At 36.6% G+C, this 72,089-nt stretch overlaps 4 protein-coding genes across 5 annotated transcripts; 2 read left to right on the plus strand and 2 right to left on the minus strand.

Annotated features, from left to right (window-relative positions):
- The first annotated feature begins 596 nt into the window (after window positions 1–596).
- Window positions 597–2,141, plus strand: LOC127170745 (ubiquitin carboxyl-terminal hydrolase 37-like). The gene is made up of 5 exons (XM_051118954.1): window positions 597–691; window positions 777–880; window positions 1,381–1,456; window positions 1,560–1,698; window positions 1,775–2,141. The coding sequence occupies exons 2-5, from the start codon at window positions 845–847 to the stop codon at window positions 1,776–1,778; spliced, it is 255 nt and encodes an 84-aa protein (XP_050974911.1). The 5' UTR covers window positions 597–691; window positions 777–844; the 3' UTR covers window positions 1,779–2,141.
- Window positions 2,142–4,221: 2,080 nt separating this feature from the next.
- itga6a (integrin, alpha 6a) lies at window positions 4,222–34,847 on the minus strand. Of its 2 annotated transcripts, XM_051118938.1 has the most exons (26): window positions 34,585–34,847; window positions 20,425–20,552; window positions 18,828–18,907; window positions 18,434–18,695; window positions 17,012–17,143; window positions 16,696–16,909; window positions 16,420–16,613; window positions 16,230–16,324; window positions 15,685–15,812; window positions 15,508–15,597; window positions 15,352–15,413; window positions 13,911–14,080; window positions 13,423–13,566; window positions 13,174–13,289; window positions 12,730–12,889; window positions 12,364–12,447; window positions 12,208–12,287; window positions 12,014–12,091; window positions 9,601–9,703; window positions 9,322–9,498; window positions 9,029–9,127; window positions 8,834–8,944; window positions 8,645–8,743; window positions 8,405–8,530; window positions 5,952–6,067; window positions 5,523–5,659 (listed from the first exon to the last, which is right to left on the minus strand). In XM_051118938.1, exons 1-25 carry the CDS (start codon window positions 34,764–34,766, stop codon window positions 5,966–5,968), a joined length of 3,216 nt encoding a protein of 1,071 aa, XP_050974895.1. In that variant the 5' UTR covers window positions 34,767–34,847; the 3' UTR covers window positions 5,523–5,659; window positions 5,952–5,965. The 2 variants fall into 2 exon arrangements, with proteins under 2 accessions (XP_050974894.1, XP_050974895.1); XM_051118937.1 differs by lacking the exon at window positions 5,952–6,067 and having other exon boundaries at window positions 4,222–5,659.
- A 23,905-nt stretch (window positions 34,848–58,752) lies between these two features.
- On the plus strand, window positions 58,753–61,118 carry dlx2a (distal-less homeobox 2a). The gene is made up of 3 exons (XM_051118950.1): window positions 58,753–59,224; window positions 59,561–59,745; window positions 60,050–61,118. The coding sequence occupies exons 1-3, from the start codon at window positions 58,894–58,896 to the stop codon at window positions 60,365–60,367; spliced, it is 834 nt and encodes a 277-aa protein (XP_050974907.1). The 5' UTR covers window positions 58,753–58,893; the 3' UTR covers window positions 60,368–61,118.
- A 3,885-nt stretch (window positions 61,119–65,003) lies between these two features.
- dlx1a (distal-less homeobox 1a) lies at window positions 65,004–71,192 on the minus strand. The gene is made up of 4 exons (XM_051118952.1): window positions 70,623–71,192; window positions 68,271–68,864; window positions 67,819–68,018; window positions 65,004–67,520 (listed from the first exon to the last, which is right to left on the minus strand). The coding sequence occupies exons 2-4, from the start codon at window positions 68,581–68,583 to the stop codon at window positions 67,275–67,277; spliced, it is 759 nt and encodes a 252-aa protein (XP_050974909.1). The 5' UTR covers window positions 68,584–68,864; window positions 70,623–71,192; the 3' UTR covers window positions 65,004–67,274.
- Window positions 71,193–72,089: the final 897 nt, after the last annotated feature.

Here is a 72,089-nt window from a genome sequence, read left to right on the forward strand (position 1 = left end):
AATGACAAGAAGCTGAAGGCAAAGCTCTTGTCTACAGTAAAGGCCTGCATTGAAACTCGCCATCCTGATTTTTTAGGAGACCATCAGCAGGTGAGGGAGCAGATGAACTGAATATATATATATATATATATATATAGTTTTTTTTTAATTGCATTTAACCTCATCATCTTCACTCTTTCTTCTCCAGGACGCCCATGAGTTCTTGATGGTTTGCCTGTCTTATCTGAAGGATGAGGGCGAGCTTCTGCAGAGCTCCTGGCCTAAATACACTTGCCCAGTAGCAAACATGGAGTTCCAGCTCAACCGCCTGCGCACCTGCAACAGGTAACATCACACATCCACACCTGCACTCGTTTCAGATTCTCAGACTCATTTATGTGATGCTGATGTTCTTCTGTCGTTTCAGCTGTGGCTTCCAGAGGAGTTTTAGAGAGGATTACAACTACCTCTCACTGGTCATCAGTCCTCAAGGATGCCTCACAGACAGCCTGCAGCAGTACTTCAAAGTAAGTGACATCACTAATTACATCACATTAGCAGCAGGATGTATTAGGTCAACAAGTTTATGTCATTTTTGATTGGATGGTGTATGTGTTGTTTGTTTTCTCCAGACATCTTCGTTTGACTGCTCATGCAGTGAGTGCGCCGGCACTACGTCCTCTGAGGCGCTGGAATTAATCACACTTCCACGGTAGGACACCCTGTTAATCAGCTAGTATTCTGCAGAATAGCTAAACATGAACTGTAGCCATAACGTCTTCTGAATCTCTCTACAGGGTCCTGGTGCTTCTAGTCATGCGCTTTGATGTCACATCTTCAATGTGCAAGCTGGAGGATCGTCTAGATGTTCCAGAAGAGTTTTCACTATCCAGCAGTGCAGGTATATGTCAGTTCATCAAACATCTGCCCTCTGCTGGCCAGTAATGAAACATTTACATCAATCAGCCTAAAAGACAGCGTGAGGATGATGTTTGCTCTGAAAAACAACATTTGAATAGTGTTTATGCACTGAATAATTACTGAATTGTTTTCTTGTGTGATGTATGATCTTCAACAGAGAGCAAAGAGATCACAGTGGTGAATGAAAAAAGCCAGAAACAGCAGCAAGAGAGAAAGAAGAATAGAGCAGAGCCTGCAGGACCACAGGAAAGATACAGACAGCATTTCATAGATAGATAGACAGACAGACAGACAGACAGACAGATAGATAGATAGATAGATAGATAGATAGATAGATAGATAGACAGATAGATAGATAAATAGATAGATGGATAGATAGACAGACAGATAGATAGATGAAAGAAGGGAAATAGAGGAGGATGCTGAGAAACATTTGAAATGCAGCAGCATTATCTAATAATCTGTGTTTGGGTTTAACAGGTGGAGGCATCAGACAGCAGCACACAGTACAAACTAGCTGGTGTCGTGTCACATCTGGGCCGCAGTTTGTTTTGTGGTAAGAGTTTGTTCTACATTTGTACATACATTTGTTCTACAGTTTGTCTCATTCACATGTTCATCATTAAGCATCACACTGAAGTTTCTCTTTTGTCTTTTAGGGCACTACATCAGTCACATCCGTGACGTCAGTGGATCAGGATGGCTGGAATGCAGTGATACCAGCATCAGAAAATCCAGCTGGTCAAAGGCATCACGTGACATCAGGAAGAACGGCTACATGCTCTTCTATGTGAAGAGGTAAATAGTAGCACAATACTAGTGGTATAATGTTCGGTGCTCAGGTCAGTTGTTTTAAATCACTGTTCTTTTGCAGCTGAACGGTGGCTGGTTCATGATGCAGTTTTTAAAAAGAGAGAGGAAACACATCTAAAGCTAAATAACAGCTTAGTGAAGATCCTTCTGTGGTTCCTCCAGCTGCCAGTCTCTAAACTCCAGCTCATCTGTCCTCCTCAGATCCTCATGGTCATCCTGGCCATCAAATCTCCCACCAGAACAACCGACTGCATGCCAGTTTCTGAAGGCATTTCAGTTAACAATGCCTGACGGTTTGACTAGCAGTACTTTCCCTGGCAGTCAGCATTGCTTGCCTCATGGCCTTCATCACTGGAGAAATGCATTCATCTACTGTACATCTGTGGTTCATCATGTGAACCCAAGAGAAGAAGATTGTACCTAATACTATCAGCACTTTAAATAAATAAATGAATAAATAAAATATACCATCAATATACCAGCTTTGTCTCAATCATGAGAGCTTCACATCTTCTCGGAACTGTACAGTCAGGTGAGAGCTTCTCTGCCATTCTCTAACCTGCATCTTCTGACAGAGAACTTTAAAGTCTCATACTCCTTACACTTGTTTTGATTGAGGTGTCTGTACAGATATCCTCACTGCCAGTAAACAGTTGAGACTTCAGGAGATGGGTCAAGTTTCTGTGCCTTCATAATAGTGTCTTAGGGGTGAGGAATCTAAAAGGTACACAGAGGTCGAAATGAGCTTGAGTCTTTTCATCAGTATTGGGGCCAGGGGCGTCACTATAGTTTCTTGGCCCTCTGAACAGCATATTGACTCGGGGCCCCTGGTTGGGAGTGGTCCACCTCAGTATAAATCATATTCTGGGCCCCCTCTCCCTCGTTGGGCCCTTACCCCCATTACAGGGCACAGACCCCATCAAAAAAGTGTGATCATATTTTGAAACTTTTTTCCCCTTCTAAATAATAAAAGGAAAACATTGCAAGTTTTGTTTCCTTCAGTGAAACCTTTTTGCAAAACCATTTGATGAATCTGCTATCACTTGTTCTGATTCTAAACAAGTTGATAGAAAACAAACACAACATGATTGCTGAAATATAATTCTCAGGTCTGTGTACAGTAATCTCCATCAAAATGCAACATTTACAGTAATGTCCCAGTAAAAATTGAGCTCAAAAGGTTTGTTTTTTTGTTTAGTGATAGTTGTTCATGAGTTCCTTGTTTTTCCTGGACAGTTAAACTGCCTGCTGTTCTTCAGAAAAATCCTTTAGGTCCCACAAATTTTTGGGGTTTTTAGCATTTTTGCGTATTTGAACCTTTTCCAACAATAATTGTATGATTTTAAGATCCATCTTTTCACACTGAGGACAATTGAGGGACTCATATGCAACTATTACAGAAGGTTCAAACACTCACTGATGCTCCAAAAGGGGAAACATAAGAGTCGGGTGGTGAAAACTTTTTGAATTTAAGTTAGAGTAAATCTAACTTATTTTGTCTTCTGGGAAACATGTACGTAACGTCTGTAGCTTCTGAAGGGCAGTACTAATTGAGAAAATATGATATTTAGACAAAATAAGAAAAATGCACACATCTTCATTCTGTTCAAACGTTTTCACCCCCAGCTCTTAATGCATAAACACTCAATGATGCTCCAGAAGCAAAAACCATGCATTAAGAGGTAGGGGGTGAAAACTTTTTGAATTTGAAGATCAGGGTAAATTTAACTTATTTTGTCTTCTGGGAAACATGTAAGTATCTTCTGTAACTTCTGATGGGCAGTACTAAATGAAAAAAAAAAAAAAAAAAGATATTTAGGCAAAATTAAAAAAAATGTACACATCCTCATTCTGTTCAAAAATTTTCACCCCCTGGCTCTTAATGCATGGTTTTTCCTTCTGGAGCATCAGTGAGTGTTTGAACCTTCTGTAATAGTTGTATATGAGTCCCTCAGTTGTTCTCAGTGTGAAAAGATTTATATCAAAATAACTTATTCAGGTCAGTACTAAATAAAAAATGGCATGCATTTTATATGATCTCTCTTATTTTGGTAAAATAATTAACATTTTGCAGATACTGCAAAATGTATGTAAACTTTTGACCTCAACTGTATATGAATGAGTAACAAAGCTCTTTAAAACAGTAAGCTATTTGATAATGTTTCATCCATTTGTCAGTTGACTACATCAGAGAAATGGCTACAAAAACCTTGTACCTTTAGAGGAATACAACAACTTGTCATTGGGTCAGTAACTTCAGAGGAACACCCTTGTATCTTCTTTAGCTTTAAAGGGTTCATATTAGTAGTAAAATGTACTTTTTCTGTAGTAATATGCATTCTTATGTTAGTAATTTGCACCCTTTAGGGGTAAAGAAGTGTATATATGGAAGTAAAATATAGGTAAAGAAATGTATATATTGCCATTTTGAAATGACGTGACCTGCAGTGTTGCACTAAACATCGAAGAAAATCCTCATTGGTTCACTGGATGGCACGTGTGTATGTAAGCTAGTAGTTTTAATGTAAAAATGACACAATAACACATATTATCACGTTTTACCAGCGGAAAAAACAGGAGAAACAGCACCTGCGTAACCAATGGAGCAGAATAGTTCTGAAGCCAAAAGACAGACTGACAAAGACAAAAAAAAAAAAAAAACACCAATAACATCAGTACAAGTAGAGCTGGAGAGCTTCTGCCCTGCGGATTTCAGCTCCAACCACAATCAAACACACCTGAACTCGCTAATCAAAGTGTTCAGGGTTTCTTATAAATAACAGGCAGGTGTGTTCTCTAGTAAAAAATGAATAGATTTCAAATGCATTTATTTTATACTAAGTATAGTTCAAGTCAATTAGCATTTTTACTGACATATCGCTTGAGACTTACTGATATAAAAATTGTAATTAATCTTTATTTGCACAATGCACATTTCTTAATATTAAGCCTAAAATATGTTTTAATGTCACTATTGATGAGGACTGTGTGATCTTTAAATATCTTTTGCATTTAAAGACCAATATAATTTAAAGTGTACCTAAGTATATTTGCAATAGTTCCACTTTAGCACAATCAAATATACTAGTAAGTATATCTTTAGGTGGACTTCAGCACTACTTCCGCACAATTAAAGTGCATGAAGTACAAAATTAGTTGTTCCAGTTTAACAGACTTTAAATATACCAGTTTAGTATACTAGAAGTACAATTGCAGGGTATTTTTATTAAGTACATAATATGTAAATGCATTTGTAGTATACTTAACATTGGGTCAAAGATCAACATTTTTCAGTAGTAACTCACTGACTTGTTTATTATTTTATCTTCTGACACTGCTGGCTTGAGCTTCACCTGACAGACCTCAAAACATTCAATCTAATCTTACAGTTACTGAAAAACATGAAAAATAATCTTTGGGCAGTTCATGCGCAGTAGGCATCTCGGTACAAAATTACAAGACAAAATAAATAAATTGCATTGTAAAATATTTACAAAGAAAATCAAGACATCTTGGCATCTCATGCATCTTCCAAAAATATACAAACACTTTTGAAGGGGTGGGATTGCAAACAAAAAGCCCAGAGATATCCAGGAGTCAGTCTTTACCCTTTGGAAACTTGTGAATATGTAAAGTCCCCTCCATGTCAAACACCTGTGATATTTTACTCTCTTCAACAGTGGGCTCACAGACTGGGTGGAGGTGAGCCTTCCTCTGAAATGTTTCACAACTAGAGACACCTGATGGCAGGAAATTGTCCACAGCAAATGCAGAGACAGTCTCATGAGTAGCTCTCGTTCTCATTCCATGTGGTCATCCATTGCTTCTTCTCCAAGGGATCTAACATGTCCTTTCCATCTTTCAAAAGACGCGTCTCCTTACGAATCCTCACGGCGTGATATTTCGGAACGCTGTCCTCATATTTGGAGCGTTTGAAAAATCCACACTGACAGAGAAAGAACAGAAGCACATTAAGCATCATTTCAAAACTCGGTTTTAAAATTATTTTGGGGTTATGCGCTTTGGAGGACACAGACACAAGACATGCTTGTCAAAACAGGACATGTAGAAGCACACCCATCAACACGATACAAAACAAAACTGAGCTTCACACGGAAAGAGCGAAGCACGTTGTGCAGCATGTGTCTTTCCCTTCCTTTCGTTAAAGCAAAGGATGAGTTAGTGAGTTAGGCCACACGTCATGCAGACACCAATCTGCTGCAGCGATCGTGTTTTACCCTGATAAGGAGAGCTAGGCCTCAGTGGACTGTTTGTCTGAGGGCTGAGTGTGAATCTCAGCTTTGTGAAATGCAGCATCATACTCGTCCTTCTGGGCCCGCTTGAAGAAACCGCACTACAGAGGGGGCAAATTCAGGGGTCATTGCAAACATGTCATGATAAGACAGTGGAACTGCACTAGCACATATTTTCATATGATTAATCCACTGGTCACAAAAAGTATTTGGACAGTAAAGCCTGAATAAATATGTGTGAATGTCATTGCATTAAATGTGGCTGCGCTCCTCATTTTTGCCTCATGTCTTTGCTGAAGTATTGGTGATTTAAGTAAATACTGAAGTCAGTTTTTCTCAAGATCACACAGGTTTCCCAGCACAGGAACCATAAGTGTAGAGAATCACATCAGCATGATCAACTAACCCTTTTGATTGTACTGAATATTCACTCGTTGTGTACTTCAAATTTTAAAAAATATATTAAAAAATGTATATACTTGCTGAAAGTATAACATTAATGAAGTAAAACACTACTTAAGTGTACCCAACAACAGCGAACTCTCATGACACTTAAGTACACTTTTAAAATACATTTTAAGTAGTAGAATATGTTATTGTGTGTTAAACTACACTTATTTTGATTACTTACTAAATTTTATCTGTATAAGTTATACTGGACATTAAATTTAAAGATTTATGCAGTTGAATCCAGAAGTTTACATACACCTTACAGAATCTGCTAAATGTTTTTACCAAAATAAGAGGGATCATACAAAATTAATAATTATTTTTTTATTTATTACTGACCTCAATAAGATATTTCACATAGAATTTATTTAGTTCAAAAGAGAAAATAATAGTTGAATTAATGAAAATGACCCCGTTCAAAAGTTTATATACACTTGATTCTTAAAACTGTGTTGTTACCTGAATGATCCAAAGTGTTTTTTGTTTAATAATAGTTGTTCCTTGTTTGTCCTGAACAGTTAAACTGCCCGCTGTTCTTCAGAAAAATCCTTCAGGTCCCACAAATTCTTTGTTTTTTTAGCATTTTTGTGTAATTGAACCCTTTCCAACAATGACTATGAATTTGAGATGCATCTTTTCACACTGAGGACAACTGAGGGACTCATATGCAACTATTACAGAAGGTTCAAACACTCACTGATGCTCCAAAAGGGGAAACATAAGAGTCGGGTGGTGAAAACTTTTTGAATTTAAGTTAGAGTAAATCTAACTTATTTTGTCTTCTGGGAAACATGTACGTAACGTCTGTAGCTTCTGAAGGGCAGTACTAATTGAGAAAATATGATATTTAGACAAAATAAGAAAAATGCACACATCTTCATTCTGTTCAAACGTTTTCACCTTAATGCATAATTTTTCCTTTTGGAGCATCAGTGAGTGTTTGAATCTTCTGTAATAGTTGCATATGAGTCCCTCAGTTGTCCTCAGTGTGAAAAGATGGATCTCAAAATCATACAGTCATTGTTAGAAACAGTTCAAATGCACAAAAATGCTGACAAACCAAAGAATTTGTGGGATCTGGAGAATTTTTCTGAAGAACAGCAGGCAGTTTAACTGTTCAGGACAAACAAGGGACTTGAACAAATATCACTGAACAAAAAACACAGCTGTGGATCATTCAGGTAACAACACAGTATTAAGAATCAAGTGTTGAACTTGAACGGGCATTTTTATAAATTCAGCTATTATTTTCTCTTGTGTACTATATGTAAACATCTTTTATGTGAAATATCTTATTCAGGTCAGTACTAAATAAAAAATAACATGCATTTTGTATGATCCCTTTTATTTTGGTAAAATAATGAACATTTTGCAGATTGGTGTATGTAAACTGGTTTAAACTATATATTTTGCACTAAATTGCGACTTCATCATTAGTGTAATTATAAATATATGACATACAAGTTCCAGTAGAAATTACATTAAAGTATATTTAGTTTAGCAATACACTTTAGATTTAAAAAAAAAACTACATTAGAAGTATGAAATTGCATGTAAAGATGTACTGTCTCCCTTAAGTGTGTCAAAAAGCACTATAAAGGTCAGTTAACTGCATTTAATATAAATATACACTATAAAAGTACTTATTTTTCACAAGGGATGTCTGTATCTTAGCATTTTACAATGCTTTTATTTATTTGTTATTTTTAAAATTATTTTTTGTATCGCTTAAAAGTGCATTTGTGGTATTTCTCTTGAAAAATATTATTGACAGTTTTTTAAGTCTCCAAATACTTTTAGGACCATTAAAAGTGTAAACCAGGATAAACAAAACTAGAAAAAAATAATTTAAAAAGTGAATTAAAAATATAAGTTTTACATATAAGTACATATAAGTTTTCAACCAGAAAAATTTCTTAAGCAACCGTACGGATAATGCCATTGGGTTTATGTTTACTTTATGTTTGCGTGTGAGAGTGTCTTATTACCTTCCAGAGTAACAGAACTAGAAGAGCCAGCATTAGAATTCCAGCTAAAACAGCCACCAGAATGATCCACCACGGGACGCCTCCGAACGGAGTCACTGTTGTCTCCGGAAACACGGTCAGCCTCACCTGGCCATCACACGTAAAGTAAGTCTAGCTGTTTTGATGCCATGGTGTATAATTTACATGCTTAAATGTCTTAATTATCACAGAGTGTTATGCTTGAATGGGAAACTCTGTTACCTGGGTCTCAGGATTTTTAAGGACAATGTTCTTGGCAGAAACATCCAGACTTATGGAGGCTTTCACTATTATATCAAGGTAATTGTAGGACGCGTAATCCTGTTTTAGAGAGGAAAACAAAACAGGACGCTTTAACAACCCACGACATTCTTTCAAAGGAACAAAACAGGCACTCTTTATTGTCCTTACTTCAAGGAAAGTGGAATTCCACAGGCGGGATTTTAAAATGATGACCGCAGTGCTGTCCAAGCCCTGTAGGGGGCATTTGATCTCCACACATCTGGCATCTCCACTGCACGACTATGAGGAAAACATTCATTCAGCTGTTTTGGCATTGCTAAAAATGAAAGTTTACCACAAATACAAATAAAACCGTCTCATTACCAGAATCTTGTGCTTGCGCTTGTCAGGGAAAAGAGATGTTTTACTCCCCTCAGATGGTTTTCGCTCCTCTAGCTCACGCTTTTTTCTTGATGTAGACTCCTGAAAGTGTGACGGATGTGTTTACTTTTTGTCTGTGGTGTTGTTTGGTTTATCATCAACCTTAGTCAGATTCAGGTCAATTCTTATAAATGTTTTCTCCATCTAGCATAATATTTTGACCAGTTTAAAACACTGAAAAACATCTTAATGTTTCGACCACATTTATTCAGATGTAAACTATTAATATTTGGTACCTCGCTCAGTCTGAGTGGGTTTATCTCTTTCTCAGGTGAACAGGTGACTAACTGCAGGTCCTTGGTGTTGATCTTCATCAGATACAGCAGCCATTTCCCCACAGAGCTTTCTTTAGGCCACTGGATGTTCAGGGATGCAGTTCCAAAAGACTTCAGAGGCTTTCCCAAATTAATCACCTGCAAAAAATCAAATATTTAGTTCAAAATACAGCTTTTCAAAAATACCTTAAATGATATTTAAAAAGGTGTATGATTCTTTAAAACTCTTTTAACATTTACTCTGAATTCATATTCAACCAAGCTGCCGACTTCCTCCCCTCTCTTCATGGCGCTCATGCCTCTTACTTCACCTCCAAAATAGACCTGAGATGGTTTGGCAACCCTGATAAACAACGAGAAGACACAACAATCAAACACAACATACTTGCTGACAAGACTGGACATTGCTCAGCTAAAGAAAAGTGCACTTAACTGTAATAAAGTGTAGGGGTGCACGGGGCACAAACTAATGCGGGGTTAATTGTAACACACGTGGTTTAAATATTTCCACACACCCTAGCATAACCAAATTTACGGTATTTACTAGTTGCCATGGCAACACTATACAGAGAAAAAGGTGCGGCAAAATTCAAAAGCCTTTTGATGATATCGCTGAATATTTTTTTTTACCATAGTAAAAGTAAATTTCTGGCTTAAGTAAATTTTTCTTCTCAGTTTTTAGTATTCATGTAAAATGAGACAAATCTGCTATTATTTTAATCGCCAATCTGTTGTTTATCACCCTGGTGAAAAAAACAGCATATGCTGGTAGGTATGTTTTGATGCTGGTTTATGCTGGTCCTTTGCTGGTTTATGCTGGTCTTTGACCAGCAACCTGACCAGCACAAACCAGCAAAGGACCAGCTTAAACCAGCATCAAAACATACCTACCAGCATATGCTGTTTTTTTCACCAGGGCAGTTTAGATAGTAATGCTTGGCAAGTCAGCTGAAGACACGAACCAGTTTTATATTCCAGTCGCGCTGATGGGGAACGTTGTAACACTGCTCCGCTATATTAAGCTATGCTATTCTATGACATTAGCGATGTAATTTTTACTATTTATTTTTATGGATTTTAAAAAGAAACCACAAGAAACAGGTAAATAAAGACTCACAATCGACGTGTAATTTTGAGAAATTATTATTTCAAGAAATGTAAAGCATTTTGGGTTGTTTATGTAATCGTGTTCTATGAGAGCTGTGCTTGGAGGGAGGGGAGTGTTTTTCTGAATGTGTTTCATCTCTTTGCGCACATTGTTTTGAGTTATACTGCATAGCTATGTTTTGCGATCAGGGTTGTCCCACGTATGGTTGTGATGTTCATTGTAAACCTCAAAAATTATTTTTTTAATTCTTAAAAAACGCCATTAATTTATTTGAAAAAGTTAATCATTTTATTTTATTGACAAAATATTTTAGTTTGTCGTGTACATTTTTTTCATTCGATCAGACAACATTTTAAGCTGTCATATGGTCATGTTACAACGTGCCCCTCACATGTTACAATGTACCCCACCTACGGGGCATGTTGTCACTTTTCACTTCCTTTCTTCTGAAGTAAATAACGAAAAACGTATACACTGTAATTATGAAACAAAGCGACATATTTGTACAAGACAAGTGTGAAATTAACGTGGAAAAAAAAAATTATACTCTGAACCCCACGTGGATTTACACAAACTGAGAAATTCAAAAAGTGTTAGGCTGTGCCCCGCGCTCCCCTACATGAAATCTTAAAGCTATATATTTTAAAAACTGTACTTGCAGATACAGTAATATCAATGAAATAAAAGGCATACACTTGTGTGTATTTAACACACTAAGCACACTTTTAAAAGTGCACATAATATCAAATTAAAAGTGTTACTTTAATGTAATTTTTAAGTCTTTTAAGTTTAATATATACTAAATTGCAACTTCATTACAAATGCTTAATTACAAATATATTTAATGACATTCGAGTATATTTTAGTTTAGCATAAATGTGACCCTGGACCACAAAACCAGGGTCACAAATGCTTGTCAGTACATTCAGCAGTACACTTTAACCATGTTTTAAAGAAAACTGAAATAATGTTGAAATTACACATAAATATGTACCTAAGTGGGTCCAAAGCACTTTGAGCTAACTGAATTTAATATAATTTAACCTAAAACACATTTTGATTTAATTGCAATCACCATGTTGTCAAAAACATTCATTTCACATTTGAGTGTTTTAAAGCATATTATTTCAGCAATAAGCACTCTAAAGTATGCTAAAGTGTACTTCTTTTTCACAAGGGGAGTCATTCTGGTAAGTATGTGATGGCAGAGATATACAGTACGTCAGTAGTTATTAACAGTTGCTTTTAACCTGAGGTTAAGTGCTGTACTCAAGAGTACAGAGGTGAGTGAGCAGTGTATTGATTTCAGTATTTCTACAGCTTTGTGGAAAATCCTGTTTGAGTATTTGCAGCCTTTGCTTTAGATGCTTTGACACTTAAACTTAGGAGTCCCCCAACCCTACCGCTACACATACTGCACAAAAACTGAATACAATAGCGTAACTGGTATAATATTACCTTAATATATAATGAAAGTCAGAAAATGTCTCAGTTTTCTAGACAGCAATGATTTTATCCGGAGAGCATGTTTGCTTAAATACGTACCCTTGTACAGAAAGAAGCAGTTCAATCACTACTTTGGCTTTGGCCTTCACTTTGCCCAGGCCTTCCTGTGAACTCGTTCTGTGTGAGAACAGAACTGTCAGTGTACATTCATCATACAATAAACAGGGTTACTGTAGCATTTTAGTATATCAGACATGTTTAAATCAACAATGATTTTGATATTTTAGACATACGTTTCCAGCTGAAGGTCGATCTCAACCTCTTTGGTGTCGAGTGATATCTTGCCAGTGCTCAATATGATATAGAATGTTACCTATAAAAAACATTAGAGTTATAAAATGACAATGTAATGACATAGAGTAATATTGCATCTTTAAACTAGAACTGACCTCTGAATCTCTTTTAAAAGGATTTCCCAGCTCACAGTCTGCTAGGGAGCCATTCTGATTGGCAGCACAGATCACATGTTTATCCTGTCGAACAACAGGGGATTGGTTACACACCATCATTGCAAATAAGACAGTTTGCTATTCTCTTATTGTGAGGTCTTCACTGTAAAGGATCATGGGTAACTGATTGAAGTAACAAAAGAATACATCATAATGTGTTGAATCCCTAACAGAACCAGCTGACTCCAAAAATAACAAGAAGATAAAAAAACATAAATAGCTCTTAGAAATACAGCAATTGCATTATTTGCAATGGTGAAATGATAATGAAAAGTGATAAGATTTTTAGATTTGTGATCCACTTACAGAATTTTTTGGAGACCTGAATCCAGAATATGAGAGGGATTCATCAAAATGCCCCACCAATTTCGCTTCATGAGCATCATCTCCATTCTTGTTCCTGACTGTGACCTCCAGAGCAATGTCCTTTTGATCACTCAGAGAAATCACCGGCACACCCTTCTCCCTGAGAGATGGATTTAGCACCAACAAAGAAACCTTGTTTATCGATTTACCAAATTTTATGCAATCTATCATCCAACAGACTATCAGGGCATATAACGATTTTTGTTTATATCAAACGTTTAATAGATGTTTAGTGGTTGTAACATATACAAGATCATCAGCTATACATATGTCATTGATACATGAAGATTTCTTATTTTTCACAAGTCTAATAGATGTTAATAGTGGGTGTAAACAGAGCTAAAATGAGTGTCTGTGAGCTGATGTGTTTTGGGTGATACGCACAGTGGTAGAGGAGGAAACACATCCTGTTTGGACTCCCTGTAGCAGAATCTGTATTGCAGGTGTAGATTACTCTGACAGATGTTGTCCGTACCACAACCCTCCTTTAGGAAATTAACCTAGGCCATAAAAGATGGTATATCAAACCTTAAGTCCAATGTTTTTTATTGCTTTGTTTGTTTGTATTGTATTGTTTTATATTGCTTTATTAATCAGCCATTATTGTTGACATTCTATTATATTATATTATACCTCAGTGATGGTCTTGTTGGGCACAGTGGAGTCCAGTATTGGCGTTAGTTGTGGCAGAGAACTCTGCCGCTTGCCTCTCTTTGCGCTCTGAATGGCCACAGACACCTCGATAGGAATTGCTCTGAGTTTATCCCTAATGCCTTCCTGAAAACCAGCACAGCAGAACCCACTCATTCAACATGTACTGAAATAAAAAGCATTTAATTAAATGAAATCTTAAACAGAGGCTGCTGGAATGTCATAATAGTTCCAAAGTTCCTAATTCCAAAACGAGAATTCTAGGAATAGTGCACCCAAAAATAAAAATCTTGCCAATGCACTGTATGATACAAATGCAGATGTATGATACTTGCAAACAAATACAAGCCAATCAAGAACAGATGCACAGAACCAAGTCCCTGACCTGCATAATTTCTTTTTAATTAAACAATTATGGAAAGATCTGTCACTACTTTACTGTTTCATCATAACTTTAAAGCTTTATTTACTTGTAATTTGAGTTTAGCCTTGTAACAGGCTTTCTTGTTCTGTCCTCGTAGCTCCAGAGTGCCGGTCGACTGGAAGTCCTGATCGTTCGTGGTCTTATCCAGAAACACAACCCTAGATGGAAGACCCAGCTTTCTGCGGTACCACTCTGCCTCAAGTGTACAGGAAATGGCTGGCAAACAAACAATAAACAAAAACATTTAGAATGTCTGAGGTTCAGATCTTAGTACAAAGAAATGCACTCCAATGAACACCTAGCAATAACAGAATACATCTGGACTAAATCATAAGCACCATTCACATAAGTTAACAAAAATGATAAGTATATAAGCATCCACACCAATGGTTGTGAGCGTTCTGTTTATTATGGAATATGCTTTAAAGGGGTCATCGGATGCCCATTTTCCACAAGCTGATATGATTCTTTAGGGTCTTAATGAAAAGTCTCTAATATACTTTGACTAAAAATTCTCAGTGGTTTTGTAAAACAACACCCTTTTTACCTTGTCAAAATCAGCTCTGCAAAAATCATCTCATTCTAAGGGGTTGTTCCTTTAAATGCAAATGAGCTCTGCTCACCCTGCACCTCTCTTCTTTCTGTGGAGTGATGAGCATGTTTACTTTAGCCGCGTTTAGCCGCATTTAGCCGCTAAACTTTCTAATTACCACGTTATAAGGAAAGGCGATCGCAAAGATTCATAAAAAAACGATTATACACACTTCTGCTGTAAGTGAAGCTGAATCAGGGAGGTGAATTCCCTTCACAAATGTAATCTACTGCATCTTCAGCGGCTCAGATGCTGGGAGTAAATGACGACCACTATGTTCATTATTACATCCAGCAACACAACACCTCAATCGCTCAATCTGAAATATTCTTGTCTAACTTACATTCCTGCTTCGGCATCGAAACAAGGAAAGTTACTGGACTGTGACAGCTGGTCTGAGGTAAGAGCTAATGTCAATCGACTATCGTGGGAGTGGCCTCTGTGGGCGTGACGGCACACCGACAGGCATCTGAGAATGGCTCAATTTGAAAAAGGGGATATTATTTTTACAGATTAATTAAAAACCACTGCATGGATTTTTATCATTATAGGGTAGATTTGTACATACACTGCCAACACACATTAATGTTCAAACAACATGAAAAAGTCAACTTAGCATTCGATGGCCCCTTTAAATCCTCAAGCTCTTTATAGTCCAATGGATTATGATTGGCTGATTGTTTTTAGCACTTATCAGCTGCAAAGTGATTCTAACAATATTGTTTCTCTGTGACGTTATCATTATAGTTTCGTCATGGCTTTTCTGATATAATTAGAACGATTATTAAACTTTATTGTTATAGTTATCATCCTTGGAGTGAACCCTTTAGACTAAATAATACGAAAGCATAACAGATAATGTTTTTTCTCGATAAAAGAGCATAAACAGACTTACAGAGTTTAGGGTTGTAGGTGGAAGGGTTTGCTTTATAAGAGAAACACGCTTCCACGGTCAAGCTATAAAGGATCCAAGAACAAAGACCATGAATATTTCCCACAGGACAGAGTTCAAAATGTCTAGTACATTACTCTTGTTTTGTAAGTATCTCACCAAACACTGTTGCCACATGTTTTCTTCATCAAGTCAATCTCTTTTGGTGTCACCTTGATGTCTTTCTTGATGCTAATAACTGTTTTGGACCTGGACACAAGAGGGATGTTACAATGCTATAACAACTCAAAACATCTCCAGGTAATGACTTTGAAATGAGAAGTGAGCTATCAGCACCTGTATATAAAAACGGTGTCAGAGAGCGAGCCCACAGCGAGATCAGGGTACGAGTTATGATCCAGGTCCATGTTTCCAGCCAGAGAATAGCCGAACATTTTAATATTGTGCTGTTTACCTTCCAGTATCTACAAGATCATGTCAGATGTATTAGTGTTTGTAGATAAAGGTAAGGCTGTATTAACTGTTTAATGGCAAAAACTACCACAAAAGTATAAACAAATCATAATTTGTTTTATTTTGTTTTGAAGTTCACAACAGAAAGAGTACAGTTACATTAGATCAACCAAAACCTAATTAGATTTAGATATTCAATGAAATATCTAATGTATAAAACCAAGTAAGTATCTATTTTTCCACCAATGTTTTATGCTGAAAATGGAAAAGCTTTTAAAGAGGATAACACTGGAAAATGAGTCTCATAGTGCCATTTATTACTTTCAGTTCCACCAATATTTGATCCAAGTAATTTTTCACTGATACATCCATTAAAACTGCAGACAGAAGAGAAAACTGACACAGACAGACAGTGGAGAGTGTCTAACCTGAGCTGGTGTGGTATTGATGCCGTCAGCAGATCCGTGGTAGATGTAGACACTACCAAACCCAGAGTCTGCGTATGGAGCACCTACTGCAATATCTGAGATAGAAGCGGGAAGAATATTAAAGAACCTGAACATTCCAAAAGAATTCAGTATTTGCATCCAAAGCTAAAAAACAACTCCTTCATTTAACCTTCAAACGAATCCAGATTGATGTCTCCAATGTTCTCCACAGCCAGTCCGAACATGGAGTCTTTCGTTCCATTTAGGCGAGTAGGAATGACGTCCTTCCACCTTCCAGCCCTATTGATGTAAACATACACAGCTCCACCAACTTCCTCATCTCTCTGGAAGAACTGGGGTGCACCAACCACAACATCCTGCCAACTGGAGGGACAATCAACACAATTCAGCTGTCCACTCATTTTCAGTAGGTCCTTTGTTTTTTAAGAGATCTTGAGTTGCCTACCCATCTCCATTCAGGTCCACCACAGCGACATCATATCCAAAGGAGGATGCAAGTCCTGGTCCTTCCAGAACATGTTCAGGTGTGAGCATGGTAGACATTTCGCCTTCCTTCCGCAGAAACACCACTGCACCGCTGTGATTGGCTCTCGGTGCTCCTGACACTATGATGAGTTTGCCTTTCTCTGTAATACTGTGGCCGGAATCTAGAGAGAATCCTGTATGTACGCGAGACTCAGTGTCACAAACGCATGAACCTCAAAATGCAATAGCTGACCGCAGCACACACAAACACAGACGTGCATGGTTCTCACACTCACCTAAGTAACTGTTGGCAGGTACTGGCACTAGATTTGGATCCAGCCGGTTTTCATCCCCAACCTCATAAGGACCATCATCAAAAAAGCCCATTTCCAGCAGAGTGTTGTTCTTCTGCTCGACACGCACTATACCTAGAGAACAGATGTGATGCAGTGAGCACTAAACAACACGATTTTGGTGATTAAAGAAAACAAATGATCATGTAATATTAATTTGTGCAAACCTTTGTGAAAAAGATGTGTGGTTAATTGTTTTGCATGTGCACTTGTAGTGTACTTCAAATTTAATTAAATAAAAGACCACTTAAGTGTTTTTAACGAGAGCACACTTTCTTGATTGTTTCTTAACACACTTGAGAAAAAAGGGTCAAAAGTTTTACTTTAAAGTGCATTTCAATTCATTGTTTAATAATCATTTGTCATGCATTAAAGAAGTACATTAATTTTGACGTGTTAACTACCATATCAAAGCACATGTTCAGTACTTGATTGTAATTTTAATTACATTTATATAAATTAATATATTTTTATGTATTCAATTACAACTTCATCGTAAAAAAATTGTACTACAAATATATATGAATACATGACATACAAGTTTCAAGATTTAGCATAAACGCTTGTCAGTACATTTGGCAGTACACTTTAATCATATTTCAAAGACAATATTTGTGAAATTAAATAAAAAGATGTACTTAAGTCCGTCTTAAGTGTGTCTAGAATAAACTTTAAAATTTTATACAATCTAAATTATAACACATTTTAATTCAATTGCAGATAATAATTAAGTGTCTGAAAATATTACACACAGTTTACACTTAAAAGTATATTTTTATAGTATATTTATAATAAGTATCTTATGTCTGTAATAAGTACTTTTAGCAAATATGCTAAAGTGTACTTTTTTCACAAAGGACTAAAATTGTGTGAACTGATGAAATAATAAATGAGAGCTGTTGCAGTGCTCCACCTCACCAGTGGGGGTCACCACGCATATAAAACATGTAAGTGAAAACACTGGCTATTTTTATGGATCAGTCCATCATAATAAATAAATTATAGCAGTATGAGATGTCTATGAGGTAAGACCTTGCCAAAGGTCAAAACAGTGACCTGTGAGTCATTTCTGCTCTGGTCTAAGCCTCAGATGACACACCCAGACCACACACAGTCCATCTCACACATATTTTGCTTCATTTTATGAGTTCTTTCTGTTAAATGATGTTTTAACTTACTGATGGACAGGAATGTGAATATATAGTAAAAATACATTTTCTGCTTGTTTAGTATTTCGGAATGGACCAGACTTCAGGACAACAGTCAAAATCTAGCCATGATTTTTATCCAATATGTGTGTGAGTGTCTGTGTGTGCGTGTGCATGTGTGCGTGCATTCATCTTTTGCAGCAAATGTCTTTTCTACCTTTCCAGTTGTACGCCCCTGGTGCCCCAAAGACGACATAATGGTAATCTTTAGTGAAGGTGGCAGCCAAGCCCTGCTGACAGGCCCCGAATCTTTCATGACCCCTGGTGCGGCCATCACAGAATTTCCAGTTCCCCCCATCCTCATCTGATTGGCTGTCGATGCTCAGGTCCTGACTGAGCATATAGCAGCGTCCCGTGATATCACGTGCCTCTTGCGGTGAGTTGGGGAACAACAGACGCTGGTATCGATGGGCACATGTCTGAGACACAATGAAAGAAGCTAGAACTCTGTGCTGATATAATACAGTGTCATTGCATGATAACCAGAAAATAAATGTAAAATGTCAAAGTAAAGACACTGTAATTGGATGTCAATTAATGTTCTGACGTACCACAATCTTGCCTCCAGGTCCTTGACTTTGAACAGTTACACCCATCCACTGGTTCTCCTTATTCTCCACACGAGCATCAACTGTGAGAATAAATATGAACAGAAATCAAGTCTTGATTAGAATTCAACATCAAAAAGTCCTGGCACTTTTGACTTGATGAGCACTGAAACCGATGAAACATCAAAACACCAGTCAGTAGACATCTACTGTACATGCTTGAAATTAGATATTGTTAAAGGATTAGTACAGTTCCAGAACAAAAGCTTGCAGATAACGTACTCACGCCCTTGTCATCTAAGATATTCAGATCTTTCTTTCTTTCTTCAGTTGCAAAGAAATTATGTCTTTTGAGGAAAACATTTCAGGATTTTTCTCCATATAGTGGACTTCTATGGTGCATGTGAGTTTGAACTTCCAAAATGTAGTTTAAATGCAGCTTCAAAGGGCTCTAAACGATCCCAGCCGAGGAAGAAGGGTCTTATCTAGTGAAACGATAGGTTATTTTCTAAAAAAATCGACAATTTATAATCTCAAGACCTCGTCTTGTCTAGCTCTGCGTGAACTCTGTGTTTAAAGGGGTCATCGGATCCCCATTTTCCACAAGTTTATATGACTCTTTAGGGTCTTAATGAAAAGTCTGTAATATACTTTGGTAAAAATTCTCAATGGTAGTGTAAAACAACACACATTTTACAAAATGAGCTCTGCAAAAATGAACCCATTCTGAGGGATTGTTCCTTTAAATGCAAATGAGCTGTGCTCACCCCGCCCCTCTCTTCTCTCTGTGGAGTGACGAGCCTGTTTACTTTAGCTGCATTTAGCGCGTTTAGACTCAAAACTTGTTAACTAGCACGTTGTTAGGAAAGGTGATTGCAGAGATTCATAAAAAAACCCTTACACTCACTTCTGCTGTAGGTGAAGCTGGATCACAAATGATTTGCGCGAACACAGACGCATTTATGTAGATCGGGAGGTGCATTCCGACCACTGACAACCACTATGTTCATTGTTACATCCAGCAACACAACATCTCAGTCGGAGATATTCTTGTCTAACTTACATCCCTACTCCAGCATCAAAACAATGGAGGTCGGACTGTTACAGCTGATCTGCGGTAAGACGCTCATGTCAATCAATATCGTGGGAGCGGCCTCTGTGGGTGTGACGCCACACTGACAGGCATCTGAGAATGGCTCGATTTTAAAAACTGGATATTATTTTTTACAGATTAATTAAAAACCACTGCATGGATTTGTATCATTATAGGGTAGATTTGTACATACACAGTCAACACACATTAATGTTTAAACAACATGTAAAAGTGAACTTAGCATCCGATGACCCCTTTAAGACAGTTAGGGTATGTCAAAAAACTCCCATCTCATTTTCTCCTCCAATTTCAAAATCGTTCTAAATCGCTGCATCCCTAACTGTCTTGAAACATAGTTTCTTTACAACTGTAGAAAGAAAGACATAAACATCTTGAATGACAAGGGGGTGTGTAAATTATCTGTACTTTTTTTTTCCAGAAGTGAACTTTTCCTTTAAATCTCTGGCACAAATATTTTTGAATCTATAAGAAACTTTTTCTGCGTACCATCATTGTCAAAGTCCACTCGAGTGCAGTCATCAGGATGGCTGGTGATGTCACAGCTGTACAGCCCACCTGTGATGTTTGCTCCCTGATTGGACAAAGCCCTGGCTTTAGGAGCACCGATCAACAATCTGTGGAAATAAATAAAGAAATAAAATTTTTCAGTTACTTCCAACAATGGCCAAATTTTAACCAGCATTGCTTGTCTCCTGTTTTGAAAAAGCAACCTGATCTCATGATGAAAATGGGAACTTTTTCGCAAGATGCCAAATACGTACCGCCATGTACGTTTTGTGATATAATCAATGTGAAACATCCACTGAATGCGGCTAAAAGAACAGATGAGCGTGCATTTGGTATGTTTTATGTGGCTTTGGTTTTGTGTCACCGCATTGCTGACTTAAGATGTTCAACGAGTGGCACTAACACTCTAACGCTCCGTGATTTTTTTAAATAATGTACCATCTGCACTACATCTAAACTTACCCGATAATATGAACAAAAGCGAATGTGACGTAAAAACGCATTTGCAAGCATGCCATTTTAGCTTGAGTCATGTTTTTCACAGGATTCATACCCAAGAACTCTACATCCTAAGTCCAATTCCATGCCGGCTGAGCTACTGAGCAAGCCTGTTGTGACTGGAAAGCGAAATAGATGGAGCCGTAATCATTTGTGTACGAAAACCATTACAAGTGCTCGCTGTTTTACCGCTTCTAGTGTTCATTTATGTTGGAAACTGCAGTAATATGTAATTATTGGTACGTATTTTGCGTCTGCGAAAAAGTACCCACAGGTAAGTTTTCGTCATGAAATCAGGTAGCTAAAAAGGCAATCCCAGAATTCACTGTGACAAGCTCAGTAAAAAAATTGACAATACCCATAAAAATACTTCATATTATTAACACAAACTATCATTTTGATACTCCACATATTCTAATATCATAAATAATCTAATGCCAGTTAATGCCATCTAGCTGACCCTCCAGCATAGTAGATGGCGGTATTGCACCTCGCTGGTTGCCAGTAATCATAAAATAAAACAAACTAACTACCTAAAGTAAGAGCATCAGCAGTGTGGGTACTAGGGGTGTAATGATACATGTACTCGTACCAAACCGTCACGGTACGGGCATCTCGGTTCGGCGCATGAGGCTTCACAACGAATACAGGCAGAAGAACAGCGAATGCCAGGAGTTGCGCACTTGAAAACAAAGCCCACTAGACAGTGATCATGTGCTGAGTATAACGTTACTTTAAAGGCTTGCGCACTCAACTGTCTGCGAAATGGAGCTTTGTGCTCTTGTATCCTACCTTTCTAATTCAGCACAAAACACGTTTTGTGTTTGTGTGTGCCGGCGCAATTACTTCAGCTTTCCTCATCCAGCAAAATCAACTCAAACAAAAAAACAAACAAACAAAACAAAACAAAAACCAAAAAAAAACAAACAAACAAATAGGATGTCGCTTTCTGCCATTTGAGTCACAAAACTGAATTGAAACTCAGCAAGTATATGCAAATATAGGCTACGTTACCTGTCGCACTGTTTTCTCCCTTGTCTATCAGTTAACTAAATTAAATATATGTCAAGTATTTATTCCTTGTATGTATATATGTACTGCAGATTTTATAGCCTATATATGACATTATAATTTGATATAATATTTAGTATTTTCACATGTAGGTGGAAAAAAAAATTGTAATTTGTACTACTGTCTGTTTAAAATAAATGAAACAAAATCTAGCACAGTAGAACTGTTTTTCCCTGTTGTACAGAAATTGTATCGAACCATGACCCCCCGAACCGAGGTACGTACTGAACCGTGTCATCTGTGTACCGTTACACCCCTAGTACCTACTACTGCTGTACAAACTTATGTTGGAACTGAATGACAGACAAAAGTGAGACACTCTAACCACAGCGTTTTTTGAGTCTATAAAAAAGACAGGGTGTTAGATTCTAGGAAGTGCCAATCAACAGTAAGTTGTTTTTGTTCATTTTTGTATATGGTTACCTCTCTACACTTGTATAGAGTTAAACATGAATTTGACACCACTGGTACCTTTATTATTATTATTATTAGAATTTCTATAATATCATTATGAATTGTTTTGGCCACCATAATCATGTAGTGAAAATCTGATATTGTAACATTCTGAGGTGTCTTTAAAAACAAAATTCAACACAAAATACATTGAAAATGTACCAAATAAAAAAAAGCAGTCTACTCCACTTTACTGCTGCAATCCTGCAGATTTAACATTTAATCCTGCTAAGAGGTTATATACCGTCAATCTTCTGTTGGTCATGTGATATGAATCCACAGGTCAGAGTTTACTAACTTTAACTTTGGAATGCCATAAAATTCACATGAGCTTGTGCTTTTAGTCTTTAGAATTTACATATGTATGAACTGAAGTAAATGGAACAAAAACTGTATGACCATCTCCTTTAGTTGAGTCTCCCTCATGAGGTTCACATGAGGAGCGCTATTTGCTACCATAGATGATTTTGGAACAGAGCCATAGATTGGTAGCAAGACTAAACACAGGAAAAACCATGTAATTATGATGTAATTATCAGTCTTTCGTAAATAAGACGAGTGCTTTCTGATGAAGAGGATGTGACAGATCATTTCATCAGCGGGTGTCTTCCTGTTTCCAACACCCATCAGCCAGCTGCACCAAATCAATTATTTACATACACACTGCTGTCATCAGACCAGAACAAAAGACACACGCATAGGCGTAGATTTGGGGGGAAGCCCCAATCATGTGTCTTTTTTAAATCACCGTTGAAAAGAATTTAATATGGGATGCAGTCACTTGCATGAGTCCTGAGTCATGCAAGTGATGTTGCATTTCAATGGCTGCTTATAAAGCAGGAATAGTGCTTGTATTGAATGTACATGGAATCAATAACTGACTCACCCATATATCTGCACTGTATTACACTGCATAAATAAACCTCAGTTCATAACCATATAGCCATCTGCTGCTTAACCAATCCCTTTTTCCACAATCTATTCCAGACACACCTTTCCTGAGAGAAGGAAAATTCTTTCACTGCCTACTACCACAACTATAGTGGTTTGATTTTTTCAATGAATTGTCTTTTTTATTATTTACTAGACAATATAAGTCAGCATGACAGTGAAGCACACAGTAGCAGTTTGCTTAGATTCACACACAGCGGTTCAGAACAGCTGGCTCAGCAACTGTTATTCTGATGAAACCTTTCCAGAACATTGAACTTATTTGACAGCCCTTATGAATCAACTGTTCCTGGCACTTCAGTTAATAATAATTAAAAAAAGAAAGAAAGCAAAGCTTGGCTCTGTCAGACTCACAGTCAACACAGGGAACATATTGTAAGACTAATGAAGAAAAAAAAAATGTTGGCGTCATTTTTTTCCAGGCAGTATTTGGCGTGTGAGTGAGTGTATTTGTGTATCTGACCTCGCTATACTAGACAAAATAACTAAAAAACGTCCTCATGAATGTTCATGAAACCATCACAGCTGTGCACAACATTGCTGCCTTGATAAATGTCAAGTAATCAGTTTAGAAGTTCATTATACAAAAATACTGATGCTGATAATCAATCAGAATCAAGTAGCTCAGAATGCTGTGGGAAACTACCTAAATAATAAATAAACACAACCCAGGCTCACTGAAAAAATGTGCCTGTGGTGAAATTTCTGCAAAGTGAGATTATGCTACCTCTTGTACATTTTGTGACTAGTACTGGGGGTAACGCATTAACACGAGTTACGTAATCAGATTACTTTTTTCAAGTAACTAGTAAAACAATGAAATATCTGATTTAATTTTTCAAATAAGTAATGCAAGTTACTTTGTTTTCCCATTTATTCACTCTGACACCTCCCGTCCCGTGTTGAGAAAAATTGGGAGTGAGATGCAGAGGCACTTCCTTCAACCTGAGGCTTATTCATTTCACTTTTGGTGTGAAAGGGCCTTTACAGTTTCCAAAAATATAACTTTTGGGTTTTTTGTTATTTGAAAACATATAAGCAAACCCAGCTCAGATGAGAAAAAAGTAATGCAGAGTAACATAATGCATTAATTTCCATAAAAAAGTAATGCAGTTAGTTAATTAGTTAGCAACTTTTTTATGAAGTGACTCAGTTCTGTAATGCATTACTTTTAAAAGTATCCTTCCCCGACACTGGTCATGACACATTCAACATCAAATATGTCAACATTTTATTTCATTGGTTGCTGTTTGTACTACTGTAGTTTGCAAACTACATCTGTTGAGTATGTCACTTAAGTAGTTTATGGTCTATTGCATTTGAAATTAACATACCACCTACTTACCTTTGCGGTAAAAAATAACAACGGCAGCTGTGGTTGCCAGAATTTTACAGTAAAAAAATACGGTAGCAGCGTTTCAGGTTTTACGGTTTTAACTTAAATTTACACTTAAATACCGTAAAACTGATAGAATGTTAATATAGCAATCTACTGAAATCTGTTTTGTACCTTAGTAGTACACTGATTACTACCAAAAGCAGGTGGTGATGAGAAAGTCACACGATGAACCAAAGCCCATCACAAGCAGCTTTTAAATACTATATGGAATTTAACATTAATGTAACAACATTACATGTGTCATACAACCGTAATGTACAAAACTGATAGGAAAAACTAAGAATAAACAGTTATTTCAACAAAAAAATATCAAATTTTAAAATGTAACGCATGGAATTCTGGGAATGTCAATTTACAGTTATTCACTGTAAATTGTACATTCTTTTTCACTTCCGAAAACGGTATACTACTGTAAAATGTCCAATATCATTTTTCACCATATATAGCAGGGGAACTTATCGTTAACCCTTTTTACTGTAGCATTTTTACAGTCTTTTACCATTAAATTCATGGTCGTTTTACACTGTATAACTGATAGTGTTGACAAAATCAAACATAAAATAAAGACACATTCAAAGCAACCATGCCATTTTACCCTGTGTGAGTGTGTTACGGGACTTTTACGCAAGTGCTCTGCATCACATGTACAGTGCTGTACCAGGTGAGCTAGTGAGCAAGTTTACCATATCAGAAAAGCCGTACATATGGAGCTGGTTACTTGATCTCAAATTACAATAGTTTGCAAATCTTGCACTAAAATATTGTTTTGAGGTCATAACATATTATTGTGCTAGAAATTAGTCGTGTGAAAAGGAACAAAAGCTTTTGGTGTGTTATTGACACTTTGCCATTTCAGTTGTAAACTGCAGTAAATTGTATGTACACTGTCATGCTTTTGGTACGATTTTCTTGTACGTTTATGAAAAATTTAGGTAGAAGCACATTTTTCCAATGAGGCTACAGTATGTTGAGTAAAAGGACATAAAATATTGAACAGACAAATTATTTTATTAGCTTTCTAGTAGACCCTAAGAGCTTGCTTCTAAGTCTTATATGATAAAAACATTGCAGCAAGCATTTGGGGGCCATTCCCACGAAGATGTGGCAGGTGGACAGTAATGCTTGGAAGGCTCCAGGACCACAGCACCCCTCAATCATGGTTGAGAAATTCAACACATATCTGATGGACAACACTGAGAATGGCATGCCAGAGCGGGATTTTTAGTGCTCAACACTATGCTCTCTACATGGGAAACAGGCCAGCCATTATGGTGTTGAGAGGTTTCATCAGCGTTTCATCTGTGCACCCAGTGCCCCTTAATCTACTTTCCATGGTGAGTCTATTCAGATCAGCATGTAGGCAGACTGTGGGAACACAGGAGACCACCAGTGGCTTACTATACTGGGACACTCGACCATACAGACGAATGAAATGTTTCATTGTAATCACAGGATAATAGGCATTGTCACTCATATATTTCCATTATGAATGTCTACAACCACTCATGAGACTTAATATGAAAATTTGAGATGAAAACATCACACGAAATATACCACAATAAAACTCACCATGTTGGGACACATTACTGTATAATTTACAAAAAATATCAAACAAACGTAACCCTTGTTCCCTCTACAGTAAACATTTGAAATTATTATATCTTTCAGCCTGAGGCATATTCATTTCACTTTTGGTGTGAAAGGGTTTTTTACATTTGCCAAAAATAATGCAAAGCAACCTAACACAAGTAACTAAGTAACATAATTAGTTACTTTTTTATGGAGTAACACAATATTGTAATGCATTGTTTTTAAAAGTAACTTTCCCTAACAATGCCCAGCATCATGTAAAAAAGAAATGACTGAAAACAAAATGGCACTTAATGTGGACATCTTGTGTATCTTGCGGCCTTTATTCATGTGGATCCATAAAGGCGATGCAGGTTGTTCCATGCGTTATTTTACCTTTAAAATGCGTTTCTGTCGATGATGGTTTTTACGAGAGTAAAAATATCAATAAATATCTGTAGTTACCATACTATGGTTACCACGGCAAAAAGTTCTTCATTTGGATTTTGTTAGATTGTTCCTTTGTTGTTTTGAGGCTGACTGAAGGAGTTAATGAAGTCAGCATGCTATTGTTTTGCTATTGTTATTGGGTATTTGCGTCTTAATCTTCAGAATCCCAGAAAGGGTTGAAGAGATTGGCCTTGGGTGATTATTGGACTGAGAGACTAATGACTGAGACAAATCATTAAAGTTGAATGTGGAGAATGTGGCTAGTCAACCTGACACTCTCCGTTTCCAACCAGTATAAGAAAGGACAAAAGATCTCATTAGAGAAATGATGGGAAAACAGCATTTAACTTAAAAAGCCAAAGAATGTTGCCCTCTTTTATTTTCAGACATGAAAGGCAATTCATTGTTCTGAGAAAAATTTGAGTTTGATTAGTCTAAGCATGTCATTGTTGACAGTAAGAGGGTTTATTTAATCAGGGTCACCAGGTTTATAGGCTGAGCAAAATTCCCTTACAAACAAAACAACTTCTCAAAAGCTGTGTTTGAATCTCCATAATGCATATCTATAATTATCTTCACTCAGTCATCTAAACAGGCTTATTTGTATATAAAAATGCTAATTTTATTTTATTTTATTTTATTTTTATTTTATTTATTCAGATGTAATTCGACTTCTGTGTTTGTGTATGAGTTCACATATACAGACAAACTGCAGCAGTTATAATTAACAGGAGTAAACTGACAGTGACCAGTGTGTGTATTGTTACCCTTTATGCCCACAGCTGGTTGCAGCTGGCTGCAATATGTCACTACACTGTACAGCTGCTTCACCTCTGCAGGACTTTTTTTTTTTTTTGTAATTTACAATGAACACTCCAGTATAAGGATGCAAGCATGGTATGAACAACGGATGGCGTTGTGTTCGCAAACAAGATGGTCACTGTAGTTCCCTCTACTGTACAGATGGATTTTCTTTTCTTTCACCCTGAATATAATTAATTTCACATTTAGTGTGAAAAGGCTTTTGCCCAAAAGAGAACTGTTTATAATAAAAACAAATATGCAAAGCACAACCCAGACGTAACAAGTAAAGCAAAAGTAACGTAATGCAATATTTTTCCATAAAAAGTAAATAAGTAATGTAATCCATTACTAAATTCCCAACCATATAGTGCTTTTTATCTTTAAATTAGGGCTGTCAGTTGGTTAAAATCTTTTAATCTAATTAATGACATAATGTTTTGATTAATTAATCTAATTAATCGCAAAATAAATTCGCAAGGAAATACCCAGAAAATATTATTTAAAGCTATTTTTGTGTTAAATGAGAAAGTATCAAGTAGAGATTACAAATTGTAGCTTTAGTAAGATATAATTAATTTGAATCAGCATAAAACTAATTACACAAACATTTAGGCTATAACGGCCTAACGTAAACTATTGAACATAAAAGAAGATAATTTGAGAAACATCTCAGTACAGTAAATGGTAACCAAAACAGCTTTGTTACTAACAGTCTTCAAAATTATTTTGTTTCACAAAAGAAAGTTTTGATATGACATGAGGGTGAGTAAATGATGATAGAATTTTAATTTTAGAATTTTAATCTATCCCTTTAATGTTTTCATTTTAATTATTATTTTTTATTTATTTATTTTTTAAATGAAATAATACTCTAAATATGAAACCAAATCTGCCAGCAGGTGGCGATGAATGCCTTTATGATTCGTTCAAACCGCTGATTCATTCAGGAAAGAAGTAAATGGCTCTTTTTATGAATGGGCCTTTGAATCATTGATTCACATGATTTGTTCAAAACGTGGATTCATTCAGAAACTAAACAGCGCTGTGTTGCTCGGAGATGCACAACAGTTCTGCTATGGCTTTAAAGGTAAAATTCTCTGGAAAATTTAGCAAAAACACATAATATTGTGTTTTTTTTAAATATAACAATATCAACTTCTTATATGCTGAACTGTTGTATAAATTTGTGATAGATCGGGACAAAATCAGCACTGGTGTGATATTGTTCTTGCTGCTGGTGTGATATTGCTTATCATATGATATAAATATGACAAAAACACATACAGGGGCATTTCTTGCACCAGTATCTTGAATTTTAGGGCATAACTGCATTTATGCTGTTAAGCTGTTGCCCTGCATTATATTTGTCATCGGTCAACTATGTGAAATGCGAGATGACATACAGGTCTGGAGGCGGGGCCAGTGCATTAACTGCATTGAAATATTTTAATTCAGTTATTTTTCATAACTATTTAATTAAGTTAACATGTTAAACTGACAGCCCTACTTTTAATACTCTAAACATCTTTTTTGTTTTTTTTTAACTTCATGGACACAAATACGAAATATACATAACAAACGAGTCGGTTTTGGCATCGGTGTAAAAACAGATTCAAATGATTTGACTGACTGAAAAAAATAATAAATAAAATCTTACATTTTTAAAACTGCGTCATGGATAAACTGCGGTAGAATTTCTACCAGCTGTCATATTTCACATACAGTCTTACTGTAAATAGATTTATCCAGTGCACCCTCATCCAATGATTCAGCTAATACCTGTTTTGGATTGCTGCTTCATCACTGAAGAGGAAAAATGACTGGACTCAGCTGTCTCTGCTCATCACTTTAGTCATGCAGACGTTTCCATCTTTCCATTAGAAAATGTACCACAGCCATAACCTTTCCCTTATTCTCAAAGTGTTACACAGTCCAAAAGCATCCGTGCCAAAGCTGCAGCAGCTGTTGTGTGTCCCAAACACTGCTCATAGAGAGTTTCTAATCACAAGCTGCAGTGCAACTGTTTTAGAAATTTGTCTTTGTTCAAAATGATCCAGCAGTGCAATCGCTCCAGTTGTCTGAGATGATCTACACTGACAAAGCTTGATTGTGCCAGGCTTCTTGTGTTGAGTATGGCACTGCGGTGTGATGTGTGTGTTGGGTTGTGATGGGAGTGGTTGGTTAAATTGGATTGTCTTGTGTGTGTGTGTGTGTGTGTGTGTTGTGTTATGGTGAGTAGTGTTGGGGTGTTTGTGTATCAATGTAATCTCACAACCAATTTGTACATATTTTACGAGATGGCTAATCCGTATGAATTTATATGACCTAACTCGTTCGATTTTGTATAATTTGTCTAGACCCCAGTGATGGGTAGGATTAGGGGTGGTGTTCTTATGAATCTGTATGAATTAGCGACCTCGTAAAATATGTACGAACTGCCAAGAGATCGGGTTGTGTCCATGTTTGAGGTTTGATGTATTTGATGAAGGTAGAGATGGGTCACTACACTCAATTAATTGGCTAGGCAATAACCAACTTGAATTAGGGATGAACAATAAATTGAATTAAATAAAAAAAGAAATCATGATATGGCTTTTTTTAATCGCATTTAAATCACAATTACAAATTTAATCAAAATTCAATTTTTTTCCTTAATCATGCATCCCTAAGTTGAATAGTAAAAAAACATTTATCTACATTATATACTATATATAACCAGATGGTATGGACCACACAGAGATCTGATCTCACCATCATCGAGTCCGTCTGGGATTACACAGAAAAAATGAGGCAGAGAGATAAAACATCTCTTAGATGGTACCAACATCTCTCGAGACAGAAATGTGTGTCACCTTCCCACCGGTGGGCCGGTTCATGCTCTTTTTTTGCTGTCTTTTTTCTCTATCACATATTTTATCAATCATCATAAATTATATATCATTTGAAAGCTTAAAAACTTAAAGTTCATGCCATTCATACCATTCATACCATCTTTTAGCGGTGTCCTCCGCCTTAGTGGGTGGTGTCATATTACAAAATGTATTATGGTATTTTAGAATCAAAACTTTTTATATTTTGTGATATAAGTAACATCTCACAGGAACCTCTTTTTTTTAATATCAACTTTAAATTTGGAACATAACTTATTTAGACATAAGGCTTTATTTTATAGCAATTTTAGATTGAAAAATGTTTTGTAAAATATTTTTTTTGTATCAAATAAAAAAAATGCATTTTCTTTACAGTAAATTTAAACTTCTATAACTTAATATTACTTATAATATTCTTTAAATACTTTAATATTTTGAAATGATTCCACTTCTGCAATAATCTGCAGATTGTCTTTTTTTTTGTGTTTTTTTTTTTTAAAAGTCCAACCTTAGGTCTGTATTCCAAAGTGTTCACGAAATATAACAATTTAGGTTTGGATAATGCACTTTAATGTCTATGTTCAGAAATGGGGGATGGCAATTAAGGGGTTAAAATCCTTTATATATAGGCCTATAGTAAAAAGAAAGATTGTGGTCCAGTTGTTTTTTGAATGCATAATATTTAATGCAATATCATGACTGATCTTTCACACCTATTTTTGCACATGATAAAACCTATGTAACTGGTCTGATGTATGGTCTAACACAAATGGAGAAGTCACTTCTCAAGTGTATTGTAAGTCAAAATTCAAACGTTTACAAGTTCAGTCTACATTTAATTTTCCAAATTGTAATGTGCAGTACATTTCCCCATTCTAAAACAGACTGCATAGATGCACTTGTCTTACAGTGAGAGACTAACTAGCATCCCATCATTGCAAGCTACGTATTGTATTATGCATAAATCAGCTATTTTAAGGTCATAGTCTTGTGGAACCAGTTATAGTTTGGGTTTCAGCCCAAAATTTTAATTTTGGTGCAACCACAAACATTTCACAAATATTTATTCATCTGTAGAGTTGTGTAGCATGAAAGCCATGAAACAGTTGTGTACTGTTACAAAAATAAAAGTTTCTAAAATCTCTACGGCTAAAAATCTGCACACACCTGAGGAGACCAACATATTCACACAACTAGGAGCCATGATTCTCACAAAGAAAAGAAAAGGGGCCTCTAGCGATCTGTCTCTCAAGTTACATGAGCACAGATGGCCTGGTGTACATATTCCCTGATTTCTCCTGTTCCAGTGTAAACAAATGCCAACCTGTTCATCAAGGGTTCTCCATGCTCACAGGAGAGATGTGTTTTTTTGTTTGATTGTGTGGCTTCCTTCTAATAGATTATAAGAGTAGATGAGCAATGGTCGTTTATACACCACAGGAAGTTAGAAGAATGACAGGAAGGAAGACCTTTTGTGCGGCACTCAGAAGAAGCTACTAACATCTACCCTACTTGTAAAGCATCTGTTAGAAGACACAGGTAAACAAGTTTCTACTCATCTGCATCTACTCACATAATCAGCAAGTATACAAAACTTGATCTCACACTGTCATTCTGTCCAAAATCATCTTGTTACTAAAGAAGTGTAACTTTTAGCACAGATCTCAAAACCTATGTGAAAACGGCTTCAGCACTGACTAAGGGAAATGCAGTCATGCAGCACAAATGGGCTTTCAACACCCAGATCCCACTGCGGTTGTACCACCAGAGTTGAGCTCTGTTCACACACTTTGGAGAATGCTGAACAGAATGCGACACAACTCAAACTGTTTGTACATTGCAAAAAATGTTCTCATAATAATAGTGGAATTGAAGGAATAAGACTGTCTGAAACATATTCCCTCATTTCCTGTCCTTGGTAGACTCCTCTGTGTACCTAACCTTAACCCCACAGAACTGATCCTCATTCGGGGTAAACAGAGAAAACTGCTGAAGAATCCCAAGCAGCCAATGTGCTGATCAAAACAGGCTAAACTACAACAGTCAAACAAAGTAAACTCTCACCTCATGTCAAAAGTAACCCACAATGTATTTAACTACAAAAGTTTTGGTGAAACATTAGGTCTTCACATTTAAGAGGAGACACATATCTGTGAATACACAAACGGAAATGCACACATATTGCTACAGCTGACTGCTTCTTACTTGGACAATAATGTGTAGCGATTTGAGAAAAAGAAAGGAAGTGCTGGTAGCAGCAGTCTGGCAGACATTCAAAGATTGTGCACCACCATATACTGATTCACATACATTACCTACACCATCCACTAACCCTGCAACAGTCAACAAAATCCACACAAGACTGGAAGTAAATATGAAAAGGCCTAGAAATACACATCAATAGGAGGGCAAACAGACAAACAGACAAGACTGGTCACAGGTGCCACACATTTTCATGGCACCATAGTTGCTGTAAACAGGTGTCTTTCACCACACACACAAGAAAACTCACACTTGTTCATTTCACACAACTGTTTAAACACACTCACAAATGAACAAACAGACACACACAGAAATGCCTGTGTGTTCTATTTAGCCAGTGACCCCCCCTCACACTCTAAGTAAATCATTCAGCCTTTTTGTTAATTGCAAATCCTGAATCTTTTGAGCATGCAGAGAAATTGTCTCTACAAAGCAGCACATTATTTCTTTCATCTTAACTCTAGATTACCAACTGGACTTAGTTAAGGAGGTTGCTATTTGACTACAAACGGATCTGAGAAAACAACTATTTTATAAGTTGGCCATTTTGTATTAATTATTTTTAGTAAAAAAAAAAGTAAGGATGAAAGTCCACACTTAAACCATCAGAAGGGTGTAAGATTGTACAAATTCATGCCAAATCATGAAGTCACCAAAATGTAAAATAGATGCAAACCTACTGTGTTGACTTGTCTTTACACTTCAAAATAGTCCAAGAAGGAGCACTAAGTTACTAAGTTAGTGCCCCATCATGACAGATGTTTTACAGCCTTAGACCATAGCATCCCAACCTTAATTGAACCAGGCGGAGAACAGATCTGAGAGAAAGGTTTACAGAACTGAACTGAAAACTAAATGGCCAACCTGACTAATAAAAGCAAAACAACAAAAAAGTTAAAAGACAAGCTTGTATGCATAATAAACCAATATTATATAAGTCTTCTGGCACATACACTTTTAAAAATAAAGGTTCTTTATTGGCACTGATGGTTCCATTAAGAAGCTTTAACATCCATAGAACCTTTCCAATGCACAAAAAGTTCTTTAGAGTGTAAGAGTATTAAAATGCCTTCATACTAAGAAAAAGTGTTTTTTTTAGGATCTGTTTTCTTAAAGGTTCTTTGAGAAACCCAAAATGGCACTTGATGTGGTTTAGACAAAACAGCACCAACTACAATTTTCAAAATAAGGTTAATTTTGTATACTTTTGGTGTTTGTAACTTTTTAAAAACTTTTAAAATCTCCAAATAGCCATTTAATCAACTCAGCCATGTACAGCCAAAGCATTTTTTATGGTATGCGAATGATATTCTATGCAAAATCTAAAGTAATGAAAATAAGCACTGAAGAACGTTCAAGATCGGACTTTGTGATATTGCTCTTTGAATTCTTTCAGTGTGAAAAGCCATTGTCCACTGGTGACTTGTCGCATCACGTTGGGTATTGTTAAGTTGTCTGTAAGCAAGCGGTAGCCTCTTCAAGCAGCATGCCTCCCCCCACATGCCGCAGCTCAATACCGATGAGTGCTGGACGATTAATGGACTAATCACCATTCGGACATACAATCACTAACATTTCACTATTCAAAAAGAGATGCTTATTTCTTTATTAGACTGTCAAACGCATCGTTTCATGTTCTTATAGAGGAGTTAGAAGTAACATAACTGTTTAAAACGGAACGGGGCACAGGTGCAGGATGAACGGAAGATGAAAGGGGTCTGGAGCGCGGCTTAAGCGCGCATCTGATCAGACTCCAGATCAGTCAATTATCTCGATTAATCGCAACGATATGCAATAACTGATTCTACTCACATTCTTTTATCATAAGGCTGGAGCTGCCGGTGCAAGGCGAGAGAGAATCCAAAGAGGCTGCCCGGTTGACCATTCTTCCTAAGGACGTTTTGCGTGTCCAGGTTAAATGCACTTGTAGAAGTCCATAACAGCAACGAAAAAATGCACAGGTTCAGAGAGAGCCCCTGCTCAAAGAGCTCCATTGCCTGTAATTAATATGGTTGTATGAATATAGCCCTTGTTTGCGGTAGTTCCCGCTGCACTGAGAGGACAGGAGCTGTAATCCGCACTGCACTGCGCTCAATAAGAGAGAGAGAGAGTGTGAGAGAGAGAGGGACCCGCCGCCCCTCCTCTCTCTCCTGTCCCCTCAGTGCCCTACGTCACTATTGAGAGATGGATGAGTCTCACCCGGTCTCACCCGATCCACACGGCTGTGATTTATGAACAATGTGTCTTCAAAGTGCTTGAATTTATTGTCGGGTTAATATTCATAAGACAAATGTGTGCACTTATACATTCTGGGTATTCATTTAAATCTTGCAAAATTAATTAAAACTTAAGATCATTAAATTACACAATTACATTACGAAATTAAAAATATAATAATGTGTGCATATGATTAAAATGTAAAAATGTGTATGGCATACAATCCAATCTTTCCGGAACAGGGTTGAACACAGGACTGGTCACAGATCACAGTCTGCACACACACTGGTCGTTGCTACACTGTGTCAGTGCTCATTTAGCATATTTGCTTATTGCACGTTTAATTCTAATGTATGTCATCAATGGTCTTTGTCACTATTGTCAAAAATATTATATATTATAATATAATTTTTGTGCATTCAGGGCACAAAATTAACCCTCATGAACACCCTTCTGAAAAGCAAAATGACAAACAGTACACCATACAGCTTAGTGGACTTCACTGTCGAAAACTCTCAATGAGCATTACAATATCTTTTACAAAAAGACTATTTCTTTAAGTGTAAGACTGGACTAAAGATGCCATACAGCCAGTGGTCGAACTGTAAAAAATTCTGGTCACTTTCTTTGGTGGGCGTGGGTCCTGTAGCTAACTTAATCAATAATTATAAAATTTGTCTAATTTTTTAACAGATTTTTATTTAATAAAAACTTACATTTATTAAATGAACTATGATAAGCTGTTATCCTTCTGGGGCCTGAAATAGGGGTATTTTTGTCAGTTGTTAACCAATATTTTGCTGAATGAGTTTTTGTGCTGGCACCTTGGCTGGTTAAGGGCTTGGCATGGATAAATAAATATGATGATAAAGCCATCAGTAGGTAGCAGCAAGTCTGTTTTATTGAATGATTTACAGCTGATTCAATTAGAAATGAAACAAATCTCTGTCCTGATAGCACACATACATCTCAAAGACGTCTATTTGATGTCTGCATTTACATCTGCAAGATATATTTTTTAGAGTGTTTGCTCATCTGCAATACATCTATAGGATGTTTCCTATCAGATGTCAAAAAGACGTCTATTAGATGTCTTTAAGATGTTTATGATTAATGTATGTAAAATTGACATCTTACAGAAGTCTGTCAGATGTATGTACACAGAAGATGCTTTCCAGATCAAGTCATCTTTAACAGACATCTTGCAGATGTACATGTACTATCTGGGTGGCTGCATATGAAAACTGGAAAATGCTGCCTTCGGAGAACACATTTCAAGGTAGAAACCCTGATAGCACACTTACATCTCAGAAATGTCTATTTGATGTCTGCATTTACATTTGGAAGACGTATTTTTTAGAGTGTTTGCCCATCTCCAAAAACATCTATAGGACATTTCCTATCAGATGTCAAATAGACGTCTATTAGATGTCTTTAAGATGTTTATGATTTAGATGTTTATGATTTAACATCTTACAGACGTCTGTCAGATGTTTGTACACAGCAGATGCTTTCCAGATTAAGTGATCTTTAACAGACATCTTGCAGATGTACGTGTGCTATCTGGGAGAAATGAAGGCACATTCGAATCCAATGTTAGGTTCACTTCCTGCCCCCTTAAATATTTTAGTTATTACCAGAGCTCATTCTATTTTGTTGTTGATCATTAAACCGTTATGCTGCCTCAGAAGGATCCATTTCGTTAGGTGCCTTAATGTGCAAATGCTGCCTGCAAAGTCATTGCTGCATAAGGCAGTGAGGCAACAAGTCAGCTGCCTATGTTTTCGGATGCAGCCTCTGAATGGACCGCTGAATCAATGGTTCACGCGATTCATTCCAGATCGAAACACCGCAGTGTTCCTCTGCACTGTGCACAAATGTGCAATGCTCAAATGCACATAAAATTAATAGTACATTTGTGATTGCACACATGTGCTGATATTCAGGAAAATACTCTTGCTTGTGCAATGAATATAATAAAAAATCTCATGCTTAGGTATTTTTCTTCCATTGCTTGAATTATAAGGCCATTCTAACTGGCATTCTAACTGGAAAACATGGAAAACATACAATGTTGGGGCGCCCCAGGAATGTGGTTGGGAACCCCTGGTCTAAACCTTATATGCAACTGTCCCCAAGTCATTATATATAGAACTTTATTGACCCCTTTTCAAATGGCACACTTGTGCACTTATGGCCTTGTAGACTTGCAATGGTCACTGTATGTGAAGAAGTCCTCTAAGCTGTAGGGTGTCCCATTTGTCATTTTAGATTTTACAGTTTTTCTCAATTGCTTAAACACATTTCTTGAAATTATGCCTCGCTTTTGCGGAACTCTAAACACAAATCCGTAACTTCTAACTCAATTCCCTAAACTTACTATATTCAGGTCAAAATGAAGCTCTCCACTCAAAACCACTCAATCTTGCTGAAAAAACAAACTTTGCTCTCAGACATGACACACAAACCCTCAAAAACACACACACTATAACACAGTTTTACACACTGATGAGATCAATTCAAAACAATACTACGAAAACTGGTAATAAGTGTTGCTTGGGGAAATTTTTTTTTTTAAATTAACACGATGAACACAACAAATGTATGCATTTGCAAGTGTTTTAATCCTTAATTTATTGTACTGTAGAACAGCAAACAACAACAAAAATAATTGTTCTGCCCCAGCACCCTGTCTTTGGTCTGGGACAGGCCAAACAACCTCCTCAACATCACAGACTAAATTGGGCATGGACAGGCAGCAGAGGTAAAATCCCCTTGCATGGCACGCATCAACTAAAATATATAAGACTGCTTGTTTTCTTGCCCTTCCTATTTCTCTTCCATGTTGTTGTCGTCATTCTTCACCTTATACTCTTTGTCTTCGAAATTGCATATTACTGTATGCGGGATATTGATTGAAAAAGAGCAGATAGTATTCACAGTTACACTTTTACTAGTGGTCTGACAAAAAAAAAAAAAAAAAAAAAAAAAAAAAATATATATATATATATATATATATATATATATATATAACAAAATAAAATAACATATAAATACATTACAAAGTCATTGTGCAATAGGAAAGAAAAAAGTAAATATGGGCAAAGGCGGAAATATACATTAGAAAGTGCACTGTCAGAATTTGTAACTGTGTTGTGTTGTCCTCTGTCTATATATGCTTTCCAACTGAAGGTTCATGAGATGTTGAGATGTACCTTTGAGCTATTTCAAAGAACTGCTTTATCATTGGTTGATCTGTAGTCTCTGGTGAAAGTCAGTATTCACTTTAACAATTTATGGCAAATATACAAAAAGTCTAATAGAAATGTGTAGAATATGCTTGACCGTTTATGACAACTAGATAAAAAGTTTAGCATTTCCTGCAAAGACATATACGATGAGCTAATGACTTGATGTTTTGAGGGGTAAGACTATAGCAACATGACAATAGGGACTGAAAATGTAGGAAAAAGCAGACAAATCCATTGCATAATCAGTTACATGAACGTACCAAAGCAAACACAACTTGTTAAAAAAAAAATTAGAAACATTTTATGATGTGCACAAGTGATTACATGATGTGGAGGTTGAACAAGTAGTTTTGAGAATTTCATTTCTGATCTGAGAAAAGCACCAAACTGTAAACTGACTTTGGCCCTTTTATCTAAATCGGAGCTTCTGATTGGTGTGTGATAAATTTTGACTCCTAGTGTTTCCACTTGGGTAATTGTGTACTAATTGAGCTCAAACTTTGCAGACTTGAGTGAACAATATTGAATGCTAGTGCTTTCTAAATGACCACATGATGTAAGCACTGAGAAATGTAGGGATTTGTGTGTAGAGTTTTGCAGTAACAGTTCACCAAATCTGACTCATGTGTTAAAGCAGGGGAGTAGTGTTTATAGTTTAGGAAAATGGGTGTGCTTTTTGAAAAATGGCATTATGGTTTTGAAATTTTAGTTCAAAAGACTACTTATAGTGTTTTAGCAATCGAGAAAAACTGTAAAAGGGTGCTCATGACCATCAATTTTGTGCCCTCAGTGTGCAGTTCTCCTGAGCCTGAACTGAAGCAGCATCTCTAACTGACGTTCAAAGCAGTATTACATCACTAAAGTTTGCAGTTGGAGGAAGATCGAAAGGGCTTAGAGTGCCATTTGGGACAGGGCCTATTTGCCATTACGCCACAAAAGTGTAGACTTGGAGGAGGACCACAAGAGCTAAGGCTGCAATTTGAGACAGGGACAGTTTATTAAATAGGGATACAGCAAAATAATTAGTATCAATCTAGATTTTCATAACTTAAATCTGTAAAACCTGCACTTCTGAATCCTACAAAGTTGTTTAATGTGCGACTACATGGCATGCTTGTGGTGTATCCAGTGTAGTCGATTAGGCTAGTGAAAGCATTCTCTGCTTGTTACGTTGAGTTGTTTGCTGGCGCTGTAGAGGACTGTTAGTCTCAAAAATACATATTTTGTGTTAAGTGAATGCAAAATGCAATGTTAATTAACCTTATCAGTTGCATTAAAATATTGTATATATAACCTAAAATATCCAGGCACTCAGGACTTTTTATCTAAAATCATAAATCATAGGCAGAGCATTCTGCAGTATGTAATTGCTAAAAAATGCCATTTAAACTTCCAATTTTGCTTTATATCTGTAAAAATATTGGCAGGGAGTACATACTAACTTAATTATTGCTTAAATTGTATTTGCTTGTCCACCACTAAAATCCCATTAGTCTGTGATGCTGCACTTAACCTGCGTAGATTAGAATATTTTTATTTGGAAAAACTCTTCCTGGAAATGAAACAACATGAGATCACGTACACACCGTATACAGTCATCATTTCTCTTCTGGGCTGGTGCATAAAGTGCATCATCATCATTATTTTACCACAAAGAGTATTACCGTAAATGGTCTCCTTCAGGAAATTAATAACCGTCATTCATGACAGAAAGAAACAATGGCTTCACCTCAACTGATCAATATGTTAGGATCCTCATGCGGTTAAGACATGTGGTTTGCTCTTATGATGGAAGAGTTTAAATTTTCCCTGTGTGATCCTCTTCGCATTCACCCTTTTGCTAGAGTATATTAACAGGAATATTGCATGTAGAGATCAGTACACAGTAAAACAGAATAATTTATTAGCCATCAAAATTCCTAAATATTGATCAAAGCCAAAAACGTCAGTACAGATAAGGTGTGAATTATGATCAGTTCTGTTAAGGGTGGAAGGATTTTGCATCCTTCCTGATCTCAGATTGTGACATTCTTTTGCCTTGGCACGACCTTAAAGTGGAAAAACAGTTCTCTGCCAGCTCGTATCTCTCTGAAACACACTGCTAAGGAATGCCAATTTATCTAATGCGCCATGAATCTCACAGCAGAAAAAGAGAAAGTCATGCAGATGAAAGTCATAACAGAGTCATCTAAGCCTTGAATGGCAGGGCACATGTGTGCATGGTGACTCGTCAGCCCACACTCTCGTCTGATAGCACAAGAAGCGGGAAGAATGTGAATGGCACTGTTGTGTGAGCACTGCTGATTCACTCTGTGGGCACTTACAGTCTCTCAACATGACAAAAGACTGGAGACCACCAATGTGACCTATGCAGAGAATTTGACCCTGCCAGTAAATTTGACAAGATGGGAATTTCACGTCATCACTGTGTTTTGAACTAGGTACAGCAATGATGGCGAAATTGCTTTATACAAGAAGAAATACTCTTTTGAAAGACTTAAATTGACTGGTATTTGGTTGCTTTTTTTGATAGTAACGAATAATGCTTGATGCACAAGGACTGATGGTGCACATGAACTCAAATTGTCCATAAAAATTAAGTAAGTCTTTGAAAAGAGGGTTAAAGAAGAAGTCCACTTCCAGAACAACAATTTACAGATAATGTACTTACCCCCTTGTCATCCAAGATGTTCATGTCTTTCTTTCTTCAGTAGTAATGAAATTGTGTTTTTTGAGGAAAACCTTTCAGGATTTTTCTCCATATGATGGACTGAAATGGTGCCCTGAGTTTGAACTTCCATAATACAGTTTAAATGCAGCTTCAAATGATCCCAAATGCGGTTGTAAATGATCCCAGCTGAGGAAGAAGGGTCTTGTCTACTGAAACGACCAGTTATTTTCATAAAAATAATACAGTTTACATGTTGGCGCCAACAGCCTTGTGGTTAGTGCATCGACATCTAGCGGCATTGCTCTGCGAGTGACCCGAGTTCGAATCCTGACTTGTGGACTTTTCCTGATCCTGCTCCCTTCTCTGCCTCCCACTTTGCTTCAACTCCACTATCCTATCTAAATAAAGGCATAAAATGCCAAAAATGAATCTTAAAACATACAATTTATATGTTTTTTAATGTCAAACGCTCTTCTTGTCTTGCTCTCCCTGAACTCTGTGTATTCTGGCTCAAGACAGTTAGGGTATGTCAAAAAACTTGTATTTTCTCCCTCAACTTCAAAAATCATTTCAAAATCATCCTACATCACTACAGAAGTACCGACCCAGTCTTTGCAAAGTGAACATTCAAAGAAGATCAAACACCCTTAGCAAAAAAGGTAAAACAGCAATATAGGACAATTTTTAAGTTGAGGGAGAACATGAGATGGGAGTTTTTCGACATACCTGTCTTGAGGCAGAATACACAGAGTTCAGGGAGAGCAAGATAAGATGAGCATTTGACATTAAGAAGTATATAAATTGTATTATTTTTATGAAAATAACCAATCTTTTTGCTAGATAAGACCCTTCTTCCTCAGCTGGGATCATTTACAACCACATTTGGGATTGTTTGAAGTCGCATTTAAACTCCATTCTATGGAGAAAAATCCTGAAACGTTTTCCTCAAAAAACACAATTTCTTTATAACTGAAGAAAGAAAGACATGAACATCTTGGATGTTAAGGGGGTAATTATCTGTAAATTGTGTTTTGGAAGTGAACATCTCCTTTAAACATTATTTATGATGATCAACATTAACTAAAACCTAAACTTTAACTTGGAGATAATTATTAAAGACACATAACAGTTGGTTTGTTAACCAATGCTGTGTGAGGCCATTGAGCTCCCAGTTACTGGTATAAATCTTGTGTGAGTTTAATGATAAACAGGTAGGTCTTTAGATATTTCTATCTAGAAATTGCTGAATGGTACGTCGGTGTGTACGTCAGTCACTGCTCTGTTTAAAACCCCCACAGATACACCTGTCATCTAGCAGGTGACAGCTGTTGACAGTTAAACACTTACTTTGGGGGTTTCTGAACCAAAACCTTGCACAATCAGCACAAATCAGCACAATGTGAGATGCATGTATAGAAATGACGCTCTGTCACACTGAGGAACATTTGAAGCAATCAAAAGTGCCAGTATATTCAACAGTGTTTCTGTAACATCAATTCATCCATCAGAAACAAAAACAAACATATTCCTCTTTAAATGCTTTTAGATGTTAAGGATTGCATGTCTAAAGAGCTTTTAGATACTGCACTCTCTCATTTGTTCCCTCATTCACTTAGACTAGTCTTTTATGGTAATAAGAAATAAGGATGAGGGAATTAGGGTTTCATCTCCATAAGCGTCAGTCAATTGCATGCAGTCACCATACAGATTGATTTCATCATTGTGATGGACTCAGTCTTGAGTCATTTCCATTTGTATCAGGTCAGGACGAGGAAACAGAGAATCCCCTGACAGATTAACAAAAGCTGTCACCAGACACTCTTTACCATCAGCCAACTCATTGTAATGGTGTTTCACCTGCTGGTTTTAAAAATATAGGTATAATAAATTAAAACAGTTTCACATTTCTATGTCTTCTCAAACATTAGAAATCTAACAATTATTTAACACTGTGTTCTCCTTAGAAGTAAGAAGACTTTTCCTTCCCAGTAAAGCTCCTCCTGGTAATAGATTGATAAATATACACTAACCAGGCCAATTAACTTACTGATATTTCGGTCTTTTTAAACTATTGGTGTTAGCCAATAACTGTCACTGATTATCGGAAGTGTAAATTCTTCATTGCGTCATTTAGGCTTACTAAAAAGTAAAAGAAAAAGTTTTTCAAATATTTTAATATTAAACAAATATTTTTGCACATAAATAAATATATAAATAATCAGAAATAAAAAATTAAATTCTAAAATTAATCTAAAAAATAAAATTGAATTTCAGTATTTTTGTACATCTCATCTATAATTAAATATGTGACCCTGGACCACAAAGCCAGTCATAAGTTGCATGGGTTATTTGTATCAATAGCCAAAAATACATTGTATGGATCAAAATTATTGATTTTTCTTTTATGCCAAAAATCATTAGGATATTAAATAAAGATCATGTTCCATGAAGATATTTTGTAAATTTCCTAATGTAAATTTATTTTAAAACTTAATTTTTTATTAGTAATATGCATTGCTAAGACCTTAATTTGGACAACTTTAAAGATGATTTTCTCTATATTTAGATTTTTTTTTTTGCACCCTCAGATTCCAGATAGTTCCAGATATTTTCAAATAGTTGTATTTCAGCCAAATATTATCCTAACAAACCATACATCAATGTATAAATCTCAAAAAAAAAAATAAAAAAAAAAAAAAAAAAGACCCTTATGACTCATTTTGTGGTCCAGGGTCACAAATATCATATAAACTGATATCCCTGCTCTCATCATGTTCTGTATATCAGTTTCATCCAATGAAAATCTATCAGGTGCTCAATAATCTACTTATTTTTGTGATCATGTCTGGTTTCGCTATGTATACATGAGTTGTGCTGACAGTTTATTCTTGGAAATATTTGGGGAAGTGTTACTATCTGATTGCGAGGAGACCGAAGTAAACTCAGCAACAACATCATTCAACTCCCACATTCTTCCTCTGCTGGCTATATTTATCTGTATCTGTGTGTTCACCACCAATGAAATTGAGTGGGGTGCACAGAATAAAGGTTTTGACACAAGAGTGACATTAATTCACAAGGCAGAGAGAAATTAACTGTAAATCAATGTAATTTTCAAAATAATTGCTGTAAAGATGGCTATTTCTATTCAGAAAAATATGGCTGTCACTTTTGCTGTTATGCTGAAATTAAACAACAATTTGAGACAAAAGTGTGAGAGGCATGTGGGATGCTTTTTTTTTTTTAATATGTGTTTTTTTTGTTTTTTTTTTTTGTTTGTACTTCGTAGTGAAATTGCTATGTCTGAAGTTTAAAAGAACAAACCAATAGTTAGTTACAAAAGGCATTTGAATGCATTTTGGTAAAAAAACAACACAGCCAAGCACATGGCAAAATACATCCATGCTAATGCAGAAAGCATCAGTTACAACGCAGACAAAGGCCTGAAATCAGCTGAGACAAAATCTGCATACCATTCAGCTGTAATTAGCCAAATACAGTGGAAAATGACAGCAGCATTAATGACTAACACATTAACATGCTAGCACATGCAGCACATGCATGTTTACTGCTGCTGTAGGCAGACACATCCGTGAATCATGTGGCCTGTGATACAAGCCCAGGGAAAAGACTGCATCTGGCCGTTTTCCTTGCATCAGTAGCTTGGTAAAGTGCTGAGTTTAATCTCAGTGAGAGCTTCCTGATCGGCCAGTGTTGTGACAGAGTGCAGGCTCTTTTGTGAAGCGTGGATCGCTGTAAATCTACCCAGCTCCTGCAGCACAAAAGCTCAGCTCTGGTTTACAAGTGATGGGGGTGGGGGTGCAGAACAATGAGGATGTCAGAACATTGGGACATCACTACATTCCTTCTCAGACCGCTCCTGCCTGTGACGCAGGGAATTGTGGGGGATCCCCCTTTGTTGCGGTTGCAGGGTGGTAAAATGCGGTCACACTAGAGGTCAAAAGGAAAGGAGTCCAAAGGAAAGCAGCAGTATCTGCTGGATAAATGTGTACAAGCACTTAGTGTAACATGCTCTGAATACTGTCAGAATAGTTATCTCATGTGATCATGGGCTTCATATCTGCCTCTGTTCCCAAGATTCCATGCATACTGATGGAATAGCATGTGTTAAAGGAATGTTCTGAGCTCTCTCCAGTGCATGTGTGGCATACTGTTGATCACCACAGAAAATAATTTGAACACGTCCCTCTTTTTTACATTCATGTGGGTTTAAAAACAGAAACATGCAGCTTTCAATAAAGTGCATATGTTTTTAAAATAAGTTAATATATATTATTTGATGTATATGTTTCTGCTAATAATGTGGAAGTTACCACAATGTGTATTAAGACAAAATGAGGCATTTGAAAGGCAAAAGGTGGTGAAATGTCCCTGCAACATAAAATGAAGACAAATATTGAGGTTTACTTTGGATAACATTTCGAGAACATTTATGGTGCAATATCAGTTATTATTTACAAACTATTTAAAAATAAATAATTATAAGATATATATAAATTTAAAAAATATTATTTATTATATTATATATTAATTTTCGCACAGATTCTGCTGTAGTCTACAGTATATTTGATAGAGTTTGTTTTTTAACCTAAAACATTTGTTTACTGTCAAGACTGCTTTATTTACTCCTGTGCCATGTTAGATTAAAAATACAAAAATGACTGGCAGATGCATTCATGAAGTTGCATTCTTCAATGGTGTAAGTAATGTGTGTATCTCTACTTTTAACACTATCTAAAACAGACCTCAAAATTCTTCTTTATTCTTGATTACAGGATGTTTCAGCAGCATCCAGACATCATTGCTGAGGATCAGAGGTTCCTACAAGTGGGGACCACCATGAATCTTGCCCTGCAGTAAGAGATTAAATAAAAAGGGGGGTCAGAATGTAAAGGCTTGTCTCGGGGCCTGCAGTACCTGCCTCTGTCTCTGCTTTTGATGTTTGGAATTGAGAACTGTTTCTCTGATACATTTTACTGTCAGAATGCATAACTGGTGCATTTTTATTATCACTGGTGAAACAAGTTTCTTGTTAGCCTTCAGTTTTTCACTGACAGGTGAAAAAAGTGCACTTCCATAATATACTTAAAGGAGAAGTCCACTTCCAGAACAACAATTTACAAATAATTTACTTACCCCCTTGTCATCCAACATGCTCATGTCTTTCTGTCTGCAGTCGTAAAGAAATTATGTTTTTTGAGGAAAGCATTTCAGGATTTGTCTTCATATAATGGACTTGATTGGTGCCCCGATTTTGAACTTCAAAAAAGTAGTTTAAATGCAGCTTCAAAGGGCTCTAAACGATCCCAGCCGAGAAAGAATTGTCTTATCTAGCAAAATGATTGTCATTTTTTTTTTTGGAAAATAAAAATTTGTATACTTTTTAAGCACAAAAGCTTGTGTAGCACAGGCTCTGGGATGCGCATTCACGATGCTACAAATTAGTGATGGGTCGTTCTTGAACGATTCTTTCATTAAACAGCATTTGACTTACTTGCACTTTCTTAGTCTTTGTGCGTTCGCTTTGTAAACACCGGGTCTGTAGTTCCGGCTACGTTCGGCGTGACCTTTTGATATGATTCAATAGTACGTGAACACGCACTAATTTTGTACTTAATATACTAAAAATGGTTCTTTAGTACTGCTTAAGATTTTGGGACGTCATGAATAAGAACGAAAATGTGCTTTTAACATACTAAATCTGTATGTAAACGTATTTAGTTAGTATACTTGTAGTACATTATAACAATGTAAAACTTATGTTACAAAACTTAAACTAAAATGCTAAATTACACTTCAGAGTCAACAACAGCAGTTCCCCTTACACTCTTAATCAAACTTTCTCTCTGCAGAGTCAAACACTGGCAGCTGTAAACAGAGCACAACAGCATCCTGTGCAAACACCAGATTTCTTGACCCTGCTAGATTTCCTCAACAGTAACTGGGGTGAACAAACATTAACTAGCTGTGTACTTTCTAATTTGTCCCGCTCCACACATGGTCAGCATGTTTGAGTAATCTGGCGGAATTTAACCGCGGGGTTTGACGCTCAGGGCAGGTTACCATGGAGATGAATAGCACAGTGAGGTCTGGTGCTCTCTGCAGGACATATGAATATGCAGTCTGAAAATAATGAAATTATATTTAAATATGCATCAGTATGAGGAGTCAGAAAAAAGTCTGCAGTCTCACTGTTACTGTTTATCTTTGATCCATTAGCCTGCTTTGACCAAAACTGATGCTATAAACAATAAGAAAAGGTCATATTTATAACACATTTACAACTCATTTTTGTAATTAGGGAACATTATTTACTATTAACTAGTTTACTTTACTTATTATCATGCATATTACTACCATATTGGCTGTTTATTAATACTTATAAAGCACAAGTTAATGCTTTATTCTGTATGACCATATTTTAGATCCTGCCCCATTCCCTAAACTTAGCAACTACCTTATAAGTAGGAAATTAGGAGTTCATTGAGGGAAAACTCTTAGTTAATATTGAAAATGTGTTCCCTAATCTAAAGTGTGGATTAGACAGAACTAGAAAACATGGATGCCAGTTTAAATTCTTTACAAGCATTTATTTCATTAATTTATTTCGACTTTTGCCATTTAATTAGGAAATTTAATTTAAAATAGGAAACGTTTTATTTGAAAAAGGCAAAAAAAAGATACTGAACTAGAACATGGACTAACAATTAAAAAACAGCATAATCAGTGGTCAAACTTTAATTTTAGGGTCCAGTTCTTGCTATTAACAAACCATCAACTATGGCTTTTGCCTCAATAAACTCCAAATTTGCTGCTTATTAATAGTTAGTAAGGTAGTTGTTAAATTGTTAGGATTAGGGATGTAGAATATGGTCAAGCAGAATATACGCACTAATAAACAGCAAATATGTTAATAACAGGCATGCTAATAAGCACCTAGTGTGAATTGTTCCCACATGCTATGCTAAGTGTTACAGAATCAACAGATTTTTTTTATGAGTACAGTATATATAGTTTTAATCAAATTAAATCAGAAAGTCTTATGACTCAAACAAAACACATTTTGTCATTTCACATCCATTTATATGAATGCAAGTCAATTATCAATTAGATGTAAACAAAAGATGCCATGTAAATCCCTTATATTTTCTAATACAGAGCATTACAGCTTTAGGTGTCATCTTAAGAAGGTAGTGATCATGTATAATATTGATTCATCACTCAATTCTAAATGGTTAAGCTGTGTGACTTTGAAATGTTACTCATAGAAAATGGTTACAAGCAGAGACTAGTGCTATGTGACTAGACTATACTTGTAAGGCCCCATCTTGTGCGGCAATCTTTGTATTCAGTGTGGGTCTGCAGGAGGGATCGGGGGGCCCGACAGACGGGTCACAGCTCATTACTGACACACACAAGTCACATCCTAGACTTTCTCACACAACTGATACCGTTTAGCATCTGCTCATTTCAACTGAGTATCTTCACATCTACAGGTGTCCAGAAATAGCGTGTAGGTAAGACCAAGAAATGAAAGAAGGAAGATAATGAGAGGAACCAAGTCTCAGTTGGGGGAGCTCTGGAAACAGTTACAAAAAAAAACTTTGTACTATGTTGAAAGAATTTATTTTAAGGTGTCCTTGTTGCAAGTACGGAGTAATTAACTGAATATTTAACAACATTTCCTTACTATAAGGTTAGGATAAGAATTAGGTGTGTAGTTGAGGGTTATTATGTAATTATGCATGATTTACTTTTACTAAGTACATGTCACATGTGTAACAACGGTGCTGTAAAATTAAGTGTAACCAAAAAGACAGTACATGTTGTTAGATTGTACTTACATGGAAGTACATGCAGGTAATTACATTTTACAATGTTGATGGTTCCCCAATCCTAAACCTACCTTTAATTAGCTACATCTAATCTTACTCGGATCCCTAATGCAACAGAAGTAATATTGCAGGAGTTTTACAGAGTGTGTAATACGCAGCTTATGCATATCAATCATTGACAGCCTAAGCATGATTGAATCTATTTAAAGATAATAAATGACACCCTCATGCTGGGGTTGTGAAAAATTGTAATGCCCTGAGTGCATTGTGTTCATTGATCTGCATTAGGATGTCATCCATAGACATTCTAGCTCTGTGCCTCAGTGATGCTGAATAAACACAGTTCTCCATATGGCAGATGACAATCACGGTCAGAGATGTCTACATGCTGTCTGTCCTGACAGTGCATCTCACTTTCTGTGTCACTTTGATCAACTAGGCTTCTATCCAAGACATTGAAAGTCAAGGTTGAAAATTGGTGAGCATTGTGATGATAACATTCCATTGATCAAATATAATTTAATCAAATTCATCAAAAATATTTAGGCCTGAATTCATATGGACAGTTCACCCCAAAATGTCATAATTTCCTCAACCTTAATCTCTTCTGTTGAACATAAAAGAAAGATATTTTGAAGAATGTTGGTAACCAAACAGTTGCTGGTAGCCATTGACTGCCTTAGTGTGGAAAAATACCATGGAAGTCAGTGGAGACCAAAAGTCGGGTGTTTACCCACACTCTTGAAAATATTTTCTGTCAAAATTTTCATTTTGGGATGAACTATCCCATTAAGAAGTATGTATTTTAATTGCATTTAAAAATGTCATCAATTTGTATTACACACACTAATGAACTTAATGTGATGCATATTTGTCAGTCATACATAAATAAAATGGGTAAGACACAGGTAAGATTTTTGTAGTGGTATTAATAAACTAAAAGTGTTTAAAATACACAATAACCATCCAATAGCCACCTTTAAATGTTTCCATACAACAGTAACCTAAATTGGTAGCATCTAAGTTAAGTTAAATTAGTTATTATTCAAAATTATATTATATCAAAATGATATTTTATTATTGCTGAATCAAAGTAAAAGTTAAGGTGAGGTAATAAACAGGTTACTTGTGTATATGTACTTTAAACAAAAATGAAATCTATAAATTTGTTTCACAATAACAGAACAGATTTATGCTGATTCTAAGCAATGTGCATTTTAAAAATAGGAGTATTTAAATAAAATATAAATAGATAAATATTAATAAATATTAATAATAACAGTTCAATAAACTGCAGAAGTGCAGAAATCATATCAGTTTCTTAGCTGTTTTATTTGACTTACAAATATTAGTTTATTTATTGTAAAACCATGTAATCCAAATGGATGGAAATTTTGGTCACACTTTATTTTAAGGTCCAATTCTCACTATTAACAAACTATTAACTCAACTTTGCCTCAATAAACTCCTAATTTGCTGCCTATTAATAGTTAGTTAGTAAGTAGTTGTTAAATTTAGGTATGGGAAATGAAATATGGTCATGCAGAATAAGGCATTAATATGTGCTTTTTACGCACTAATAAACAGCCAATATGCTAGTAGTATGCATGCTAATAAGACACTAGTTAATAGTGAGAATTGGTCCTTAAAACAAAGCGTTACATAAATAAATCTACATTTAGACCTAAATGTTTTTTTTTAAGCACAGATACTGAGATTCTGTTAATGAATTCTGACCATCTTCAAGATCATTAAAGATTCAATTTGTAATTGTGGATCTACTAATGTCTGCTCATATAACTGTGTGTAAAGGCTCCTAGTGGAGGATGAACAGGGCGGTGATGTGCTTGATTTATACGTCACATGCCCTGCTCTTTGGATCCATTAATGTGAACCAAGGCCGGATTTCACTTGGCAGACTCTTGCACCTCCCCCACTTGTTATCGATCCTAGGATATTTAGGCTTGGTGCTCCAATAATGGGCAAAAAACAGGAGAAATCCTCTACAGTTCTTGAAAAGAGAGCATGCTGGGAAGTCTGTGAGGTTATCCCACTGACTGAAGATGATTCACAATAGCCTGTAGAGTCTCTTTGTGGTTTTATATCCTGTATGGTTTACTTGGTGCGTGTGATTGATGATGGCTGTAAGAGTGGTCTTCACCTTTGACCCCTCATTACGGTACAGCCTCAACACTGATTCGCCCCTGGTGACTGATGAATACCTAATGAATAACTTTAAATGCTTTTTAATGTTTATTAAGCATTTATTAATATATTACAAAAAGAACCACATACGTTCTCCTTAATAATGTGCATGGTTTTAATATAGTATACATCATCTGAAAGCTGAATAAATAAGCTTTCCATTGATGTATAGTTTGTTAGGATAGGACAATATTTGGTCGAGATACAACTATTTGATAATCTGGAATCTGAGGGTGCAAAAAAATCAAAATATTGAGAAAATTGCCTTTAAAGTTGTTCAAATAAAGTTCTTAACAAGGTATATTACTAATCAAAAATTAAGTTTTCATATATTTACAGTAGGAATTTTACAAAGTATCTTCATGGAACATGATCTTACTTAATTTCCTAATGATTTTTGCCATAAAAGAAAAATCAATAATTTTGACCCATACAATGTATTTTTGGCTATTGCTACAAATATACCCCAGTGACTTAAGACTGGTTTTGTGGTCCAGGGTCACATTTGTTTAAATGAAATCAGCGAGTTTATAAGACTGATTCATTCTTTTTTTTATACTTTAGACATGTATCAGCGTTTGTGCATCAATCTCTGTAATGTGTGCTGTAGGTGCGAAGCATTTAGGAATCTTACCCCATTTATATAATAAATTAGTGACGGATCCGTGAACGAAACTGACCACAAACACCATTAACTTAAGTGAATGGAAGGCAATAATCAACAATATGTGTTGACACAAATTACTTTATTTGAATATTTCATTGATACAACATGGCACTTTGTTAGAAATGAAAAGCGTAGTGACATCATTGCTTGATGACGTCAGGAACTGATGAATTTTTGAAACAGTTCAATGAGCCAAACTGTCTGAAAAGCACTTTGCATTACTATTAGTATTTTTGTCCATCCAAAACAAAAAAGCTGGAACACAGTGCTTCTAGGAACAGAACTGAAACCCAAACCATATGTAAACAAGAACCTAAAAACTGAACTTAAACACAGAACATTAAATACACAGAAGATAAGAAACTAAACAAGGGACAGGTGAGAGTAATCAATAAGTAACTATGACACCAAATGAAAAGCAGGACTAAATAACAGAAAGAGCTGAATGGTGTTCAAAGTTTTGCTTGATTCATGAAGTAAAGTTGAAGGAGAAATCTGAAGTAAAGGAATGAGAAATCTGGACTTAACTCAAAACTTTCACAAAATCTTTCTCAACACTCTTGAGAATGGCCCAGTTGATATGAGACAAAATTTTACATTAATGTAATAGAATCTGTTTTTGTTACAAAAAAACCTTAATAAAGGACACTGTTTTAGGCGGCAGAACACCTTTTAGTCTGATAGAGTGTCATGCACTGACTGCAGTGGTATCTGTGTCATCAGTGTTTTTTGAGCTTGTGAACAGAGAACGAGGTCACTGTTCTTCATTGTTGTGGCTACAATGAAATCACAAATAGCAGAGTCCAATCTCATTCTTATCTCTCTTCTGTCTTTTCAAACTCCCTAAAAGACACATCAGAGTCTGAGAAATATTGAAAACACTAGAATGAGAGCCATTCTAGTATAGTGTGCTAAATAATTAATGAGCTTTTTATGATTGATAAAACATTTATGATGAAGTCAGTCCATTTGCAGATGAATTTGAACATAGTTGTGACCACCTTGGAGCCGTGATGAAGTGACCACTACCATTGTTTGTCATCATTAGTCACACTTTTGTTTCTCTGAAGCCTTTCACATTATACTAAGACTGAAAATTAAAATGAAAACAAAGTTTTGTAATTTTGCTGACTTCCTAAAACCAGCAGTTTTTCGAAATCCTCACGCGACTATGAATAATCTGCTGTGGAAAAATGCTGAACTTGTGTGGAATCAGCATGAATAGTCCTAAGACCATAACGCAGCACAGAAAGTTTTATGATGACAGCATGATTTAAACAATAATATTCTGCTAACTCAACCATAAATACGCACAGCTACAGAGCACTGACATCAGCCGGTATGCCACCTGCTCCCTGCCTCATCTTGTTATTTGCATCTGATTGAACAATGTGTCAGCTGGCCTGCACTGCCTGGTACAACAGATCTCACAAAACTATTATGTGCATGACAAGCTCACAGTTGCACAGATTGATATTAAAACAGTTTAAAGGTAAATCCCATGAATTGTTACCTATATGCTTTTACAGATACATTAATCTGAAGTAAGCATGATATGTCATGGAGTTGATTCTGAGGAAACACATTCTTTGAACACCCTCCTCTCAGGTGACTTAAGGTTGATTGGGACGCTATTTCCAAGTCATTTCAATGACAAAAAACTGTCCCAATCAGCCTGAAGCCACCCTATATGAAAGGCTCACCTCACAAACCTCTGTTTGAATATTTACTCATCACACAATACATAACACATGCTGTCTGTCCTGACAAACAGCCTCTGAACAGAGTACTATATGCCTCTTGGTTAATGGTTTGTTCTCATTCTTAAACTTTCTAAACATATCATGAAGTCAGGAACCACAAAGACTGAGATTCAAGCTGGGAAAATACCAGTTAACCACAGTTAGGGGCCACCAGCCTGTGAAAACACTATCAAAACAAGTTCCTGTTACACATTTGCTATACATACTTGAATATGAAAATTCAGCTGTGATTTTGTTAGCAGCTGAGCATTTGATAACTACATCTCAACACTGGTAACAACTGTCAAAAAGTCTAAAATGCAAAAAGTTGGAATGTGGTTCAGTTGCACATTTCTGTTAAAACTGTAATTTAGATTTAGACATTAATGACTGCTTAACATACTGAAGGCCATACTAATCACAAAAAATGGTTTGTAATTTTTAAATAAGAGACTGTAAAAATGCTACCGCTAGAATGTGTTACTTGATTTACTGTGTTACCTTACTATATGCATTATATGTAATTTTCTGTAAAACTTTGTTTTTGCAAGTAAAAACAATGAATTAACATATAAGTTGTGAAAAAACAGCAGCTTTATATTTCCTTTTGTGATAAGACAGATCATTAGATTACAGGAAACAAACTCCCTTCGAGCCAGGATTTGAACTCAGGACGCCTGTAGCGCAATGGCACTGTATGTCGGCACACTGCCCACAGGGCTATCAGTGCTAAACAGGGTGAATCACATTTCTTAGTGAAGTATATGATTATATGCTGTTAACATAGGCTACAAACCCTAAAATGCCATCCCATAACACCGGCAACCACAGCTGCTGTATTTTACCATACATTTAACAGGATATTTTTACAGAGTTTTCAAGCTGAGTTGAAAAGTACAAATTAATGCATCTGCTTCCTCCTTGTTTATTGATAATAGAATCTCATACTTAATCTCATATTTCTGGATCTTCTTCATTACAAACAAGCAAACAACAAGATATTCATCCATCTTGAGAAAGTCAGATACCACACCTACACTGCTGTTTATGCTGGTATCACCTTGAGAGAAGACATATATTAAGCCATTGGCTCATTTCCAGCTTTTATCTTTGCTGATGCAGATGCTGACCTCAGCATTTCTGAAAAGAACATGCTCTCAGATATGAGTCAAAAGTGACATCACAGACAAATTTAGGCTGACAGATAACTATAGCAACTAACTGAAAAGTCCTTGCAAACACAGCGTAGGGTATCAGCAGACTGGATTAGACCGGGAAATGTGCTTGTTCTTTAGCAGAATCTGACCTCAATCCATCCATGTGAGCAAACGTACATTTGGGAATATTCTGGGTTCTATGACAAATTCAAATTCAGCTCAATCCACAGTATTTGTGGCACAGTGTTGATTACATAAAAAATCATTTTGACTCATCTTTGTTTTTATGTTACAGTGAGCACTTACAATAGAAGTGAACGAAATGCTAGCCATTTTTATTTATTTATTTATTTAAACTAGGGTTTAAAGGCAGAAATGTGAATCTTATAATTTTATATAACAGTACTTCAATTTTTCTCTTAAAACTCAGGTATTTGTTGAGCTGTAAATGTTCTAATCATTGTTTTTTTCTGGTTTTATGATGGATTCCATTATGATGGCATGTCAACATCATAATGTCAAGTTGTACATTTGGATATAGGTTTATGGATATAGCACACTAAATCATGTGATCATATTGTGTATCTCTTGTTGTGACTGGTTTTGAAACAAGTTTAATATAACAAAAATAATATTTAGCTTATACTTATGCATATTAGGCTAAGTAAACAAAACGTTTTGCGAAATCGTGCGAACTGTATGCTACAAAAGGCAAAAAGGCGCTTTCATTGCGCGGAGAGCAGAGCCACCTGCCGGCTCACTGCTGGAACTGCTGCAAGGGTCTAAGTCTACGTTTCTGAATCTAATAAAGTCGTGAAAATTTATTAGGTTATTCTGGAGTTATTTGATCTGCAGAAACGTCCAGGTACTACATAGCCTAATAGTATTACAGAACGTAGCTCTTGCAATTGTAGGATCCGATAATTTCGTATAGCTGAGCCTGTACCAATGTCTGCCTTTCAGCCAATCATGCAAGCTTATTGGGCGAACGTCGTGTAATCTAATTAATATTCATGAGCTATAGGAGTAGTGGGATAAATTCGCTTTCACTGGTGGCTACGACACTGGATGTGATACCGTGCAATGTCAGTAGAGGAGCTGTTGCTATTAGAATGACCTTTGGTAATCTGTTGCTGTGCCATGAGTGAGTCAGTCAAAAGCAATGGCAAAAGCAAGGCAAATGATCAGGTTTCAAAAATGACATCAACATGGTGGAACATTAGTAGCCTCTCACATCAGCTTTCAAAGAGAATTTAAACTCTGATCTGTTGCTTCGGACATATTAACCTGGTTAAGAGATTTATAGAATCACTGCAGCCTATTGTGTCCGATCGATATTATAATTATAAATAGATTATAAATTATGAAATCCGTAAATGTGTCAAAGATACAATTTTCTGCTGATTATTAGACATATAATTTGTTTTTTCATTTGTCATTTCATTTAGGCCTTTTTTTATTTATTATTATTATTATTATTATTATCATCATCATCATTAGGGTACAACGGAACTAAAGGCACACCTTAAGAAAAAAAAGTGCTGCTCACTGCGCCTAAAATGTACAGGCTAAAAATATTTATTTGTATTGAACATTTATGGAGCAACAGATTTTGTGTGACAATAAATAATACAAGTCTGTTATGTTATTTTTATTTATTTTGTTTTAAAATCTTATAAATGTATGAGGTGAAAGGCTCACCAGCATGGGGCAAAAGGCACACAGTATCACAGTACTGATATAAATACTTAAGCTATATTGTTTTTTATATAATGTTTTATGTTATTGTTTTTCTAGAATGTCTAAGTTAATACTTGTTTAAAACAATCACTTTAGCAAAGTACAATTTTCTATAAAATATTTTTTGTTCAATAAATAAATAAATATATTATAATTAAAATGTGTTAATATAAAAAATAACAACATTTAAAAAGTAAAGATTCTGAAAGCATTGAAGGAGATCCCATAATTTAATGTAGATGTACAGCAGTAACAACAAATGATTTTTTAACTATATGATATGATTAATGCCATCTTTTTAAATATGATGGTTTCATCCTAAACATGGTGATTATCTATAAGATGAACACCAAACATAAAATATATTTGCCATCTGAATATAACCATGTCATGTAAACAAATGGAAAAGTCAGCCATGAATTAATTATCATGTTAATTATTATGCCTTTTAGCTTAACAGCAGCGTTTTATTACCCCAAATATAACCCAGATAATTAAAGCAACAGTTTTTAAATAATAAAGAATATGTAAAAGTTTACATATTCTTCAATTATTTAAAAACTGTTGCTTTAATTATCTTTAACAAAACTGAAAATCATTAAGAAGACGTTTGTCTCAAAACATGTGCATTCAATAAGCGATTCTCATTTGCCATGTTTAAATCTACAACATTTTAGAAAACATCAATTATTAGATGAAGTAAGCACAGAATCAACTTTGCGCTGGTGCCCGTGATCGTGTCAAGGATCAGACAAAGAAATTTGCACGTGCATCTTGAAATGTTTTTGTGCCATCTAGTGGTTTACTGGAAAATAATATCAAAGGCGCCTTTAGCCCCGTTGTATTATTATTATTATTATTATTATTATTATTATTATTTTATTTTGTTTGTTCTTAAATGTTTTTCTTGAATAAGAAAAGCTCTTTCAGTAAAGATTAAATTAAAGGCACATACAACAAAACTTTTACTTTCATTTGGAACGTATTAAACCCGCACTTTTCATTCATTCATTCATTCATTCATTCAGAACAGTGTAGTAGCCTATTACATTTACACGAAAACTTACACAATGCTTCGTTCGCGGTTCAGTGTTTTATTTTTAGAAATTCATATGCGGGTCGAGCCGCTCGCTTCCAGGGTCAGAGGAGACACAGAGGGAACGATTACCCAGCAGTCTAAGGCCTTGAGTGATCCTGCAAATAAAGAGGATATTGAGTTGGCCAATAACGAGGTTCGCCGTGTTGCCTGTACTACGGAGCTCACAATAGCCTCGGGAGGTGGAAGCTGCACTTCAGGGACATTCACCAATCAAGCTGTGCCCTCACTGCCCTGCTCTTTCCTTCCTAAAGTGATAACGGTGACAGAAATGCTACACAGCACGGTGCGAAAAAGAGTCAGAGAGGTAGAAGCGGATGAAGATGACCGATATTTGCAAATACATTTAAAGCCTTAAGTTTTTTTTTCATCAGCATGCAAAGCACATTATTTAATTTATAGCACATGAACAATTCTATTTAATTTCAGTTACATTACGTTTCAACAGGTTCCACAACAATAACGACATCGTTATTTATTTATTTAAGCTTTTTATTTGATTATCCACACAAACTAGTCAGTGTATTCGGTAAATTGGATGCTCCCAGCAGTTTAACTTTGTTGTAAACCGGAGGATGAGGGGCAGAATGGACTTTGTCGATAAATATTATTATACTAGTTTCTATATTATCTGGATACTTTATTTTGCCAGTTATCTCTGTCAATGTCAAAAGCATTTGTGTAAAATAATAAGATACTTTATTTTTTGAATGAAGTTTAATGGGTCAACAGCAGTAAACAGAAAAAACGCGGTGTTTTCACCGACAGGTGTCGCAGCAGGTCAGGATGCAGAAAAGAGCTGTTCCTTAGTGTTCTTTAAAACCTAAACAAATCTTAATTCAAAAGTATAATTGCTGGGTTGAAATCATCTCTCTATTTTAAGAAGAAACATTGCAAAGTGTGCACTTCCATTGTATTTGCTTTCCAGGCATACAGCAATTATCTGGTTCTGCGCGTTAAAGGTAGTCTATCATCTGTAAAGGCTCCTGAAGCGTAATTCAGATGCAGCCAACTGTGCGTGTTGGTTAAAACGTTTAATAATAAACCAACAAACGTTATACGGATTTACAGAATAAGCACGTTTATTGAGACCTACACGTGAAATATGAATCAAGGTTTCCAGTCAGTTTTAATTTGAACACGGTACATTAATGTTTGTCAACATTTTAGAAGCAAGAGCTATAAAGTGTGCTTTCATGTAGCACAGAGTATTGCAGTTAGCCATCACCATGCAGGATGCACACATTTCATGCGCATGCATATGTGAGCTGTGTGTATCCTGCATTCATTGGCTGCTTCTCGCACACAAGTTCATCCTCCCCCGTGACGCGCGATAAATGTCCGTCCTCCCGCATCTCTGCTGACAGACAATCACAGTTCTGCTTTGCGTCGCGTCTGCGTTTGTATTCTTCCAAAGTGGAATGCAACATAACTCAGAAACCGTATTTAGTTTTGCGCTTTAGAAGAGTTTTTATGGGTTTGCTCAGTCGTTGGACTTGCATTTAAGTATTTTTGCGTTATGAAAAACATGACTGGAGTTTTTGACAGCCTCAGTACAGATATGCATTCAAACCAGATTACCTCCAGCAGTTACCACAGTCTGCACAAATCCCAGGAATCACCGACTCTTCCGGTCTCCACCGCTACCGACAGCAGCTACTATAATAATAACCAGCAGGCCGGGCAATGCGCTGGCTCTCCATACGATCAGATCAGCTCTTACCAGTACCAGAACAACAGCATGAACAGCGTACAGTACAACACCAAATCATACGAACTGGGCTTCGGCAACGCGTTTGGCCCCTACGGCACGTACGGCTCTTGCTCCTCACCAACTCCTGCAGATGCTGGTAAATATCTCTCTTGCTCTATTTTCTTTAAAACTTATGGTCACAGTTGATATTAAAATTGTAATGTTGGCCTGCTGCGTTTGCATAATCACTGAGCGCTTGTAAAGAGCAACGGTTTTTTTTTTTTTTTGCAATGTGTGAATCATTATTTTGATGAGATTCTTTTAATTGCGCATGCTATTGTAATTAATACTAATAGTAGTATATAATATCTGAAAGCTAAAATATTGGTTGTATTATTGTGTTGCATAAAGGTTTTATTTTAAAAGATTAGTTTCCGAGAACTCAGTTCTTTCAGAAGCATTTTAAGCTACGTTTGTTTGTTTTCTCTCCCAGAAAAAGAGGAAAGTGAACCTGAAATTCGAATGGTTAATGGAAAACCAAAGAAAGTTAGAAAACCTCGCACTATTTACTCAAGTTTCCAGTTGGCGGCCCTACAGAGGAGGTTTCAGAAGACTCAGTATCTGGCCTTGCCGGAGAGAGCTGAGCTAGCCGCATCTCTGGGCCTCACGCAAACACAGGTAAGGGTAGATGTTTTCTAAACTTAATAAAATACCTGCCAACAAATATTACTTAATAATGTTTTTGTTTGATGTAGTACAATGCTAATTCATTTCTGACGTACTACTACTACACCTCATTCCTGTCCTTTAATTTTATTACAAACAATCAACAAAGCAGTTACAAAATTTGAAATTATTATCCAATACACAGAGGTAATATTATAAACAATTTTGTGAAACATGATTCAGATGTAGAGCAGTGTTGTTCCATTGCGTGTTTAATGCTACTTGATATACTGAGTTGTTGTTATCGTTTTTTCAGGTAAAAATTTGGTTCCAGAATCGTCGTTCGAAGTTCAAGAAGTTGTGGAAAAGTGGAGAAATCCCACCCGAGCAGCATGTGGCCTCTAGCGAGTCTCCAACTCACCATTCGCCGCCTCTTAGCGCGGTCTGGGACTTCGCGCACAGCCAGAGGATGAACACCGTTAACACGGGTTTGTCCCAGAGCAGCAGCCCGCCGAACACGACTGCCCCTTCATTTCTGACAAATTACCCCTGGTACTCATCAACGAACTCTGCGAGCCATCTACAACCACCACATCATCACAACACAACTGTTAGCGCCGGGACCATATTTTGACTCGACAGACTCCAAACAAAAACTGGGGAATTGAATTTGTGAACTTGCATCAAATGACGTTTAGGCCTGTTTTCCAGTATGAACGGTGAGACCTCCTCACCTTTGCCACGTTGATCATTGCAAGTGCGTTTTGGGCGTTACACTGTTTCTTTTCATGCAATGTCGTCAACAAGCAGACACTAAAGAATCAAACATATACAATTATTTTTGTATTTATTTATTTTGTTCTATGGGTGGTACATCAATGGATTAAAAACCAGTTGTTCAGCGAACTACTATTATCCAAAGCCTAGAGAACTCATGTGGACATTAATGGAGTGAATATTGCAGCAGGGTGTAAGAGCACATGTAGCACAACCTGAAGCTGTTTGGTGCCTTTTGAAAATAACTTAACATTTTCACCGTAAATGTGTTTCATGCGCCTGTCTTTCATTTCTTAGATTTTTGTTTGTTTTATACTTAGTGCGTAAGGTAAGTTGGAAATCTGGTGTCCGTCTCTGTACGTGTGTTCCACCGCGTCTATTTAATAATGTTGTCATTCATATAGGATATCACATAGGGTTCTCGCTGTTTTAAATAATATGGACAAACACTAATGAAAAACACTCACAAGCTACTGATTGTCCTAAAGTCATGTTCACATGTAAAAGGATGTTTTCTCTGGAGTACATTGTTTTAGGCTATTTATTTTGAAAACCGAATGAACATTTCTGCCACTATAATGATTCAGACTTATTTAAATAAAACCTTTCATGTGACTGCATTTTTATATGCTATGTATTCATTCATTGAGAATTTCGAATGCAGTTATCTCTCTCTCTCTCTCTCTCTCTCTCTTTAGTTCATTGTTGTTATGGGTTTTATTTTATTTTTTCGCAGATATGTCCACGCCTTCTTTTTGCTTCGGCGCCAGTTGAGTCTCTAGTCTTTAATAAGTCTGGCTGGAGACGCGATGCAAAGTCTTGTAAATGTTTCCCACAAAACCCACAAATGTACCTTTTGTTGACTAACGTGACAGGTGTGTCTAGCTCACTCTGTAATAAGTAGGTCAAGAGAGTTTATGCAACTTTTTCTCGGGTTCGAAAATAGCACGAACACGATTTTTTTTTTTTTTTAATTCACTATATAGGCAGATGGTCTGACTTTATTTACAGTTTTTCGGATACATAAAATTATAGACAAAGGCTCGGGGAGCCCGACAGAAGCGAGACGCGCTACAGAGCCTCGGGCTGGGAACGAGCGCGCCAACACGCCCCGGCATGAAGGCGTTCGGCTGGGTTCAGACTCTCTGGAGTCAGAGCTCTGCGCTCCAGACGTTTTATGAAGTCAGCGCAGCCAAAAAGGCAGGCTCACAAATGCCCCGAGCTAAACAACGTGGAAACATTTCTCACAACTTCCACCAGCCCACGCACAATGCGAGTCCTTTGTAATAGGGACTTGACTGCCGTGTAGCCTACATTTAATTTTCCACACCATATAACAAAGGAAAACTTGTTTATTTGTTTAAAGGCTTAGTAGAAAATAAAAAGGGAATTTGAGTAATGCGACTTGCTGAAACTGATGCATGCACATTCAATGCATCACTTCAAACAAACAACCGACTAAAACTAAACGTTTTAATTACTCAAAGTAAAATTAAGCTGTTGTCAAAGCAACAGCATACAGTGATTTTTTTTTTTTTTTTAAATTGAGTTACTGATGAAGATAATTGTAAACCACTTAATAAAGTAGAAAAACGAAGATGTCATTTTAAACGTTATTAAAACATAACCATGAACGAATTTATTACACTGCATGCCTATTATTAATTATGTATGACAAGTGTCACAGCTAGTTCACTTCTCAAATTAAAAAAATAAATGCTTGCCCTAGACGTGGTTTAAGATCCGTTGCTCTTTTTGGAATAATAAGACCAACACAGGTTGCTGTTCGTGTTACATGAATCTGTTTATTTGAGGGCTCAAAAGCTATAAAGCAGACGGATGTAATGAGGATGTATCCTGTCAGTGATTGCCACATTACAAGATGTTATGGTGTCGCCCCAGGCTGAGACTACGCCCGCATTGAAATGTGCCCCGCGGAGATCCACAAGATCCAGAATTTATCCGTTCAACAGTATAAACACGACAGGAAACGGGAATGCCATGTTTAACCAATAGCGGTCGGCTTCCTTTCGAGCGCCTTTCTGTAAAGGCCTCGGCAACGCGCTGTTAATGTTTACTTACGCCGTCCGTCCCTTGAGACAAGCTCTTGGGAAGGTTTAACTCGATCAAGAACAATGAAATATCACGTCAAGTGTAACGCACCAGCCCTCCGACCAAACCAGATCACGTTAACCCATATTCCAAACGCGGAACACGCCAGACGCTTAACCACATGCACCACCGAGTTTTGCGCCGTTTCTGTCAGCCTGTATTTTTGCTGTCTCGGTGTATCTGGCGAAAAATGTCCATAGTCCGTGTTAACATTGATTAGGTCTCTCAACTCGGGTGGCTCAGCGTGGACAAGTGTCACACCTTGCAAATGCAAACGAATGTAAAATTGTATTGGAGCTGTCTGCAAGCACATGTTCTGCGTGCCTTTCTCTCTGAAAGATTAGCAATGATGTGGTTTTAGACACTTCCGGAATCCTGTAGACAACTTGAAAAATGCCATACCCCATCCCTAATTTATACTCTGATCTGTAATTTTATCCACAATTGCTCCAGTTGAGCATTCTGGCTCCCCGATCTGAAAGCCTGCAATTACTATATAATTCTTCGCAATTTTAGATGTCCTAATATGGACTGTAATTTTTGCGCAAGACAATTTCCAGCTATTTCAAGCATCAACATTGTCAAAGTTGTATGTACATAATAAATGGTAATATCAATGCATAGTTTTTAGCATAACATCTTGACTCCGCGATAATTATATCCGTTTGGAGCCTACGCAAAATTAGCCTGAATTGCATGGTAACTGCTGCTTTAAATTTTTAAAAATTACTCATAATTTTCCCAAAGATTACCAAGATCTCGAGTGCACAATGTCATCAGCGTAATGAGGAGTAAACATTTATGCTAATAATCAGCAATTTTTTCCATCAGCTATAAAGAGGGAAAATAAAGCAGGATTTTTCATTCCTGCTCGGAGAGCGTCTGTCAGCTCTGAGCCCAGCTAGAGGAGGCAGATTTTGGGACCCAAAGAGCCGAACCTATGCCATGACTGCTGGATGCTCTTTTCAAATTCTTCTGTTTCTTTCAAGACTGACAGGTACCTTATACTATAGACGATCTGCCAATCTTTGTGTTCTCGTTTATTGCACATTAAGGTAAGAAGGATGCGCATTCATTTTACACATATTTTATGAACTTATTTTGGGGAGATTTGCACATGTTATTATGAGGTATTATAATAAGTAAAACGAAGTGTTTTAAAATGCGTGCTTTGCATCTAAAGCCTCTGAGCAATATATGATTTCGGAATTGTGTTATAGCGGTACTGGAACATCTAAGACATAAATAGCGCCGTAGCATTCTTCAGAAATTAACAACAACGTTGTCACTAAGCGAATAATAACATTGGTTAATTTGAACGAATTTGGCGGCTAAAAACGTGCCGTTCGCTGGAAAATTGTATTCGGCTATGTGGAGAAAACAAAATATAGTACACCATTTGCTGCTTTGAATCAGACTAACGTGGTCTACCTCATTAATAAAGCTGTCTGAAATTGCGAGATAGTTTGTCTATAGAATGCAGTCGAAAATAAAGCAGCCCTTGTTCTATAATTTCACCTCTGCCTTCATCACTCCGACATTGTGCTTTTGCTCATTTTGATCCCTCTTCCCATTGACAAATCTCTCGGTATACACCTGCAAGCAATTTGCCAGCCTTACTTATAACTACCGCTGCGCACCTATTTCACTCTCTTTTTTTCCTTTTCTTTTTTCCCCCATCGCACAGCAAATTTTCTTTCAGTGCGCTATCTCTTTTGTTAACAAAAGATTCCACGTGCGAAAAAAATTGCTCATAATTATCCCGTAGATGGGAAGCTGCATTAGAATAAGTAAGGAGGGAATGACTGTAATTATGTCTGGTTTGATGGGCCCGGCGCGTAATCAAGAGGAGAATAGAGTGAAATAACGCTGACCCTCTCTGCTCCACAGCTGCATGTCGGAGAAAGAGACAGAACAACACGGCTCCTTCTTTTATTCCTTCCCAAGAGTTGTGTTTAGAATAATTTTAGAAAAAAGATAGGACATATTTTATATTTGTATTTTTGCAATCATATCTGCGGTACAAGTTATTGCTTTGATTAATATCAGTATTAGCCAATATATAACAAATGTTCAGCGAGTAAATAAATGTTATTTATTCGTATTCTGAATATTAGCTAGACGGCTGCAAATTCCCGAGAGAAGAATAAACAGATAAGTCCAATTTATTCTGGAAACCAGTAAAATATACACGACATCAAAAACATAAGACGAATTAATAAACATTGTGATCTATGACCTGATTCCACGGCAGAGACTGTAAAAGATTATAATACTATAAACGATAAAATGCTGCTGCTGCTGCTGCTAATAATAATAATAATAATAATAATAATAATAATAATAATAATAGTAACAACAACAACAACAATAATAATAATAATAATACATTTAAAAATATTATTTTAATATAAATGTTTTAATCTGGAATACTATTAATAAAGTCAGAGAGAACTGCTGGAGCACTGAGCTTGTGATCACAGCGCGCAAGGCCATTTCCTGCTTCGACCAGGCCATTTTTAAAGACCACACATGAAGAATGTCAAAATTTGTCACAATAATTGCCGCACCCCCAGCACCTACTGCAGTGGTAAGAACTCAAACAGCAGATGCAAGGCCAAATGAATTCATAGTATTTCTAATATCTTAGTTGCTCTTTATATACATTTGCAGATTTGATGCAGATGTATTTAAATCTAATTGTTCAAATCTAATTTTGACCCTACATTTTTATCATTCTTCATTTAATCAACAATAATAATAATAATAATAATAATAATAATAATAATAATAATAATAAACACGTAAATTAAACCATCAAAAAAGCGGTTAGAATCGAACAAATTTATCCACGAAAGAACACAAGCTAACTGGACATTGTAGGAAATATCCTTCGTATTATTGCTTGCCGGCATCTATCTGCATCAGAATTTTCTTAAAATGCGCAGTTAAACCATCAGCCCCAAACAAAAGACACTTTGAACAAGTCATTCTTTACCTATCCGCATTTGCCCCCCTCCCAGCCCCAGTCTTTCTTCATCTGCCCCTCTATGAGCGGCACCTGCCCGATTATTCACTTAACACACAGCCTTCAAAAGCAACCACACAAGAGCAGAAAAGAGCTTATAGCGGCTAAACGAAAGTGAAAAGAAACAAGTGGCCTTATTGTCGGAGGAATTACTGTGTTACAGAAACCACCGCAAGATTAATCGGCGGTTCAGATTGCAATGAAAAGCTAGAGGTGTCATTTAAAAAAAGACACAAAACCTTATAAAGATTAAAGTATTAAAGTATAAAGATTTTTGTTTACACTAATTTAATATCCGTATGGGCTCGAATGGCAAAATACATTTTTTTAATGATCTAAATGTTTTTTTTTTTATTATGTTTGTAAAGCGCGGTATATGTAGACAACACATACGTTTGGATATTAAAACAAGTTGGCTAAATATTGAGATAGGCCTATTTATTTACAAAACAACTTTTTTGCATTAGTTCATTGAATTGTGTCATCAGTTACCTGAGTTTCATTCATTTTTGGCAAAGCAATAAACGTTGCGATGACATTTTGTAACTTCTTTCATAGCAGATTTTTACTGTTCGAGTTTACACATTATACAAGACTCCATGAAACAAAAACAATAAATTAATGTGACCGGTATAAGCTATAAAACTATTTTTCAATGTGAAACGGAAAGACACATGTATTTTAATCAACACAATCATGTTTAGATCCTTTTGCACAAATTGTTCAGCACACAACGAAAACGACTATTTCTGTACATTAGAGCTGTCAACACTTCCCATCTAACGGTGATGATAGACGCGTTTATCTGCACTCCGCTTCTCTTTGTAGGATCCAAAAAACACTCGGCTTTACAAATTGGGTTCAAATCCGAGGGAAGTGTTTCTATTTTATAGTGCAGCCTCACATCATAATTTAAAGAACATTTATTTTAAATAAAACATACAAACAGATAAAAAACAAAATTCTAAATAAGTTATATTTAAATAAACACAAAACGCCATACATACAAAATAACTTTGTTTAAAGATTTCTTTGTTCCCTTTAAAATGGGGAAAATCTTGAGACGTTCGTACTTGCTCACGGTGTGATTTATCCCAGTTTTTACACGTTCACCGCGCCATGGCGAAGCGACTGTACGAGCCCGACGTTTCGCCTGAGCTTTTGGAAAAAGCGCAGTTCGGTGTGATGTTCGTGCCGTTCTCACAGCCCGTAAACCAGCACTTTGTTGTGGATGGACAAACCGGTAATTCCAATTTTCATACGGAAAATTACAAATTTGAAGAAAATGAAATACATTTCTGACTAGGAACAGTTTCATGATTTTTTACACAACAAAAAAGTCACGGAAAGGGGGAGAGTAGCAGCTTTGATTTGACCCACTTTCCCGGCATTCCCTTCAATTCAAAAAGAGACTTGTTTCCTCTCCGGTGCAGACGACCCTCGTTCAGTCCACGCTGACCAGTGTGTCAGTAGGTGTGTTTTTGAGAGTGTCTCCGGATCACATCTGGTCTGGGCTGCGGAGGGCCAGTGTGTGTGTAAGGCCGCAGAGTGACTGGCCTGTGTCGGGTCCCCTGAACTGGGCCATTGGTGGATAGAGGGGCGGGGTTGTTTCAGCAGTCCTAGTTCACATGAGTTGTGGCTGCTGCATAGTGTCCTGGTGTGCTGTGGGATACCATGAGGTGTAACTGGGAATATACGAGGTCGGTGTGGATGTTTTGACGCTGGCTGTTGAGTTCCAGACGGGCGCTACGGATGGAGATCCGGTGGACAGTCCGCGCCCGTTAGCCAAAGCGTTTGTGTCTATTGTTCCTCCGCCTTGCTTCATCAGTTTCTTAAACTTGGAGCGTTTATTCTGAAACCAGATCTTCACCTAGAAAAAAGAAAGACCAAGTCAAGTCAGAGCGAGCGACAACATCTGTTTCCGTTATCGAATCGCTTTAGCCATGACTTTAACTCTGCTTAAATAAAGGAAAGTCATCATGAACTTTTACGTTGCCAAATATTTCCCAGATGCAACCCTTGATTACAGGCCCGTGTTATCACAGAGATTTCAAAAGGAAATGCGAAAATAAAACAATTAAAAACGGATCGTTGTGCAAATGTGACACATTTCACGTTCGTTAAAATCAAACGCAATTACTGAAAATGCGCAAAAGCTGAGCACATGCCTGTGTTTGCGTGAGCCCCAGTGACGCGGCGAGCTCGGCTCTCTCCGGCAGAGCCAGATACTGAGTTTGCTGGAACCTCCTGTTTAGAGCCTGCAGCTGGAGACTGGAGTAGATGGTCCGGGGCTTGCGGATCTTTTTGCCTTTCCCGTTGAAACGAACCTCTCCTCCTTCCACCACGGTGTTTTTCTCTGACTCTGGCGCTGGGAGGGAGAAAGAAAAGAAACTGTCTCACCGACTGTTCATGCAGTGCGGCTCACATCACTGTGCACAAGTTTTACAGGCGGCACTTTAGGTATAATTAGCCTTAATTGCATACATTGTTTATAGCATTACGCAATAAATAATTACCAAGCCTAATAACAGCACATCTGGGCTACTCCAGTCCAACATTCTCGCAGTGTGCCGACAAGCGCAACGACCAGCGAAGACCAAAGACACGCAGCATTTCTTACCTGGGTCCTCCAATCTCGTCTGCGCCAAAGCCGAGTTGTTTGGGTAAGTCTGCACGGTGCTGAGGTACGGACTGGAGGAATGGCTACCGACCGAGTTGACGTATGGATAAGGCAGAGATCTGGGGAAGGACGGAGCCGGGCTGTATGCGCTGTCGTGCTGCGGGTGTCCGGAGGAGTGTAAACAGTGCATTGAATAATGTCCGTGGGTCATAGATGAAGGCGACATTTGCTGACTTGGTGGCCCAAATTCCATGAACACGTTCTTTCCTGAGACTGGGCTGTTTAGACTCTCTGGTATTGTAGACATGGTCATGTCTCTCGCTCTCTCTCTCTCTCCCTGCTTTTTTGTTTTCTTCTATGATCTGAGTGAAGGATGGATCCCAATTTAAGCTCAACTGATTTTTTCACTTTCCATTCATAAGAAAATGTAGTTTGTCTCTGTGAAAAGTCTAGGTACGATGCTGTGGATCCACACAAACTCGCTCAAAGGTTTGAATCAGGGAATCATGAATATTTATCCAAGGTGCTCTCTGATTGGTCCACTCCCTCCAAGAGCGACGCGGATTGGTAATCCGAGGGTCGGGTCCGACGGACCTGATAAACTCAAGAAATAAGACCAACCTGTGACTCTATTGTGCAATGCTAATGTCGAAATTTAGGGAATGGACCGAGACGCATAGGCCGTGTGTGGAGGGCTCAAACACCTTCCTGCCGAACCACAAAAAATACCACACACAATGTAAAATTGCATCAAATTGGGCCATTTGGTTTTGATTTTTGTTTTTTAAACAGTTGTTAATGGACATTTATTGCTACACATTAAAATGAATCATTAACGTACTGAACAAACATGTTCTTTCAGTAACAATTTATTTTCACGTGATCAGTGGATAATAATAACGATATGACATTACTATTATTTATATTTATTTATTATTATTATTAATCTATTATTTATAACTTATCATTAAGTGCAATTTTTATTTAAATAAGTCACAACAATAAACAATATTATACGACAAAAAAGAAAAAAGTTCGATATGATGAACAAATTTAGCATGCTCTTGAATTTTCTGCTGGTCACGGCTTCGTGAGCAAAGCATTTAACACCTAACAAATATGATTAAGTACAGGTATAAATGTGTGTCTCCAAGCAAAGATGAATTACTTTGATGATTCATTTGGTTAAAATGCTAGTCTCGAGTGCTTGAAGACACAGCTGAAACCAGCTAAATTAGCATAACACTGTTGTTTAATTTTCATACGCATAATTAGCTGTGTATTTAACACTTGCAGTGTTGTGCAGATCCACCTCACTCGCGCGCGCGCGTGGGTTGAATTATTGCGCTTGAGGATCAGAGAAACAGGTCGGTGTTGATAACAGCTCCTGTTATTTGGAGAATTCCTTTCAGATCCGAGTTTGGTTGACGTTGCAATGTTTTGGTTTATATTGTACGGTTTTTGTAAAAATAGTCTGCAGATTTTAGTTTTTAAATGTGAAACTTAGGTGCAATTTATCCACTTGTGGCAGGCCCAGTAATGCAGGAAACGGTAAGTAAATAAGAAAACATCAAAACAAATCAACAAATAACACATCTATACCACGTTTACTACGTATATTTATAACTTTACACTGTTCTACTACGTCATCTATTATCAAAACAATAAAACAACATTCCAGCTTAGATCGAATAAGCTCAAAAGTATATTTATCGACTCACCGAGCTGTTAAAATAAACCTTTATAATTTGCCTTTCCCCCGTAAAAAATCTCAGGGTTGTATAATTAATAACTCTGTATCTTAAGTTAAGAAAGCAAAATTGAAAATCACCAAGGTTAAAAATATTGTAATTGTATTTAAATTCATTATTTTGATTGATAATGAATTAAAATAATTTTGACCCCCAGACAACTATCTAGACCTGTCTGCCATTAAACTGAACATGGGCCTTACTATCTCCTTACAAATTTTAGTATTTAAATAATGTTACATGCTTAAAATCAAACCTTTTTAAAGAACAAACAGCATTTTGATACGGTTTGGATAACTGTGGTAGCTATGACATTAAAATATTAGTGTGAAAATATAACTGCGACGCATGTACAAACTAAAGTAAGGCTAACCGATTGTAACATTTTCCCATGTGTAGCTCTTTCACAAACATGTTTCATGACAGCTTCATGAGCAAAACGACACAGCAGTTCAATCAAACGCTTTGTTTAGATATTCGATAACAATGCGAGCTGAAGATATATCCGTTTTCAAGATAACTAAATGTCTCCAGAAACGTGAAGAGAAAAAATAAAATGCTCATTTTCACAAGAAGCAGAAGAGAATGAGACTGGTCGTACCGTTTGTGTGCGACTCCCAGTTGAACACGGATCACACCTCCACATCCTCCTTTCATTTCTATCTCTCTTTCTCAGTCTCTGCGGTTGTCTTTTGCCCAGTCTTTCTCGAAATGATCATAATCTCCACATGTGTTCACGTACATTCCGTCATAATAAAATACAGTGAAATCAGAAAAACCTCGAATAAGAACAACTCCAGAATATTGTACAAAAATGCCACTTGCACCAACACGATTCCCAGATGATATGGACTGACGACCACGTTTGACAAATACCTGTTAGATATCCACCATCCTCAAAATTGTCCAATTTAAAGCAATTTGTATTTCAAATGACATTCGCAATCTACCTCGGGGATCCTTCATCAACAGCGAAAATAATGACAGTATTACAGCCGATAATTATCATCATTCAGAACAAACCGAACAAGTTACACTTCTTTATTGTCTTCGATTAATCTGAATTTAGGAGATAGCCTACACATATGTAAAGTGTTATATGGAATAAAGACAGCAAATTTCACGACTGTAGCTTTAAATTCGATAAATACACATATTCAATATTTCCAAACGTGTACAATTGGATTTGCTTTCATATTATCAATCTTATATAATAATTCAATGACATCTATTATTATTAGTAGTAGTAGTAGTAGTAGTAGCGAATATGATTTGTAACATTTTAGTATAATAGCAACAATACATTCATGAATTATATTTCTAGATCTAAAATAAAGACAACAGAATTGTCGTGGGAAATCAGCAAAATGGTTTAATAATAAAACTCTAAAAAGCAAGGATTCAAACTATTTACCGATATAAAAAGTTGTTTTGAATCATGTTTCCTATGCTAAATTGCTTTTCTCTCCCGCACTAAGCTACTGTTTTATTATAGAATTTCAAATAATAATAATAATAATAATAATCTGCTATTCGTTCAATTAAAAAAACAAAATAAATATGGTAGAACAATTTTCAACAGCGGTTTTAATTAAAGGACCAGCAGAAAAACGTTGGTCTCTATTAAATGAAATATTGACATCACAGAGCATCTTACTATCCATGTGGTCAGTCCCATAATAATTATACAACACAGTCCAGCTGCCCGCAGTGTCAGGATGATAGCACAGCAGTTTTCTGTTTAGACGTAACTCAAATAAAGCAGCATGTGAGATGACGAGTTAGAGCACTTTCCAGAGAAGAGGATCATCAAGAATGAGAGTCAAACACCTGCTATGCTGCCCTGATTTAGTGCACCACACCAGTTCAGGCCCACTCAGTGTGTGTGTGTGCTTCAGATACAGACATGAGCTGACAAACTGCTTCAAACAGAGACAATTGGGTTTATGGCTTCATCCGTCCTTATGGCAGGATCTGATTCTGAACTGTAAAGGGACTTCCGAATTTGCGTCCGGAGCAGTCCCTCATTAGTTTCTGTTTTTGGTGGCACAGGATTCTTTTTTAATTG

The sequence above is a fragment of the Labeo rohita genome, chromosome 9 (genome assembly GCF_022985175.1).
Source record: "Labeo rohita strain BAU-BD-2019 chromosome 9, IGBB_LRoh.1.0, whole genome shotgun sequence".
Classification (NCBI taxonomy): Eukaryota; Metazoa; Chordata; class Actinopteri; order Cypriniformes; family Cyprinidae; genus Labeo; species Labeo rohita.

Bases quoted from the DNA above. Each gene is read 5' to 3' on its own strand.
- LOC127170745 (XM_051118954.1), top strand. From the start codon at position 845: ATGTTCCAGAAGAGTTTTCACTATCCAGCAGTGCAG. The intron at 881-1,380 runs GTATATGTCAGT...TGGGTTTAACAG, and splicing joins TTCACTATCCAGCAGTGCAG to GTGGAGGCATCAGACAGCAG. The intron at 1,457-1,559 runs GTAAGAGTTTGT...TTTGTCTTTTAG, and splicing joins GGGCCGCAGTTTGTTTTGTG to GGCACTACATCAGTCACATC.
- itga6a (XM_051118937.1), bottom strand. From the start codon at position 34,766: ATGGAGCTCTTTGAGCAGGGGCTCTCTCTGAACCTGTGCATTTTTTCG. The intron at 15,598-15,684 runs GTGCTGATAGCT...TCTTGTGTCCAG, and splicing joins GACACCGTTTTTATATACAG to GTCCAAAACAGTTATTAGCA. The intron at 12,448-12,729 runs GTAAGTGGATCA...GTTGTTCGACAG, and splicing joins TCAGGTCTCCAAAAAATTCT to GATAAACATGTGATCTGTGC.
- dlx1a (XM_051118952.1), bottom strand. From the start codon at position 68,583: ATGACCATGTCTACAATACCAGAGAGTCTAAACAGCCCAGTCTCAGGA. The intron at 68,019-68,270 runs GTAAGAAATGCT...TCTCCCTCCCAG, and splicing joins GACGAGATTGGAGGACCCAG to CGCCAGAGTCAGAGAAAAAC. The intron at 67,521-67,818 runs GCATGTGCTCAG...TCTTTTTTCTAG, and splicing joins TGGGGCTCACGCAAACACAG to GTGAAGATCTGGTTTCAGAA.
- dlx2a (XM_051118950.1), top strand. From the start codon at position 58,894: ATGAAAAACATGACTGGAGTTTTTGACAGCCTCAGTACAGATATGCAT. The intron at 59,225-59,560 runs GTAAATATCTCT...TTTCTCTCCCAG, and splicing joins ACCAACTCCTGCAGATGCTG to AAAAAGAGGAAAGTGAACCT. The intron at 59,746-60,049 runs GTAAGGGTAGAT...TCGTTTTTTCAG, and splicing joins TGGGCCTCACGCAAACACAG to GTAAAAATTTGGTTCCAGAA.